The sequence below is a fragment of the Hypanus sabinus genome (genome assembly GCF_030144855.1).
Source record: "Hypanus sabinus isolate sHypSab1 chromosome 1 unlocalized genomic scaffold, sHypSab1.hap1 SUPER_1_unloc_1, whole genome shotgun sequence".
NCBI classification, from domain to species: Eukaryota; Metazoa; Chordata; class Chondrichthyes; order Myliobatiformes; family Dasyatidae; genus Hypanus; species Hypanus sabinus.
Window position 1 is genome coordinate 476,689 of NW_026778903.1, and position 72,089 is coordinate 548,777.

At 43.9% G+C, this 72,089-nt stretch overlaps 1 protein-coding gene across 1 annotated transcript; it reads right to left on the minus strand.

The window, feature by feature from the left end:
* Window positions 1-10,887: 10,887 nt before the first annotated feature.
* LOC132385355 (uncharacterized) lies at window positions 10,888-58,619 on the minus strand. The gene is made up of 9 exons (XM_059957395.1): window positions 58,614-58,619; window positions 56,336-56,579; window positions 27,886-28,032; window positions 25,744-25,792; window positions 18,735-18,781; window positions 15,711-15,956; window positions 14,667-14,813; window positions 13,392-13,440; window positions 10,888-13,233 (listed from the first exon to the last, which is right to left on the minus strand). Exons 1-9 carry the CDS (start codon window positions 58,617-58,619, stop codon window positions 13,065-13,067), a joined length of 1,104 nt encoding a protein of 367 aa, XP_059813378.1. The 3' UTR covers window positions 10,888-13,064.
* Window positions 58,620-72,089: the final 13,470 nt, after the last annotated feature.

Sequence of the window (72,089 nt, forward strand, 5' to 3'; positions counted from 1 at the left end):
TTCAACCTTGTAATCTTCACATCGTAAAAGAATGTCTTCAGCCATTTCAACACCTACTCACCCCAGAGTGATGTTTTGCAACACATGTTTTGAATATATTTTGCAACAAAATATATGAGGAATAATTAAGCATAGTGTACTCAATTCTAAGTCGAGCCAATATAATTCCTTCCCTTCTTGTCTTACCTTCTCCTGTCGATCCAACAGTTTAATGTATTCTATAAACGTGTCTCTCCTTATACCCATTATCCCACAAGTCTTGCCATCATCCCCTGAATCTTATCCTCACTAACCCCATGGCTTCTGATTTGCTTCGTGGAAGGACATGAACTTTTAACAGCTCTTTTGGACAAACAAACAACTCGCTTATTCCCCTCAACACCTCTCTGTGCAGGGACCCATAAGAAGAGACATGTAGACCAAAACTTTAAAGGTGAAATAAAGCTTGAAGAGCTTCCAGCAGTAAATCTGACCTACTGCTAGAATAAACTGCTTTAAAACTAGCCAAAACAGAAGAAGAATATTAAAAAAAATACAACTTTGTAAGGACATATATTTCCTCCACTCACTGTAAGCCTAAATCGATTGCAACCAGTTCTGTAGTATACGCTGATATATACCGTAAATTCCGGTGTATGAGCCGAGAATTTGACCCTAAATTTTACACCGAGGGTTCCAACTTTGAAAAACCGAATACACGGAAGACAGGTCGTATTTATTGGCTGTTTTTGAGTCAAATTGGTTCCACTGTCGACGCATCAATTCTTTGACGTGTTTAAACTCACATCTCGTGGCTTGAGCACGGATGTCAAACCACCGGGGATGACTGCAATGTCCGTATTTTCAGCTTTCAGTGCTGCTTTTGTCTCACCTGACAAGTGCACTTTGAACGCGTCCCTGACATTAGCGACTTTTCCTTCCTGACACATTCGGGACATCGACGCCACACCTCTTTAACCCACGTCAAGCAACCGGCTTCGTCCATCCAGCACCGTTCTTGAACGTAAACAACACCCGGCGGGAATTTTCTGAGCAATCTTTGTTTTTTTGTCTCAACCCAAGATCACGTCTATTCATAAATCGGGTGCACCAACTTGGCGTAGCTTTGAAATTTTCGCTGACCTCACGGTGTTTTCCAGGCCATTTCAACGCTTGAACTCGAATCATTTCTCTAGTAACAATGTATCCCGACAATCGTTGGTGATTCATCCACTCTACAACTTTTTCTTCCAGTTCTGGCCACTGGCATGTTGTCCCGCAGTTTGCACATTTCGTCCTTGGCATTTCCCTCAGCGTGTCCTCTGCCTTTCTCCACTCTCTCACTCTCTCGTTTACACTGAACTTATTAGCAGCTGCAGAATTAATCGTTCCTCTACCAAAATCAACAACATTCAGCTTGAAGCCAGCATCATATCGCATTTGTTTTAATCTTTTGTACATGGCGGTTGCATACTCAATACTGAGTACACGTACTGATCCTGCCACCCCGTGTTATGTTTTAACGAGATTACGATGGGCGCTAAATGGTTTCGCAGGGGTTACGTTGGAAACCTAATCCAAAATTTCCCTCCCTGATTTATTTATTAAGAATTCGCCTATAACGCTCTACAATGTGTAGGGCTGTTTTCTTAGCAGGCACTGGTTCACAAAATTTCCAGGGTCCGGTTCCGGCAAAGCTGAGTACCGGCATGTGAGATTTTATGATCGTTTCTAGTTAAATCAAAAACTTCTACAAAAGGGGTCGTCTTATACAAAGGTAACATGAAAAAGGTCGCTTTTTTAAACTTGGAAATGGGGAGGGTCGGCTTATACTCCGGAATATACGGTAAGGCATTTCGGATCATTTCAGTTAGTCAAGATGAAGGGTAGCGGGGGTGGGGGACGATTGCTGTGTGTGAGAGAGAGACTCGTTCCCCAGTTAGGGTGAGGTATGGAGATGGGAGACTCGACCCGAATGAGGGTCCTGTGACGAATCCCGCCCGCCTGCGGAGCTGTTGTTTTGATACAGCTCCGCTCGCTGTTCAATCTCGGAATTACAGCGGCTTCACCCTTTGCGTTGGAACAGGAACGGCGGAAGATGTCTCCCAGCCGAGGGAAGAAGCAGCTGGATCCAAACCCGTCCCCGGACATTAGCTGCGCTCAAGCGGGACGAGTACACAGTATCACCCCACTACAGGTACGTGACCCGGAATCGAAGGGGGGTGGGTTTGGGAAAAATTCAGAGGGTGGAACCCGGGAATCGTACGATCAGTGGCGAGCAGCGGGAGGTGAACTTGGACCGGGCCAGGCCGGCATTTTGAGTGGACCGAATCAGGGGTAGAATCACCCGTCAGCAAGGCGGGACCCCAGGGGTGTATTACCCCGGAGCTGAGAAAGTATGAGGCGCAGAGTTTTTGCCTGTTGCCTGCGGATCAGAATCAGCTTTCTTTATAAAAGGTGAAATTTGCGGTTTTGCAGAACAGGCTTAAAATCTCTAAATAACAATGCAGAACAAGGCGTTGACAGTTCGCGCGTCTATTCGGCGTCTCCTTTCTCTCCGCCCCTATGGGATCTTTCCTTCACCCCGTCCGTTGGGGAAGCGTCGTTTGACCGAGAAAAGAGGAACCAAAACTGCACAGGAGTGTAACCGCGGCCTGACCAACGTCATCTGGACACTGCATTACCACCTCCCAACTCCTGTCCTCAGAGCGCGAGCCAAGTTCTTCCTTCGCCACCCTGTCTACGTGTGGCGCCGCGTTCAGTGAACTAGACTCGTACTGGAGTTCCCTCTATTCCACTGCACTCCCCGGGGACCCTACCTTTCACTCTACAAGTACTACCCTTGTCTGATCTCCCAAATTGCTACCTTGCATTATCTGGATTTAAATCCATTTGCCAATGCTCAGTCCACAACATCCTGCTCCCCTGTAAATACTCAATAACCTGAGTACAGAATCTGGTTCGATATCGTCTGCAAAGGTCTAGTCACTTGTGTCCTACTTCACATCCAAGTTATTTATATGACTGAGAGACGGCAAAGGACCCAGCACAAACCCCTGTGTATTCCACTAGGCACAGACCCCAGTTCCCCAATCAACCATCGACCATCACACACTGCTTCCTACCACTGAGCCAGTTCTCAATCCAGTCCACTATACCTCCTGGATTCCATAAGGTGTAGGAGTGTGTTAGGCCTCTTGGCCCTTCATTATCGGAACCCTCTTCTGAACCTTTCCAATGAGAGCACATCTTTTCTTTGATAAGAGGCCCAAAAATGCTCACAATACCCCAAGTGCAGTCTGACCAATGCCTTAGAATTTCTCAGCAGTCCAGCCTGGCTCTTATATTCTAGTACTCTCAAAGATGAATGCTAACATTGCCTTCCAACACACAGACGTAATCTATAGGGAATCCTGCATGATCCCCTAATTACACTGTTTCCTGATTTTTAAATGCTTACACCCTTATCTTTCTACCAAAGTCCATGAAAATACATCTCCATGCATTAAATTCCATCTGCCACTTCATTGCCCATTCTCCCAATCTGTCCAAGTCCTTCTGCAGACTCCCAGACTTCCTAACTTTGGAAGGTTATGTTTCCTAAGTTTACAAACTAAAATTAATATCCTGATGAAAGGTCCCAGGTGAAACCTTCAATGTTCACTGTTTACTCCCCTCCTTAGATGCTGCCTGACTTGTTGATTAGCCCAGCATTTTGTCTGTGTTGCTCTGAAGAACCTGTGTGTGTAAAATTAACAAGAAATTGTAAATGATAGCTGTTGTGTTTATTTTGTTTAAATGCAAGCATGCAAATTCATCTGCTTGGGTACGAGTGGTTTGGTGCTGGTGGGACAACATTCCAGTTAGTAAGCTCATTGAAAATGCTACTCCACTTCCCAACTCAAATCCTGCAAACCTTTCTATAACCTGAAAAAGCTTGATTCCTATGATGAGTACACTGAATAGCTCCAATACAGGCACTCCAACATGCCCCTCTCCCCAGCAGAGATCTGAACGACAACCCCCACCTTGCTCCCCCCGGGGTTTAAGGCAGCTACTGGAAACAACAGGATGGTCACAAATAGACTCAGAAGTCAACATGCTAAAACAGTGCAAACAGTACCCCTGGTCCAAACATGCTCTCTAACCAAGGTCCGAGACCAGCCGCAGTCCATCTTTGCAGCCAGGAGCTGAAGGAATGGCTTGACTAAAAATAATTAGAAGTATGAAGAGAAAAAACACCTGCCATATGAGATTACAAAGACTGCACTTAGCAATGAACCAAGCTGTGGTGGTGATGGGGGCCTTTACTTCCTCAGCAGGCAAAAGAAATTTCCCCGTTGACCCTCACCAATGTATTATTAAGACACCACTGAAAACATCCTATACATACCTTTCACATTCGGTGTGGCTCTGTACAAGATCACATGAAACTGTAGGGAGCTGTAGACACAGTTCTCCTTTCCCCCAGCCCCCACCATTCTGTTATTTCCACTTCCCTTTCAGTCCTGTGGAAGTCCCCAAACTTCAGCGGTTTATTCATTTCCACAGATGATGCCTGACTTGCTGACTTCCTTCAGCATTTTGTCAGCATTCCTCCAGATTTTCAGTATCTGCAGAATTGCTTGTTAAAGATTCCAGCCAGCCCAGACAGTCTCTTTCCATCCCCTCTCCTGTCAGTTAGAGACACAGAAATGTGACATCACGTACCACCAGACTCAAAGACAGCGTCTGCCCTTCTCTCTTCAGACTGTTGTGTGGTTCCTTAGTGCAGTAGATTGACTCGGTCTCATTATGATCGGCACCTTATCGTTTGCCTGCACTGCACTTGCTCTGTTCTGCTCCCTGTCATTAGTTTACCCTGTTCTATTATGGAATGATCTGATCTGTATGAACAGTGGGCAGGACAAGCTTTTCACTGTCTCGGTACACGTGACATAATGAACCAGTGCTGATTTCTAATATGATGAAGGCATTCAGGAACCTCTTAGAAACTCATGTGATTGGACAGAGAATGGAGGGATTTGAATCATGTGTAGTCAGGAGGGTCCGTTCAGTTATGGGGTTCATTACTGGTTTAATTGATTTGACAAAGTATTTTGGGCCACAGTGCCTGTTTGTGTGCTGAACTGTTCTAAGTCTGGAAACCAGAGTCTTCCTCTAGTGGCACGGAGAGAATGTACATCAGAATGGTGGCAGTCTGGAGTATCAGACCCTCACGGTACTCCCTCTCCCACCGGCACTTACCCGATGTGTTGTAGATCTCACAGTAGATGGTGCCAGGGATAACCTGGGTGTAGTTCAGGGTGAGACCAGCAGCTTCCACCCTGGCCTGGCTGGCGATCTGACAGTAGTGCCAGTATCCTGGAACATTTGGAGCTTGTGAAGCTCCAGGCTCTGCTCAGCAACTGGGAGCCAGGACATTGGGCAGGGACTGGTGAGGGAGCAGGTGTTTGGAATGAAATTACAGGTGCCCTGATGACCTATCAGGAGAGGACCATTAAATGCTGCTGATATATTAACGCTGTCATCTCCAGGGTCATTCCTGTGAACCTCATCTGGACTGTGACAGATCGCCGTTTATTGGGTATTCGTAACAAAACAAAATCAGTTTAGTCCACTGTAAGGAAAGGGGAGAATGAAGAACAAATGACGGAAAATGAACAAAGATGTATTACGGGAAAGTTACGAGCGTGGATAGAGCATTGGCTCTTGGGTGGAGGCAAAGAGTGGGAATTAAGGCTGCCGGTCTCCAGTGATCTGCACCAGTCAGTTTGGGGACCACTTCTCTGTACGTTGTATGTAAATAATCTGGATGACGGAATTGCTGATTTTTGTGCCCTAGCTTGCCAATGTTGGGTGGAGGGGCAGATGGAATTGAGGTAGCAGGGAGACTGCAGAAGAGCTGCACTGATTCACAGAATGGGCAAAGGAATTACTGTTTTCTAAATGGGGAGAGAATTCAAAAATCGGAGATTTTGCTGATATTGGAGATGGATCATTATAATTATCCCCGTAAGTAAAGGCTTGTCTTAGGAGGAGCGTTTGACGGCTCTGGGCTTGTACTCGCTGGAATTTAGAAGAATGAGGAGGATCTCATTGAATTCTATCAAATGTTGAAAGGCCCAGATAGAGTGGATGTGGAGAGGATGGAACCTGCAGTGAGGGAGTCTGGGACCAGAGGATACACCCTGAGATGCTCATGTTTAATGGAGATCTGGAGGAACTTCCTCAGCCATACAGTGATGAATCTGTGGAATTTATTGCCGCAGGTGGCTGTAGAGGCCAGGGTGTATTTAAGGTGGAGGTTCACAGATTATTGATAAGTCAGGACATGAAAGGTTACGGGAAGAAGGCAAGTTAATGGAGTTGAGAGGGAAACGAATCAACCACCATCAAATGGTGGTGCAGACGTGATGGACCGAATGGCCTAATTGGTTCCCCTGTCTTATGGTCTAAGTCGCCTTGCTCACCACGCCCTCTCCTCATTACTGCTGTGAGGGAGGAGGTAGCAGAGCCTGAGGACGGACACTCATCATGGACAGAACAGTAGCATAATGGGTAGCAGGTCACTATTACAGAGCCAGTGACCCGGGTTCGATTCCCACCACCGTCTGTAAGGAGATGTATGTTCTCCCCGTCTCCGCACGGGATCCGATGGGTGCTCAGGTTTCTGGTCTCCTCCCACCTTCCAAAAGGGACAGATTTGTCTGGAGTAATACACAGTGCAGGTTTCTCCAGTTGGACGGGCCTGTGACTGTGCTTTATATCTAAATAAAAATTTAAAAAATACCTTTTCAGTACAACTTCCAGTTTACCATCAGATTTCTGAATAGTCTGTGAAGCTATGGTCTACCTCACTATTTTGCTCCTTTTTCCAGGTTATACCCCTCTTTGTTGACTGTCCCTGTCAATAAAAAATACCCAATCAACCAGTCCCGATAATACCTTTTCATAACTTGTCCACCACTGATGTCGACTCACTGGCCTATAATTTCCTGGATTATTCTCAGAGTCTTCCTTAAACAGCAGAGCAACAGTAGCCATTCTCCAGTCATCTGGTACCTCATCTGCTCTAAATATCTCTGCCAGGGCCCCTGCAATTTTTGCACTTGCTTTCCAAAGGGACACCTTGTCAGGCCCTGGGGATCTGTCCACCCTGACTTGCCTCAGGACAACAAACCCCTCCTCCTCTGTAATGAGTACAGATTCCACGGGCTCGATGCTGCTTTGCCTCTCTTCCATCGACTCTGTCCACCTCCTGACTGAATTCCTATGCAACATGTCCATTTAACATCTCCCCTCATTGCTTTTGACTCCACACTGATTACCATTCTGATCTTCCAGAGGGCAAATTTTCTGCCTTGCAATCATTTTGCTCCTTCACCTTGTCTGCTGGAGCAAGCTCATGCCTTCTTTTAGCAACCTGATTTCTTCTTTAATGTTCTTCTGCATTTCTCCTACTCAACTACCTATCTGCGATGCACCTCCTTTTTTTCCTCAACCAGGACAGCAATATCTCTCAAAGCAAGCTTCCCTAAACCTGTTAACCTTGCCTTTTATTCTGACCAGCAGATACAAGCTTTGTCCTCTGAAAAGACCTCCCACTTATGAAGTTACCTTTGCCAGAAAACATCCTGTCTGAATCCACACTTGCTAGATCCCTTCTGATACATCCAAGTTGTCTGAGTTAAACTCCATCTGCAATTCCTTGATTCAGTTCGCCAGGTCCTCTGGAACTCACTATAACATGAGATAACACCCTTCACTGCCCACTACCTCACCAATTTTGGTGATATGTACAAACTTATTTGAACAGGATGAGGGTGTCTGTAGATTGGGTGTTTGTAAACCCGTGACATATTGACTCCTGTCTGTTCTCACTCCCTAACTGCTCCCAATCACTCAGTGAGTTTGTCTGCACCTTCTCCCTGTGGTTACCCCAGTTTTAGCCCATCAGAGACATCCTCCACCCCCACTCCGCCCTGCAGTTCCACAAGCAGAATTTACAATTTACCTGCTTCTCCATTTTGATAATTGCTTTATTATTCTCACTTGTACTGAGGAACAGTGAGGAGCTTTAATTTGTGTCCTGTCCTGTCCTGAAAGATCATGCCTACATCAGCACCTCAGTGCAGTGCAAATGGGAAACAGAATACACAATACTGTTAGAGTTACAGAGAAAATTTGTGCAGGTAAACAATCAGGGCTGCAATGTTCTCATTAGAATATCGGGAAGCCACAAGACTCGTACAAGAGCCCCCTCAGATGCTGACTGACCTGCTGAATGTTTCCATTATTTTCGGATTACATTTCCAATCTCCATCCCCCACTCCCTCACTCTGGGCTGAACACTTCAGTTAACAACAATATATTGCCATTAATACAAGATAACTACAATAAATATTTACAATACTGATCCCTCTCACACAGGGAGGGATAGTTGGTGTTCTCATCCTAGAAAGCAGACTTTGTCATTCCCACATCCAATACTTTGAGAGATGTGTGGAAAGGCAGGAATTACTCCCATGAGATTGTGGATTGAGTGAAAAGCCTAGGCTTACTATCTGCAGTTGAATGCCGGGATGCCAGGTTTTACATAACTGACCCATGGGTGCCCATGCACCCAGGAGTCCAGATTTTCCCCCATACATCGGATGCCTGGTAGACAAACAACCATCAATTCCAAACGGGAATTGGTTGGCCTGGAATGTCACAGAACTATACATGCCCTTCAGATCCTCCTTGCACAGGAGAATTCAACACCCTCCAATGAGTTTTTTTAAGGAGATAACTGTAATGATTGACAGCAACAGTGAGGTAGATGTTATCGACATACGATTTGGTTAGATCTTTGATAGGGAGAGCTGGTCCAGAGGCTCCTGAGGTCCAAGGTAAGCTGTTTAATTGGATCCAACATTAACTGGTGATCAGAAGTTGAAGGTAGAATTGGGAGGTTGCTTTTCTGATTGATGTCTGTTCCTCTGTGATGTATCAAAGGGTAACTCGTGTGATATAACAACTGAGTTGTGAATGGTGAAGATATAATTGGCAGGTTTGTGGCAAAGACAATGTTGATGGTCCTGTGGATGGGAGGAAAGTTGGCTTGGATACAGATCGGAGTGAAAGTTGTGCAGGGAGAGGCAGATGGAGTTGAATGCAAAGGAGGGCAAGGTGATGTGTTCTGCCGTGATGGAATGGTAGAGTAGACTCAATGGGCCGAGTGGCCTAATCCTGTCCCTATGTATGATGGTCGAAGTGTAAAAGTGGACTGGCTCCTAGTCTAATGTATGAGAGATATTGGGTTGCAGATCCAAAGACTGTGGATATGGTGGTTAAAAGGCTAAACTGTGAATACGTTGATAACTTAGTTTATTATTCCCACATTTTCGAGGTACAATGTAAGCTTTTCTTTTCATTTTTTCTGGCCCGGTGAGATTGTCCTGTAGCAATTCGATTGGGGCCATCAGCAGCTGATTAAGAGGCAGTTTCTGGTGTGTGTGTGTGTGTGTGTGTGTGTGTGTGTGTGTGTGTGTGTGTGTGTGTGTGTGTGTGTGTGTGTGTGTGTGTGTGTGTGTGTGTGTGTGTGTGTGTGTGTGTGTGTGTGTGTGTGTGTGTGTGTGTGTGTGTGTGTGTGTGTGTGTGTGTGTGTGTGTGTGTCTGTGCATAAAGGGGAGAGGGTGTTTGGGGACAAAAGGAGTCGGTGTGGGAGGTGGGATGGTGAGATGGAGTTGGGGTGTCAGTGGTGGGAGAGGGAGAAGGGGTTTCTGAGAGGGAGAGGAGAATGTCGGGTACGTGGGATCCCAGCCTGTAAGCTATGCCCATTGATCTGTTATTCTGTATATAAACCTCCCCAAGCCCCTGGATTAGACCCCAGCCTGTAACCCACACCCACAATCTGTTATTCTGTATATAAACCTCCCCAAGCCCCTGGATTAGACCCCAGCCTGTAACCCACTCCCACAATCTGTTATTCTGTATATAAACCCCCCAAGCCCCTGGATTAGACCCCAGCCTGTAACCTACTCCCACAATCTGTTATTCTATAAATAAACCCCTGAACCCCTCGATTAGATCCCAGAAGGTAACCCATTACTGCTGTGTGTGGGGGCACTCCCACACCAGATTCCACCTGTTGCAGGTGCATTCTCCTGCTCCATCCCTCTGTGTTACTCCCTCCATATGATACAAACAGCTCCCTCACCACCTTCCAAGAGCTGATGTGGCCCCTGAGGCTGGGGGTCCCAGTCACTCCATTATGAAGTTGAGGGGTCATTGAGCCCTGGGAGATGACCAACCCCTGGATTAGATGCTGATTTCTAACCCACACCTGATGATGGGTTATTAAACAGACTCCCACAGATCTGTCATTCTTTATCTACAACCCTGAACCACCGGATTATATTTCAGCCTGGAGCTCACTCCCGGGGGATCTGGGGTGTTCCCCAGCCACCACGCCTCTGCCCTCGTACTTCTGGCCTGAGAGAGACTGGAGCGAGACGCTGTGGGAGTAGCCGGGCGGGTGCCTTCTGTCGGCGGTCTGCACTGCAGCTGCTGTGGAGGGAGGGGATGCTTAGAATGAGTGCGGGGTGCTGATCGATCGGGCAGCTCTGTCCCAATTAGTGTTGTGCTTCGAGGATTGTTGGAACTGAAAGTGGACAGTGCTGTGTCGCACTCTGATTTATTCTGAACCTGCAGCAGTGCACGAACGGCATTGAGACAAGATTATTCTGATTTTGAGACTGGAGAGAATTGTCTATGGCAATCTGCCTTTTATACTTTTATTAATAGGAAAATAGTGAATACATGTCAATAATCAGCAGGACATTCCTTTTCCTTAAAAAGTGCGTATTTATTGTTATAAATTAATCAATGATAAACTCTGCTTAAAATTACAATGGCACACGAGAGAGTTCTCTTTAGAACATTACTCCCCTTTTTGCCCCCCCCCCCCAATACACTGGATGCCTGGGAGAACCGTCATTTCCAACCCGGAATAGATTGGCCTGGAACGTCCACACAAGAGAATTCTCTTTGGAAAATCACTCCCCTTTTTGGCACAAGTGATCAAAAAGGTTCACCACCCCTCATTTCCACCATTGCCTGATTCTATTCCCAATCTCTTTGCACAGTAACTAACTCCAGGCTGAACACTTTAATAACGTATTGTCATAAATACAAGAATAATTTATAACCATAAATACTGAAATTAATATTTATAACACCGATCTCTCTCACATCAGGGGTAGCTTCTGTTCACGTCCCAGAAAACTACATCCGTCATTCCCACAGATTTGGGAAAGAGGCAGGAATTACTTCCAGGAGATCCCGGACTGTGTGCAAATCCCACACCTGGGCTTGCAGAACTGACCCAGAGCTGCATACCCACCCAGGGGTCTGCAGATTCCCTTATACATGGCACACCTGGGAGATGTGCAATTTACAAGGGATAATCGTGGATCCGACTGGCCTTTGGCTGGGAAAGTCACAGAAGTTCCCAGATACAGGCACTTCAGCTCATCTTTGTAGAGTTAATTCCTGTCCATCTAATTGGCCTGAGCTTTTTAAGGTGGTAAGGTTTTTTAAGGCAGGGGGTTATATGGGAGGCAGGGTTTGAGGGTTGGCACAACCTTGTGGGCCAATGGGCCTGTAAAGTGCTGTATTATTCTATGTTCTACGTAAATAAAAGGATCAATAAGGGGAGTGAGGTAGATGTTATCTACCTAAACTTTAGTAAAATCTTTGATTATGGAGGACTGGTCTGGAAGGCACGTGGAGTCCAAAGTGAGCCAGATAATTGGATCCAACATGGCTGCTGATCAGAGTTTGAATGTCGTGGTGGGAGGATACTTGTCTGATTAATGTCTGACCTGTGGTTTACCACAGGGTACCAAATGTGTGATTTGTTACCAACTGATTTGTGAAGGTTGCAGGTATGATTGGCAGGTTTGTGCTAAGACTTTGGTGGTGTTGTGGAGGGTTGGGAAGGTTATCAAGAAATCACCTTCATTGTCCAACAGAACTACCAGGATGAACGACGTCTTTCAGTTTGCTGGCAGCTTCCCCGAGTCAGGGGGATCACAGATGGAGTGTTTTCAAATGGAAATGTTTACTCCGTGTCTCCCCCCCACAGATGCTGTCTAACCAGCTGAGTGATTCCATCATTTCCTGATTACATTTCCAATCTCCATTCCCCACTCCCTCACTCTGGGCCGAACACTAAAAATAATATTGTCATAAATACAAGACAACTGCAATAAATATTCACAACACTGATCCCTCTCTCAGCAGGCAGGGCTAGTTGCTGTTCACATCCCAGAAAACCCACTTCATCATTCCCACATCCAATTCCCTAAGAGGTGTGGGAAAGGCAGGAATTAGTCGCATGAGAGTTTGAACTGTGTGAAATGCCTGTACTTAGTGTACACAGTCCAATGCCAGGGTTTACATAGGTGACCCAGGGACGTACGTACACCCAGGGGTCTAGTGTCCATCCCCCCACCCCCATACATTGGGCGCCTGGGAGAACCATCAAATCTAACCCAGAATAGGTTGGGCTGGAATGTCACAGAACTATACAGCACAGATAAAGTTCCTTCAGCTCGTCTTTCCACAGGGGAATTCCTCCCCTCTGCAAGTGTTTTTTTTTTAAAGGAGGTAACTATAAGAATTGACAAGGTTGGCTAGGATACAGATCGGATGGAAAGTTGGGCCGATAGAGACAGATGGACTTTAATACCAGTGGGAACAAGGTGATGTATTCTGGGATGTCAAATTCTGGTAGAACATCCACAATTTATGATGGGACACCGGGGGTGTGGAACAGAGAGTCCGTGGGATACAATTCCAGAGACCCCTGAAAGCAACTACACCGTGGGACAGGATGGTGAAGAAGTCGTACAGTGCAGTTCCCTTCTGAGATCAGGGGATGGAATGGAAAAGCTGGGATGGTATGTTAGAACTTGACAAGATACTGGTCAGACTGCACTGGGATCACTGTGTACCACTACAGGAAGGCTGGGGTCACATTGGAGGGAGAGCCGAGGAGATACACTATGATGTTGTTGGGATCGGGTGGTGGGGGTTTAGTCATGTGGAGTGATTGGACGGGTTGGAGCAGATTCCTCTGGAGTGTCGGAAGCTGAGGGGAGACCTGATGGACGTGCTGCTTGAGGTATCAACCCTGACAGTGGGATCTCCCTGTGCGTCTCCATCTCGACCGATCTTCTCCGACACCTTTTCCCGCGTTGCCACCTGGAGGTACAACAGAGGGGAAGGTCACTGAGAGTCTGTTCACTGAGCGACAGAGATAGGTCACGGAGGCAGTGAGTGATGTGGGGTACCGGAGGGACAGTGAGTGAGTTGAGAGAACTGAACACTGGGATTCTCCAGGAAACAACGAGGTCACTTACCACAGAACGAGAACCGGGACACCAATTAAGACTACCAGCACCAGCACCACTGTAGAATGGAAATTTTACAATTAGACTGGTTTGACCAGAAACATACTCGATCGATATGGGAAAGTCTGATACCCATCCTCCTCCCCATTCATATGCCCGCATCACCATCCACACCCATACCTCCATCCATCCCATAGTCCCACTTACTCCCCATCTTCACTGCCTTCTGTATCTCTCCATCTCGTTTCTAAATCACAAGTACAGGGATCTGTAAACATGGTGTCACCGGTAGACGGGATGGTGAAGAAGGTGTTTGACACACTGGCCTTCATCAGTCCAGGCACAGAGTACAGAAGCTGGAACATTACGTTGCAGTTGTACAAGACACTGGTGAGGGTTCGTTTGGAATATTGTGTTGGTCAGTGTGTTTCTAGTTACTTTGAATGAAAGGTGCCATTCCGGGGGTCAGTCCAGAAGTTCACAATAACTACTGGGAAGTGTTTGATGTTTCTGGGCCTGTGTTCACTAGAGTTCTGAATGATGAGGGAAGGGGTCTCATTGAAGTGTCCTGGATACAGAAAGTCCTGGATAGAGAGGATGCAGGGAGGACCTTTCCATCTGGATCTGAGGAAACGACGACAGGATAAAGGAACATGCAGAAAATGCTGGAGGAGCTCAGCAAGTCAGGTGACATCTATGGAGAAGAGTAAACAGTCAGCGTTTCAGACTGAGACCCTTCATCGGGAAGGGTTTACTCTTTTCCATAGATGCTGCCTGGCCAGCTGAGTTCCTCCAACATTTTGTGTGCATTGCTTGGATTTCCAGCATCTGCAGGTTTTCTCTTGTTTGTGACGGGATAAAGGGAAGTCACTTTGGAATTATGAGGAACTTCACCATTCCGAAAGTGTTGAATCTGCAGATTGAGACCATGTCATTAGATGGACAAAGTAGCCACTGAGTGTATGTACATGGTCTCTGCTGCTGTCACACATCCACTTCAAGGTTTGACACCTTATGCGTTTAGAGATGTTCTTCTACACACCACTGTCGTCCATGGTCCAGGTGACGTATCTACCTGCAGACCTTCCAGCTTCCCTGTCACATTCTCATTGGTAATAGCAACAACACTCACTTCTGCCCTGACACTCAGATTTTTGGCATACTGCTGGTGTCTTACACTGTGAAGACGGATGCCAAACTCTTATAAATTACATTGGCCTCATTCTGCTTCTACATCCTAGAACAGCTCACTTCAACCTTCAGGTACAGAGTGGGAAGCCTCACCTGGAATTACCAACTCCATACGCGCACTCGTAGTTTTGTCCCGCACCCGTCTTCCGTCTGTTTCAGTGGACAGTGGGTTCCCAGATGTCATCTGTGGTGGGATAGACAACCAGTCTACTTGTGTCCTCTGGCTGGGACCCTCCCCGCCTGAAAAACACAGCGGGTACATCTCAGAGCCGAGCGGCTGTCCTTAGATCCACGATTCTGAGGTCGGATGGGTCCCGTGGGGAGGAGTGGTGAGCTCAGTGCAAAAGGAGCAAGAGATGAGCCTGTCCCACAGAGCAGGTCTGTCCCAGGACCCAGTCACAATCACACACCGGAGAAACAGGCACTTTGGGGACAAACCAACAGAGCCAGTCCCATTGGCTTGCATTCGCTCTGAAACCTTTCCCATCCCCGTACCTCTCCGAGTGACTTTTAAACGTTATTATTGTACCTGCACCAAACTCTTGGCTGCTCAGTCCAGGGATGGACCTTTTTCTGAGTGAGAAAGCTGCTTAAAACACTGCATAACCTCGGGAGAAAGGCTATGTGTATTCACCCCATCCATGCCCCTCGTGATGACAGATAGATTATCATCATGCACCTTATCGTTTACCTGCACTCCAGTTTCTCTGTTGCTGTGTCACTTCTTTCTGCTTCCTGTCATTATTTTACCCTGTTCTATTGTGTAATTATCTGATCAGTTTGAACAGTGGGCAGGACAAGTTTTTCACTATCTCGGTACATGTGACATAATGAATCAGTTCTGATTTCTAATATAATGAAGGCATTCAGAACCTCTTAGAAACTGAGGTGATTGGGCAGAAACTGGGGGGATCTGTACCATTGTACAGGCAGAAGAGAGTTAATTAGTTACGGGTTAATTACTGGTTTAATTGATTTGACAAAGTATTTTGGGCCAAAGTGCCTGTTTGTGTGCTGAACTGTTCTAAGTCTGGAAACCAGAGTCTCCCTCAAGTGGCACGGAGAGAATGTACATCAGAATGGTGGCAGTCTGGAGTATCAGACCCTCACGGTACTCCCTCTCCCATCAACACTCACCCAATGTGTTGTGGATCTCACAGAAGACGGTGCCAGGGATACCCCGTGTGTAGTTCAGGGTGACACCGCCAGCTTCCACCCTGGCTTCCCTGGCGATCTGACAGTGGAGTTCGTTGCCTTTGCCTCTGGTGCAGGTATCCTGGAACTGTCGGAGGTTGTGAAGCCGCAGGATCTGGGACCAGGACATTGTGCAGGGACAGCTGAGGAAGCCAGTGTTTGGAATGAACTTACAGGGGCCGTAATTACCTGCCGGGAGAGGAGTGTCAGAGTCAGTGGGTTCAGAGGGAGGTCATCCTCCCCTTCATAGAGTGGTTCCTCATACACTGCCCCATCACAGCCCCAGGGTCAGACAATCAATGAATCTCCACCTCTCCCTGCTATCCCATGATAGACAATCATTTGGCCCTTCATGTCAGTACCGCCATTCAATGTGATCATGGTTGATCATCCACAATCAGTACCCCGTTTCTGCCTTCTCCCCATATCCCTTCACCATCTTTAAGAGCTCTATCTAACTCTTTCTTGAAAGCATCCGGAGAATTGGCCTCCACTGCCTTCTGAGGAAGAGCATTCCATAGATCCACAACTCTCTGGGTGAAAAAGTTTTTCCTCAACTCCGTTCTAAATGGCCTACCCCTTATGCTTAACCTGTGGCCTCTGGTTCTGGACTCTCCCAACGTCGGGAACATGTTTCCTGCCTCCAGCGTGTCCAATCCCTTAATAATCTTATATGTTTCAATCAGATCCCCTCTCATCCTTCTAAATTCCAGTGTATACAAGCCCAGTCGCTCTAATCTTTCAACATATGACAGTCCCACCATCCCAGGAATCAATCTCGTAAGCCTACGCTGCACTCCCTCAATAGCAAGAATGCCATTCCTGAAACTTGGAGACCAAAACTGAACACAATACTCCAGGTGTGGTCTCACCAGGGCCCTGTACAACTGCAGAAGGACCTCTTTGCTTCTATACTCAACTCCCCTTGTTATGTAGGCCAATATGCCATTAGCTTTCTTCACTGCCTGCCGTACCTGCGTGCTTACTTTCAGTGACTGATGAACAAGGACACCTAGATCTCATTGTACTTCCCCTTTTCCTAACTTGACACTATTCAGATAGGAATCTGCCTTCCTGTTCTTGCCACCAAAGTGGATAACCTCACATTTACCCACATTAAACTGCATTTGCCCACTCACCCAACCTGTCCAAGTCACCCTGCATTCTCATAACATCCTCCTCACATTTCACACTGCCACCCAGCATTGTGTCAACCGCAAATTTGCTAATGTAACTTTTAATCCCTTCATCTAAATCATTAATGGAATTGTAAATAGCTGTGGTCCCAGCACTGAGCCTTGCGGTACCCCACTGGTCACTGCCTGCCATTCTGAAAAAGCACGGTTAATCCCTACTCTGTGTTTCCTGTCTGCCAACCAATTTTCTATCCATGCCAGTACCCTACCCCCAATACCATGTGCTCTAATTTTGCCCAATAATCTCCTATGTGGGACCTTATCAAAGGCTTTCTGAAAGTCCAGGTATACTACATCCACTGACTCTCTCTTGTCCATTTCCACAGCTACATCCTCAAAAAATTTGTTACTGTTGTTACGGATTCAAGCAACAATAAATATGATTGAGGCAGGGTTTTGATAACAAACAAAACATTTATTACACACTGAAAAACAAACCCCCAAAAGTAAACAAATAACTGGAAATCAGCTGCTGTGCGGCAGCTTAAACAGTTTGTTAAAGCGATGTGGCAAAAACAGTTCTTCAAAGTAGTATTGCAAAAGTTCAAAATGCTTTCAGTCCATTTAAGGGAGAGACTTTTTAAGATGGTTTAAATTCTCTTACACATCGTGTCGCCGCAGTTCCCCTTCGAACTTCCCCTCCCACGAAGAATTTACGAAGGTGAAATGAAACGGCTTAAAGGCCCTGACCTTTCCTTTACAAAACTGTACCCAAACCCTTTCTACTATTCACAGGGATTAACACGAGCACAGTCAACGAATTCCTTCCGAATGAGGATCAAACAAGGTCGAACCTGTTTCACCGTCAAAATCGACTTTCCTCGATCTTTTAGCTCCCGAACTCGGATCTTCACTCTCCACTGATTTTGAACTAGCAGCATTATAAAGAAACTGCTGGCAATGACCTTTTAAACTTTAGACATTAAATAAAACTCCATCTTTCAACTAAACTGCGTCATAACATTAAATCACGCAGTGGCATGAAGTCAACATGGCAAAACCAGCCAGGAACGGCCCCTCCTCACAGGGAGGGGTCCTCCTTTCATACCCTGTAAAACAAACCTGTCACATGTCCTCTACTGGCGGGAAAATGACGTCACACCACCATCACAAGACCAGTATAGATGCAACACCAGTCAAGTGACAAGTACACCACTCTCACGTGCCACAGGTAGTAACACTGTTAACCAAATGTGCCGCTACTTCATCTTTTATAATTGACTCCAGCATCTTCCCCACCACTGATATCAGGCTAACTGATCTATAATTCCCTGTTTTCTCTCTCCCTCCTTTCTTAAAAAGTGGGATAAGATTAGCTACCCTCCAATGCACAGGAACTGATCCTGAATCTATAGAACATTGGAAAATGATTACCAATGCATCCACGATTTCTAGAGCCACCTCCTTAAGTACCATGGGATGCAGACCATCCGGCCCTGGGGATTTATCAGCCTTCAGTCCCATCAGTCTACCGAACACCATTTTCTGCCTAATGTAAATTTCCTTCAGTTCCTCCGTTACCCTCGGTCCTCTATTACGTCCGGGAGATTGTTTGTGTCTTCCCTAGTGAAGACCGATCCAAAATACCTGTTCAATACCATACTGGAACCAGATACAGGGTGAAACTCCCTCTGCAATGTCCCATCGCCCACTGCATGGGTCCGATGAAATGCAGTTCCCTGCACCCTGTCCCGTCACTGGGACCGGACACAGAATGAATCTCACTCCCATCCTGGACACAGAATCTCCCTCTATGCTATGTTGTACTTACGAGCAGCCGATACGACCGTGAACAGCCACACACATTCTGCGATGGACCTGAGGAGAAAGATAGGTTGAGGTGAGGAGTGAACTCTGCAGAATCTGGTCGCACCTCAGACAGTCATGAACAGCTGAAACTGTCCAGTCAGCCATCTGCTCTTAAATGCTCCCGGGCAGCAGGCCCACGACCGGTAGGTCGAGAAGCAGGAGCACCGGGATCTTTACCTGAGGAACACCATTCTCCGGGCGGACAACCACTCCGAATTTCTTCACGACCACTGTGCGGAAAATACACCGATGCCTAATCCTCTCTTTGAAGCGTGCCCGCCTCACATTTACACCTTGCTCCCGCCCACATTCTAAGCACTGATTGGTTGTGCTTTGCGCACGCCACTAACAGGGCAGCCAATAGGAAGTCCGCATTTAGTAACCCGAAATAACCCCGAGTCAATGGAGAGCATTTTGATGCTTGGACTGCGGAAATTCCGTAAATCTGTAAGCTTCTTTGCAGTCTGTGTCATGCAAGTTGAATTTGATAGGTAACTCCTTATTTTGGAATGTCTTATTAACTCCACCTTTCTGGTTCCGGTTTAGAAGGGGTTAAGTGTTCGCGGCAGTAAGTGGGCATCTCCCCCCTCTGATCCTTGTAAACGGAACAAGTGCTACACCTGCCCTTACACTTCCTCCCTCACCACCATTCAGGGCCCCAGACAGTCCTTCCAGGTGAGGCGACACTTCACCTGTGAGTCGGCTGGTGTGGTATACTGCGTCCGGAGCTCTCGGTGTGGCCTTTTATATATTGGTGAGACCCGACACAGACTGGGAGACCATTTCACTGAACACCTGCGCACTGTCCGCTGGAGAAAGCAGGATCTCCCAGTGGCCACATATTTTAATTACATGACCCACTCCCATTCTGATATGTCTATCCATGACCTCCTCTACTGTCAAGATGAAGCCAAACTCAGGTTGGAGGAACAACACCTTATATACCGGCTGGGTAGCCTCCAACCTGATGGCATGAACATTGACTTCTCTAACTTCCGTTAATGCCCCTCCTCCCCTTCTTACCCCATCCCTGACATATTTAGTTGTTTGCCTGTTCTCCCCCACCTCCCGTGCTCCCCCCTCTTTTCTTTCTCCCTAGGCCTCCCATCCCATGATCCTTTCCCTTCTCCTGCTCTGTATCACTTTCACCAATCACCTTTCCAGCTCTTAGCTTCATCCCACCCCCTCCGGTCTTCTCCTATCATTTTGCATTTCCCCCTTCCCCCCTCTACTTTCAAAACTCTTACTAACTTTCCTTTTGGTTAGTCCTGCCGAAGGGTCTCGGCCCGAAACGTCGACGTCGCTTCTCCCTATAGATGCTGCCTGGCCTGCTGCGTTCCACCAGCATTTTGTGTGTGTTACTGTTTGAATTTCCAGCATCTGCAGATTTCCTCGTGTTTGATCTCCCCTCCTCTCTCCCTGCATCCTGGCCCTTCCCCCACTCCTCTCCCGTCTCTGTGCCGCCGGGCAGTTTGACAACAGTAGGCAAGGGAGCAAGTTAGGCCATTCGGCCCTTTGAGTCTGTTCTGCCATTTAAATAGGATTTTTCCCATCTCTCTGCTCCCTTTTATATGTTTTCTCTCACCATAAACATGTCTCCTTGATTCCCCAACTCTGGAGGTGGGAACTTGTTTATATCCTTCAAATTTTATACCCCTCTGTCAGATCACCCCTCAGTCTCCGTGGCTACTTACTGTGCAGAAAGTCCCAATGAATTCAACATCTGTCCCTCAAATCCCCTCGGCTCTCTCTACAGCTGAATGGCATCTGTCCAATGGCAGGGTGATCGATATTGTAAATCTCCCGATTGATGTAGGCCAGCGGTCCTGTCTACCTGTGCCACTGCACACAAAACATGTACTTGACTATAAGAGGACTTGACATATTTCTTGACACAAAATGCAGTGGGTCAGGGTGGGAGAATTTGTATTCTGTGTTTGTTCCATGTGAAATGCATTGTTTGTATAAACAGCTGAAAGAGGTGCAGGGGACACAGTAGCATAATGGATAGCAGGTCCTTTTATAAAGCCAGTGACCCAGGTTCGATTCCCACCACTGTCTGTAAGGAGATGTATTTTCTCCCCATCTCTGCACGGGATCCGACGGGTGCTCAGGTTTCTGGTCTCCTCCCACATTCCAAAAGGGACAGATTTGTCTGGAGAATGAAATCTTAAAAATGTAGAAGACAATGGTGGGTTAATGAGAGGTAGCTAAGAGATGTAGATTAGAACATGATTAAGTCCTTGTAAACGGAACAATAGAAACAATAGTGGCGGATGTACATGTGATACATAGCTATAGACCGATTGGATATGCTAATGCAACTAAACCAGGAGATTGCTATAAAAATGCTGTGTCCAAAGATCGGTGGGTAATCAGCAACTAGCTCAATGACTGTCTCAGCTTTGATTTGCAAATTAAAGTTTAACCCTTCTTGAAGAATCTTCTGCGTCTCCTGGTCATTTGTGAGGCACGAGAAACCACGACAGTAACTCCTTATTTTGGAATGTCTTATTAACTCCACCTTTCTGGATCTGGTTTAGAAGGGGTTAAGTGTTCGCGGCAGTAAGTGGGCATCTCCCCCCTCTAATCCTTGTAAACGGAACAAGTGCTACACCTGCCTTTACACTTACTCCCTCACCACCATTCAGGGCCCCAGACAGTCCTTCCAGGTGAGGCGACACTTCACCTGTGAGTCAGCTGGTGTGGTATACTGCGTCCGGTGCTCCCGGTGTGGCCTTTTATAGACGCAGACTGGGAGACCGTTTCGCTGGACACCTATGCTCGGTCCGCCAGAAAAAGCAGGATCTCCCAGTGGCCACACGTTTTAATTCCACATCCCATTTCCATTCTGATATGTCTATCCACAGCCTCCTCTACTCTCAAGATGAATTCAAACTCAGGTTGGAGGAACAACACCTTACATACCGGTTGGGTAGCCTCCAACTTGATGGCATGAACATTGACTTCTCTAACTTCCGTTAATGCCCCTCCTCCCCTTCTTACCCCATCCCTGACATATTTAGTTGTTTGCCTGTTCTTCATCTCCCTCTGGTGCTCCCCCCCACTCCTTTCTTTCTCCCGAAGCCTCCCGTCCCATGATCCTTTCCCTTCTCCAGCTCTGTATCACTTTAGCCAATCACCTTTCCAGCTCTTAGCTTCATCCCACCCCCTCCAGTCTTCTCCTATCATTTTGCATTTCTCCCTTCCCCCTCTACTTTCAAATCTCTTACTATCTTTCCTTTTGGTTAGTCCTGATGAAGGGTCATGGCCCGAAACGTCGACAGTGCTTCTCTTATGACAGTGCTTCTGTGTTCCACCAGCATTTTTTGTGTGTTGTTTGAATTTCCAGCATCTGCAGATTTCCTCGTGTTTGATCTCCCCTCCTCTCTCCCTGCATCCTGGCCCTTCCCCCACTCCTCTCCTGTCTCTGTGCTGCTGGGCAGTTTGACAACAGTAGGCAAGGGAGCAAATTAGGCCATTCGGCACTTTGAGTCTGTTCTGCCATTTAAATAGGATTTTTCCCATCTCTCTGCTCCCTTTTATGTTTCCTCTCACCATAAACATGTCTCCTTGCTTCCCCAACTCTGGAGGTGGGAACTTGTTTATATCCTTCAAATTTTATACCCCTCTGTCAGATCACCCCTCAGTCTCCGACGCTACTTACTGTGCAGAAAGTCCCAATGAATTCAACATCTGTCCCTCAAATCCCCTTGGCTCTCTCTACAGCTGAATGGCATCTGTCCAATGGCAGGGTGATCGATATTGTAAATCTCCCGATTGATGTAGGCCAGCGGTCCTGTCTACCTGTGCCACTGCACACAAAACATGTACTTGACTATAAGAGGACTTGACATATTTCTTGACACAAAATGCAGTGGGTCAGGGTGGGAGAATTTGTATTCTGTGTTTGTCCCATGTGAAATGCATTGTTTGTATAAACAGCTGAAAGAGGTGCAGGGGACACAGTAGCATAATGGATAGCAGGTCACTATTATAAAGCCAGTGACCGGGGTTCGATTCCCACCACCGTCTGTAAGGAGATGTATGTTCTCCCCGTCTCCGCACGGGATCCGATGGGTGCTCAGGTTTCTGGTCTCCACCCACATTCCAAAAGGGACAGATTTGTCTGGAGTAATACACAGTGCAGGTTTCTCCAGTTGGAAGGGCCTGTGACTGTGCTTTATATCTAAATAAAAATTTAAAAAATACCTTTTCAGTACAACTTCCAGTTTACCATCAGATTTCTGAATAGTCTGTGAAGCTGTGGTCTACCTCACTATTTTCCTCCTTTCTCCTGGTTATATCCCGCTTTGTTGACTGTCCCTGTCAATCCAAATCCCCAATCAACCAGTCCCGATAATACCTTTTCATAACTTGTCCACCACTGATGTCGACTCACTGGCCTATAATTTCCTGGATTATTCTCAGAGTCTTCCTTAAACAGCAGAGCAACAGTAGCCATTCTCCAGTCATCTGGTACCTCATCTGCTCTAAATATCTCTGCCAGGGCCCCTGCAATTTTTGCACTTGCTTTCCAAAGGGACACCTTGTCGGGCCCTGGGGATCTGTCCACCCTGACTTGCCTCAGGACAACAAACCCCTCCTCCTCTGTAATGAGTACAGATTCCATGGGCTCGATGCTGCTTTGCCTCTCTTCCATCGACTCTGTCCACCTCCTGACTGAATTCCTATGCAACATGTCCATTTAACATCTCCCCTCATTGCTTTTGACTCCACACTGATTACCATTCTGATCTTCCAGAGGGCAAATTTTCTGCCTTGCAATCATTTTGCTCCTTCACCTTGTCTGCTGGAGCAAGCTCATGCCTTCTTTTAGCAACCTGATTTCTTCTTTAATGTTCTTCTGCATTTCTCCTACTCAACTACCTATCTGCGATGCACCTCCTTTTTTTCCTCAACCAGGACAGCAATATCTCTCAAAGCAAGCTTCCCTAAACCTGTTAACCTTGCCTTTTATTCTGACCAGCAGATACAAGCTTTGTCCTCTGAAAAGACCTCCCACTTATGAAGTTACCTTTGCCAGAAAACATCCTGTCCGAATCCACACTTGCTAGATCCCTTCTGATACATCCAAGTTGCCCTTTCTCCAATTTAGAATGCTAATCCCAGGACCAGAGTTATCCTTTTCCATAATTACCTTGAAACTAATGACATTGTGATCACCAGGGATAAAGTAATCCCTTACACAAACACGTGTTTTACTTCTCTGAGTTAAACTCCATCTGTAATTGCTTGATTCAGTTTCCCCAGGTCCTCTGGAATTCACTATAATGTGAGATAACACCCTTCACTGCCCACTACCTCACCATATTTGTTGATATGTGCAAATTTATTTGAACAGGATGAGGGTGTCTGTAGATTGGGTGTTTGTAAACCCGTGACATATTGACTCCTGTCTGTTCTCACTCCCTAACTGCTCCCAATCACTCAGTGAGTTTGTCTGCACCTTCTCCCCGTGGTTACCCTGGTTTTAGCCCATCAGGGACATCCTCCCCCCACCCACTCTCCCCTGCAGCCTGACCTGCTGAATGTTCCCATTATTTCCGGATTACATTTCCAATCTCCATCCCCAACTCCCTCACTCTGGGTGAACACTTCAATCTAACAATAATATATTGCCATAAATACAAGATAAACACAAAAAATATTTACAATACTGATCCCTCTCACAGCAGGGAGGGACAGTTGGTGTTCTCATCCTAGAAAGCAGACTTTGTCATTCCCACATCCAATCCTTTGAGAGATGTGTGCAAAGGCAGGAATTCCTCCCATGGGATTGTGGATTGAGTGAAAAGCCTAGGCTTACTATCTGCAGTTGAATGCCTGGAAGCCAGGTTTGACAACTGACCCAGGGGTGCACATACACCCAGGGGTCCAGAGTTTCCCCCATACATCGGACGCCTGGTAGACAAACAACCATCAATTCCAAACGGGAATTGGTTGGCCTGGAATGTCACAGAACTATACAGGCCCTTCAGATCCTCCTTGCACAGGAGAATTCAACACCCTCCCATGAGTTTTTTTTAAGGAGGTGACTATAATGATTGGCAACAACAGTGAGGTAGATGTTATCGACATACACTTTGGTTTGATCTCTGATAGGGAGAGCTGGTCCAGAGGCTCCTGAGAGCCAAGTTAAGCTGGTGAATCGGTTCCAACATTAACTGGTGATGAGAAGTTGAAGGTAGAGCTAGGAGGTTGCTTCCCCTGTGGAAAGACGAGCAGAAGGGCCTGTATCTGTGCTGTATAGTTCTGTGACATTCCATGCCAACCTATTCCAGGTTGGAATTGACAGTTGGTTGTCTACCAGGCATCCAATGTATGGGGCTGGGAGAGAAACACTGGACTCCTGGGTGCAAGAGCATCCCTGGGTCAGCTATGTAAACCCTGGCACTGGACCATGTATACTAAACACAGGCATTTCACACAGTTCAAAATCTGGGATGTTATGTTAGAACTTGACAAGATACTGGTCAGACTGCACTGGGATCACTGTGTACAGTTCAGCTGACTCCACTACAGGAAGGCTGGGGTCACATTGGAGGGAGAGCCGAGGAGATACACTATGATGTTGTCGGGATCGGGTGGTGGGGGTTTAGTCATGTGGAGTGATTGGACGGGTTGGAGCAGATTCCTCTGGAGTGTCGGAGGCTGAGGGGAGCCCTGATGGACGTGCTGCTTGAGGTATCGACCCTGCTGACAGCGGGATCTCCCAGTCCGTTGCACCCTGCACATCTCCAGCTAGGCTATCATTTTTGGACACATTTCCTGATGATGCCTCCTGGAGGTACAACAGAGGGGAAGGTCACTGAGAGTCTGTTCACCGAGCGACAGGGATGGGTCAGAGGCGGTGAGCGAGGTGGGGCACCGGAGTGACGGTGAGCGAGGATGCCGCAGTTGAGAGAACTGAACACTAGGATTCTCCAGGAAGCAGGAAGGTCACTTACCACAGAATGAGAACCCTGACACCAAGTATAAAGACTCCCAGCAGCACCACTGTAGAATGGAAATGTTACAATTAGACTGGTTTCACCAGAAACATACTCAATCGAAATGGGAAAGTCTGATACCCATCCTCCTCCCCATTCATATGCCCGCATCACCATTCTCACCCATACCTCCATCCATCCCATAGTCCCACTTACTCCCCATCTTCACTGCCTTTTGTATCTCTCCATCTCGTTTCTAAATCACAAGTACAGGGTTCTGTAAACATGGTGTCACCGGTAGACAGGATGGTGAAGAAGGTGTTTGACACACTGGCCTTCATCAGTCCAGGCACAGAGTACAGAAGCTGGAACATTACGTTGCAGTTGTACAAGACACTGGTGAGGGTTCGTTTGGAATATTGTGTTGGTCAGTGTGTTTCTAGTTACTTTGAATGAAAGGTGCCATTCCGGGGGTCAGTTCAGAAGTTCACAATAACTACTGGGAAGTGTTTGATGTTTCTGGGCCTGTGTTCACTGGAGTTCTGAATGAGGAGGGAAGGGGGTCTCATTGAAGTGTCCTGGATACAGAAAGTCCTGGATAGAGAGGATGCAGGGAGGACCTTTCCATCTGGATCCGAGGAAACTACGACAGGTTAAAGGAACATGCAGAAAATGCTGGAGGAGCTCAGCAAGCCAAGTGACATCTATGGAGAAGAGTAAAGAGTCAGCGTTTCAGACTGAGACCCTTCATCGGGAACGGTTTACTCTTTTCCAAAGATGCTGCCTGGCCTGCCGAGTTCCTCCAACATTTTGTGTGCATTGCTTGGATTTCCAGCTTCTGCAGGTTTTCTCAATTGTGAAAGGATAAAGGGACTTCACTTTGGAAATAAGATGAGGATTTGTGGAAAGTGTTGAATCTGCAGATTGAGACCAAGTCATTAGATGGACAAAGTAGCCACTGAGTGTATGTACATGGTCTCTGCTGCTGTAGCCCATCCACTTCAAGGTTTGACACCTTATGCGTTTAGAGATGTTCTTCTACACACCACTGTTGTAATGTCTGGTTCTTTGACTTACTGTCACCCTCCTGTCAGCTTGAACCAGACTGGCCATTCTTTTCTGACCTCTCTCATTTTCACCCACAGAACTTTGCTCACTGGATTTTTTGGGTTTTGTTCTGTTTTCACATATTATGTGTAAATTCTGGAGACTGTTGTGCGTTAAAATGCCAGGAGATCAGCAGTTTCTGAGAAACTCAAACACCCTGTCTGGCAACTTTCAGTCCACATTTTCTACCAAAGTGCATGACTGTACACTTCCCTACATCTGCAACCTCTATGCAAATTCTCCTAATCTGTCCAAGACCTTCCACACACTTCATGTTTCCCCAACATTACATACTCTTCTGCTTCTATTTGTATCATCAACAAACCTGGCCATAAAGCAATCAAATCCCTCAAGCAAATTATTGATATATAATGAGAAAAGAAATGGTCCCAACACCAAAACCTGTTGAACACCACTACTCACTGGCAGCCAAGGTCTCCTTTCCCTCCCACAACTCTTTGCTTCCTGCCAGTCAGCCAATCTTCTATCCATAGCAGAAGCTTTCCTGTAATACCATGGGCTCTTATCTTGTGTAATAGCCTCTTGTGTGGCAGCCTATCAAAGGCTTTCTGAATATCCAAGTAAACGGCACCCACTAACTCTCTTTTGTCGATTCTGCCCGTTATTTCCTCAAAGAGTTCCATCAAGTTTTGTCACGAAAGACTTCCTCTGAAGGAAACCATGCTGACTTTGGCCTATTTTATCACGTGTCTGCAAGTATCCAGAAACCTCATCCTGAACCTTCCCAACCAATGAAGTCGGGATAACGGAATGATCATTCCCAATGCCTCAGTGTCTTCAGAACCCTGGTGTATCGTCCGTGGTCCAGGTGACATATCTACCTGCAGACCTTCCAGCTTCCCTGTCACATTCTCATTGGTAATAGCAACAACACTCACTTCTGCCCCGACACTCTCAGATTTTTGGCATACTGCTGGTGTCTTACACTGTGAAGACGGATGCAAAACTCTTATAAATTACATTGGCCTCATTCTGCTTCTACATCCTAGAACAGCTCACTTCAACCTTCAGGTACAGAGTGGGAAGCCTCACCTGGAATTACCAACTCCATACGCGCACTCGTAGTGGTGACCCGCACCCGTCTTCCGTCAGTCTCGGTGGACAGTGGGTTCCCAGATGTCACCTGTGGTGGGATAGACGACCGGTCTACTTGTGTCCTCTGGCTGGGACCCTCCCTGCCTGAAAAACACAGCGGGTACATCTCAGAGCCGAGCGGCTGTCCTTAGATCCACGATTCTGAGGTCGGATGGGTCCCGTGGGGAGGAGTGGTGAGCTCGGTGCAAAAGGAGCAAGAGATGAGCCTGTCCCACAGAGCTGGTCTGTCCCAGGACCCAGTGACGTAATCACACACCGGAGAAACATGCACTTTGGGGACAAACCAACAGAGCCAGTCCCATTGGCTTGCATTCGCTCTGAAACCTTTCCCATCCCCGTACCTCTCCGAGTGACTTTTAAACGTCGTTATTGTACCTGCACCAAACTCTTTTTTTAAAACTTTTTTTATTGTATTTCAAGTAGTTACAAAATAAAAGTAGAGAAAAAAATGTATATTACCCATCCCCCCTCCCCTTAACCCCTTCCCCCTAGCATCCCTATAGAAAAAAATGAGAAAGAAAGAAAGAAAAGAAAGAAGAAGTGCCTGGATATTGGAAGATCCCCACATGCTCCATGGGAGTTCGTAATAACTTTAATATATATATTTATCTCTTTCCCCAAATAACCAATTATTTCATCTTCGGAGCATCTATATATTTAATCCTGTCTTTTGTAAATAAGGGCGCCAAATTTTCAAAAATGTTTCATATTTATCTCTTAAATTATAAGTAATATTTTCAAGTGGAAAACAGCTATAAATTTCTTTCTTCCAACGATCTATACTTAAATATGTATCCGATTTCCAAGTAACTGCAATAGCCTTTTTGGCTACTGCTAATACAATTTTTATAAATTCTTTCTGATATTTATTCAATTTGGGTATCGGTTTTAACCCTTCAATATCACCTAATAAAAATAATATTGGATTATGTGGAAGTTGTATTCCAATAATTTGTTCCAATAAAATTCTTAAATTTGTCCAAAAAGGTTGAATTTTAGAACAAGACCAAGTAGAATGTAAAAAAGTACCAATTTCTTGGTTACATCGGAAACATTGATCAGATAAATTTGGGTTTAATTAATTTATTTTTTGTGGTGTAATATATAATTGATGTAAAAAGTTATATTGCACTAATCTTAACCGGACATTTATTGTATTTGTCATACTCTCAAGACATAGTCTTGACCAATTTTTTTCTTCAATTTTAATATTCAAGTCACTTTCCCATTTTTGTCTTGCTTTATGGACTCCTTGTTTAATTGCCTGTTTTTGAATCAAATTATACATACAAGAGATAAATTTTTTAATCTTTCCTTTTTGAATTAAAGTTTCTATTTCATTAGATTTTGGCAATAACATTGTTTGACCTAATTTTTCTCTTAAATAAGCCCTTAGTTGAAAGTAACAAAAAAGAGTATTGTTTGATACTCTATATTTATTCTTTAATTGATCAAATGACATTAATATACCTCCTTCAAAACAATCACCTATATATCTAATCCCTTTTTGAAACCAATTATATAAAAGTTGATTATCCATTGTAAAAGGAATAAGTCTATTTTGAATTAAAGATCTCCTTGCCAATAAGGATTTCTTTATCTCATCGTCAACATTTATCTTATTCCATAAGTCAATCAAATGTTTTAATATAGGAGATTCTTTCTTTTCCCGTATCCATTTAGATTCCCATTTATATATAAAATCTTCTGGTATATTTTCTCCTATTTTATCTAGTTCTATTTTAATCCATGCCGGTTTATCTTTCTCAAAAAAAGATGCAATAAATCTAAGTTGATTTGCTTTATAATAATTCTTAAAATTTGGAAGTTGTAACCCTCCTAGATCAAATTTCCATGTCAATTTTTCCAACGATATTCTTGACATCTTACCTTTCCATAGAAACTTCCTCACATATTTACTTAACTCTTGAAAAAACTTCTGGGGTATTTGTATTGGTAGTGATTGAAATAAGTATTGTAATCTAGGAAATATATTCATTTTTATGGTATTTACTCTACGTACTAATGTTATTGGTAATACCATCCATTTATCAAGATCTTCTTGAATTTTTTTCAATAGTGGTAAGTAATTTAATTTATATAAATTCTTTATATCATTATCAACTCTTATACCTAAATATTTTATACCATTTGCCGGCCATCTAAATTGAGTTATTAATCGACATTGACTATAATCTCCTTTAGTAAGAGGTAAAATTTCACTTTTATCCCAATTTATTTTATAACCTGATATTCTCCCATACTCTTCTAATCTATAGGATAATTTACGCCACGAATGTAATGGGTTTGTTAGATAAAGCAGAACATCATCAGCAAATAAGTTAATCTTGTATTCTTCCTGATTAACTCTAAAACCCTTAATATCTGGGTCCACTCTAATTAACTCAGCTAATGGCTCTATCGCCAACACAAATAAAGCAAACTCTATCATTGATGAAAAATTTAAACTTGATTGATATATGAAGAAGAATTAATCCAAAAGAAAGAGATTACTCATTTTATTCAAATAGACATAAAACATATTCAAGGATAGATTTTTTCCTATTATCAACGAATATCCAAGATAGAGTGAAAAATGTGGAATATAAAGCGAGAATATTGTCAGATCATTCTCCTTTGATAATGACAATGATAATGACAGATAAAAAGGAATCAATTTATAGATGGAGATTTAATTCAATGTTACTAAAACGTCAAGATTTTTGTGATTTTATGAAAAAAAACATTCAGTTTTTTTTAGATACAAATTCACATTCTGTTGATGATAAATTCATATTGTGGGAAGCAATGAAGGCATACTTGAGAGGTCAGATAATAAGTTATACTTTTAAAATTAAAAAGGAATATATGATAGAAATAGATCAATTGGAAAAAGAGATTACAAAATTAGAAAAAGAATCTCAAAGAAATATGACAGAAGAAAAATGAAGACAACTTTTTAATAAGAAGTTACAATATAATACACTTCAGACATATCGAACAGAAAAAGCAATTATGAGAACTAAACAGAGATATTATGAACTAGGTGAAAGTTCACATAAGGTCCTTGCATGGCAGTTAAAAACAGACCAGACTTCTAAAACAATAAATGCAATTCGAACAAGAGTAAGTAAAATTACTTATAAACCTTTAGAAATTAATGAAACTTTTAAGAATTTTTATTCTGAGTTGTATAAATCAGAATCACAAAATGACAATGTCAAGATAGAAAGATTTTTATCACAAATAACTCTTCCAAAATTAAATACGGAAGAACAGAAGGGATTAGATATGCCTTTTCCATTGAAAGAGGTCGAAGAGGCCCTAGGATCACTTCAAAGTAATAAATCTCCAGGAGAAGATGGTTTTCCGCCTGAATTTTATAAAAAGTTTAAAGATTTATTAATTCCTCCTTTTATGGAGTTAATACATCAAGCAGAAAGAACACATAAACTTCCAGAATCTTTTTCAACAGCTATTCTAACAGTATTGCCAAAAAAAGATAGAGATCTTTTAAAACCAGCATATAGACCTATTTCTTTATTAAACACTGATTATAAAATAATAGCAAAAATCTTATCTAACAGATTATCTAAATACTTACCAAAATTAATAATATGGATCAAACAGGATTTATTAAAAACAGACAATCAGCAGATAATGTAACTTGGTTATTTAGTATAATTCATTTAGCGCAAAAGAGGGAAGAAATGAGCGTGACAGTTGCTTTAGATGCAGAAAAAGCTTTTGATAGATTGGAATGGGATTTTTTATTTAAGGTATTGGAAAAATATGGATTAGGAGTATCTTTTATAAAATGGATTAAAACCTTAAATACTAATCCCAAAGCTAAAGTAGTGACAAATGGTCAAATTTCAACACCATTTCAGTTAACAAGGTCAACTAGGCAAGGTTGTCCATTATCACCTGCACCAAACTCTCGGCTGCTCAGTCCAGGGATGGACCTTCTTTCGGGTGAAAATGCAGCTTAAAACTCTGCATAACCTCGGGAGAAAGGCTATGTGTATTCACCCCATCCATGCCCCTCGTGATGACAGATAGATTATCATCATGCACCTTATCGCTTACCTGCACTGTACTTTCTCTGTTGCTTTCTCTGCTTCCTGTCATTATTTTACCCTGTTCTATTGTGTAATGATCTGATCTGTTTGAACAGTGGGCAGGACAAGCTTTTCACTGTCTCGGTACACGTGACATAATGACCCAGTTCTGATTTTTAATATGATGAAGGCTTTCAGGAACCTCTTAGAAGCTGATGTGATTGGGCAGAGAATGGAGGAATTTGGACCATGTGTGATCAGGAGGAATCTGTTCAGTTATGGGTTTCATTACTGGTTTAATTAATTTGACAAAGTATTTTTGGCCGAAGAGCCTGGTCCTGTGCTGAACTGTTCTAAGTCTGGAAACCAGAGTCTCCCTCTAGTGGCATGGAGAGAATGTACATCAGAATGGTGGCAGTCTGGAGTATCAGACCCTCACGGTACTCCCTCTCCCATCAACGCTTACCCGATGTGTTGTAGATCTCACAGTAGATGGTGCCAGGGATACCCCGGGTGTAGTTCAGGGTGACACCGCCAGCTTCCACCCTGGCTTCCCTGGCGATCTGACAGTGGAGTTCGATGCCTTTGCCTCTGGTGCAGGTATCCTGGAACTGTCGGAGGTTGTGAAGCCGCAGGATCTGGGACCTGGACCTGGCTGAGGAAGCCAGTGTTTGGAATGAACTTACAGGGGCCGTGATCACCTGCCGGGAGAGGAGTGTCAGGGTCAGTGGGTTCAGAGGGAGGTCATCCTCCCCTTCATAGAGTGGTTCCTCATACACTACCCCATCACAGCCCCAGGGTCAGACAAACAATGAGTCTCTCCCTCTCCTTACCACCTCATAATACCATACTGGAACCAGATACAGGGTGAAACTCTCTCTGTCCCATTGCCCACTCCATGGGTCAGATGAAGTGCAATTCCCTGCAGACTGTCCCGTCACGGGGATCAGACACAGAATGATTCTCACTCAACCCTGGACACAGAATCTCCCTCTATGTTATGTTGTACTTATGAGCAGCCGATACGACCGTGAACAGCCACACACATTCTGCGATGGACCTGAGGAGAAAGATAGGTCGAGGTGAGGAGTGAACTCTGCAGAATGTGATCCCACCTCAGACAGTCATGAACAGCTGAAACTGTCCAGTCAGCCGTCTGCTCTTAATGTCCCTTTGGGTTGGTTTTCATCGGAAAACCATGGCCGAATTGGGCTCAGTCAGCCTGCCATTGTGTGTAGTAAGTGGTGTGATTATTGGGACATGATTGAATTTTTTGATGAGGTGACGAGGGTGATTGATGAAGGCCAAGCTGTGGATGTTGTCTACAAGGTCTTTGACAACATCCCTGATGGGAAGCTCATCCAGATTAGATGTGTGGATTATGCTGTTTGGATTAAGAAAACAGGGCAGTGGTTGATCAGGTGTCAAAGACTTCCATTTGGAATACTAGAGGCATTCTGCAGGGTTTCTGTACTGGGATGTCTGCTGGATGTATGGGTCAATACGTTTGCAGGTAATGGCCCATTGAGTCCAGTCCAGGAAAGTTGGGCTGTTGGAGTTTGAGAGATCAAGTGTAAAGGGACAGTGCACGGTTAAAGGCCAGACCATTAACACGGTTGATGTACAGAGGGATCTAGAAAGTGGCTGCACTGTTTGATGGGGTTGTTTGTGGAGTGTTAGAGAGTGAGGGGTGATCTGATAGTTTATCAGATTACCAGAGGCATGGACAGCCGCTATCTTTTCCTCGGGATCATAACAGCTCACACTAGGAGGGATGCAGGCTCTCTCCTCCTCCCCTCGTACTAGGGAAACGTGACTGGAGGCAGTGGTAGATCTGCCAGTAAGTACCATTCAGCAGATCCGAAGAACTGAGACTGATCAGTTCCATACATACAGCTTTACTGCTCTCCAGGTAGGGACATTCACTCTTCAATTAGCAGTGACATGTTACCTGATTAAACCCCTCCATTCCAGAAAAAGGCATTGGAAACCCTCTCAATTGCTGAGGAACCTTCAGTGTATAGAATCAAATCCTTGGCAGAGTAATAACCAACAGGATGCCGTCAATCTCCCTGTTCTTGAATTAAGACTGTTATCATGTGTTTCTCTTTGAGAATTCAGTGCAGTGTATCAGATACTCAATGGAAGTACAGAACACAATGTCAGTTGTTCTTTGTGAATCACAGGTTCATTCTTCAGCAAATGGTTGAGCAATAGTTGATCGATCTGCCACTAGCTTATCGATACATTAATTAGCAATAGTTTCACCTGACATAGTTGTCAATCTTTTTGTTTCATCGCTGTCATTCTCACGCGAGTCGCTAGGGGTTCCTGTAGAGGCCATGTCGTGTCCATTCCGTAATCCCTCGGAATACCGATGGTGTCGCTGTTCCCGGAGTCTTGTAATTCTCCTGATCTCCAATGGTTGCGCTGTTCTTCAAGACAGTTCCACCTGACATTTCCCCGGGCGGAACTGCACAAGTAGCTTGGAACAGCACCTGAGCGTGGCCGAGCCCCTTACTTTCCAGTCCTGCTGAAGATAACCATTCTGATCTTCTGGAGGACCAGCTCTGTCCCTTGCAATTCCTTTGCTCTGAACATGTTTGTAGAATCCTTTAAGGTTTTCTTTCACCTTGCCTACTTCTGCAACCTTGTGTCTACTTTTAGCCCTCCTGATAGCTTGTGTTCTGTTGCATGCCTGTACTCCATAATTACTTCATTTGTTCCTACCTGCCTGTACCTGCTATGCACCTCTTTTTTTTTCTTAACGAGGCCCTCAATATCTCTTGAAATGCAAGGTTCCCCAAACCTGTTATCTTCATAATTTTATTCTGACAGACACATAAGCTCTAATTGCAAACAAGAGAAAATCTGCAGAATCTGGAAATCCAGGTTACAGACACCCTAAATCTTGTGGGGTGGCAGGTGGAAGGAAGAGATACAGGTGAGGGCAGAGTTGATACTGGAGTAAAGGAAGCCCATTTCTTTGAAGAAGGAAGACATGTAAAAATGCCATCCCCTTCTCTCATTTCCTCCATTTCTGTTGCATCTGCTCTCAGGATGAGGCTTTTCATTCCAGATCTATGACTACTTCTTTGGTAAGGACTGATGACCCTGTCTTCTGTCTTCATCCCTCCTCCTCTTCCTGGACACCCCACTCTGGAGTTCTCCCTGCTCTGGATATTTTCATTGCTAACTGCGGATGGGATGTCAACTGTCTTGACTTCACTCCTGTCTCCAATTCTAACCGCTGTCCTGAATGCACTGCTCTCCGCTCTCTCCACACTAACGCTAGCCTCACCATCAAACCTACAGATGGTGGTGGCGGTGCTATAATAGTTTGCTGAACTGACTTCCACCTTGCTGAGGCCAGCTGACAACTCTCAGATACTCCCTTTTGCTTACTCTTTGAACAGGATCCCACTAAGGAGCACCAGACCCATTGTCTCCTGCACCCACTGACCTAATCAACTCTTAAGGATCTGCCACCAACCCCCTAGTTCACTTAAAGCACAATTCCCATTTCTACCTCCTACCCAAAATCCACAAAGCTACCTGTCCAGGCAGACACATTGTTTCTGCTTGATCTTGCTACACCAAACTTGTATCTGCATAATCCTGGTTCAGTCTGTTCCCATCTACATCCATGATTCTTAACACACTCTTGGTTTTTAAAAAAATCAAGGTCTCTGGCCCCAGTCGTCTTATTTTCACTATTGATGACCAGTCCCTATACACCTCCATTCCTCCATCAGGAAGCCCTCAAAGCTCTTCATTTCTTACTGAACACCAGGCCCTACCAGTTCCATCTGGCAGAACTGGTCCTCACTCTCAATAATTTCTGCTTTGGCTCCTCCCACTTCCTTCAAACCCAAGGTGTAGCCATGAGCACTTGCAAGGGTCACAGCTTTTTTGTCGGATATGTGGAACAGTCCACGTTCCAAGCCGGCGCTGGTATCACTCCCCAACCTTTCCTGTGCTACATCCACAACTTCACTGGTGACGGTTCCTGCACCCATACTGAGCACATGGACTTCATCAACTTTGCCTGCAACTTCCACTGTGCTCTCAAGTGTACCTGTCTATTTCCAACACCTTCCGCCCCTTTTTCCATCTCTCTGTTTCTATCTGACATCTTTTATCAGCTAGATTCTCACAGTTACCTGGACTATACCTCTTCCCACCATTGTTACTTGTAAAAATGCCATCCCCTTCTCTCAATTCCTCCATCTCAGGATGAGGCTTTCCATTTCATAACTAAGGAGATGTCCCCCTTCAAAGAAAGGGGTTTCCCTTCCTCCACCATCAACACTGCCCTCGCCTGCATCTCTTCCATTTCACACATGTCTGACCTCATCCCATCCACCTACCTACCCACCAGGGATAGGGTTCCTGTTGTCCTCACCTGCCACTCTATCAGCCTCCACAACCAGTACATAATTATCCGTAACTTCTGCCATCTCCGATGGGATTCCACCTCCAAGGACTTCCACTTTTCACGTTCGACTGGGATTGCTCCCTATGTGACATCCTTGTCTATTCATCCCTTCCCACTATCTCCCACCCAGCACTTATCCTTGCAAGTGGAACAAGTGCTACACCTCCTTGATCACAACCACACAGGGCCCCAAACAGTAACACTTCACCTGTGGATTTGTCGCAGCCATCTACTGTATCCGGCTCTCCTCATGTGGCCTCTTGTATATCGGTGAGGCCTGATGTAGGTTGGGAGAACGCTTCACCAAGCACTTAAGCTCCATCTACTAGAAAAAGCGGGATCTCCTGGTGTTACCCATTTTTATTCCGCTTCCTATTCCGACATGTCAGTCCATGGCCTTCTCTGCTGCCACAATGAGGCCACACTCATTCTGGAGGAGCAACACCTGGGTAGCCACAATTTTGGTACAGCAATGTACAAGCAAAATTACCTGTAACATGTTCATTTGTGTCTTGTACACAGGGGTAGGGGAGAAGAGTGGGAGAGGAGCTGGGATCCAGGGAGGGAGGAGAGCCCCACTCACCGCTGGAGTCTTTTAATCCCTTCTGAACCCAACTCCTCCTGTAGTTCACTTCAAGGCCCAGGTTCAGAACGAGAACCTGCCCCTCAGTTTCTATTGAATCTCCCCTCTCTGACCTTGTTTTGTGGCAGCTGTCCATTACAATACATAATAATAAAAATACTATAAATTGCAATAAGAATATATATAAAAATAGTGCAAACAGAGAGCAAAACAATGATGAGGCAGTGTACATGGGTTGATTGTCCATTCAGAAATCTGATGGTGAAGGGGGGAGCTGTTCCTAAAACTTTAGGTGTCTACCCTCAGGCTGTGAGCATCCTGCTTGATGGTAGTAATGAAGAAGGTTGTTGTTGTGACACCACTTATCCAGCTGATCTATCTCGCTCCTGTATGCCTCTTTGTCTGATACTCTGCCAATAATAGTTGTGTCATCAACAAATTTATGGCTGGCATTTGAGCTTTGTCTAGCTGCACAGTCATGGGTGTAGAGAGAGTTGAGCAGTGGACTAAGCACACACCCCTGAGGTGTGACAATGTTGGTGTCAACGAGGTCGAGATGATCTTTCTGATCCTCACTGACTGTGGTGCCCCGATGAGGGAGTCAAGGGTCCAGTTGCAGAGGGAGGTACAGTTTGCTTTTTGAGTTTGTTGATTGGAATTGCATACATGATTGTTGAGGATCTGAGCGTAAGATTATACATGTATCTTGAACAACTTTTACTGTTGACAAAGTCAATGTGAAATCTCCTCGTAGCTTCAACAATGTTTACAGTTGACAACTCTACGTGTAACTTTTAATGTTGATGAGTTTGTTTATTTATTGAGATACATCACGGAATGGGCCCTTCTGGCGCTTGGAGACACACCACCCAGTAATACCCCGATTTAATCCTAGCCTAATCACGGGACTGTTTACAATCACCAGTTAATCTACCGACTGTCTGTGGGAGGAAACTGGAGCACCCTTAGAATACCTTCCGATAACTTTCCCACTGCTGATGTCAGGGTCACTGGCCTACAATTCCCAGTTTATTCTTGGAGATTTTCACGAAAAATAGAACACATTAGCTATCCTCCAATCCTCCAGCACCTCACCAGTTGTGGGAGGCAAATGACACTTTAAGTACCTCAGCTAGAGCTCCAGTAATTTCTACAATAGCCTCCCACTAGGTCCAAGGGAACATCTTGACGGGCCCTAAGGATTTATCCACCCTAATTTGCCTCATTAACCTCCTCCTCCAATCTGTGTATACTCCATGATGCCACTAGTGCTTTGCCTCAATTCTATGGGCACCGATGAAGATCTGTATATCTGTATCTACAGATCTACATATCTGTAGAAGATCAAAGGATTTCCCTCCCTCTGGTCTGCCAGAGCAAACTCATTCCTTCCTATAGCCCTCCTGATTTCCCTCTTGAGTATTCTCTTGCATTTCTCATTCTCCTCGGGTGCCTCACTTGTTTCTTTCTGCCTCGACTTGTTATGCATCCCCTTCTTATGCAGGGCCTCAATATCTCATGGAAACACAAAGTTTTTCTAAACCTGTCCTCCTTGTCTTTTATTCTGACAGGAGCATATAAACTCTGTACTCTCAAAGTTTCACTTCTGGAGACCTCTCACTTACCAAGCATAACAACCTACTCCGATCCACACTTCCAATACCAACAAAACTAGCCTTTCTCTATTTTACAATCTCAACCCCGTGTTCACCGCGGCCTGTGCCCTTTTAAACTGAACACGGCGCGGAGCTCGCCGATTGTACTTCTTAAGGAACGAACCAGTCGCTGTCAATCACAGGTGTATAGCCAATCAGATGGGTGTATCAGACAGACCCCAGTGCATTGATTGACGGAGGTGTTTGTGCCGGCAGGGTCTGCATTGAATGATGTGGAGAGGTCTGGAGAAAGGTGAGAAGTCGTCTTTCATTGTTCATCCCGAGCAGTTGCATGACAGAGTACTCTCCCATCGCCGGGCTGTTCGCAGGGACACACAAGGAGACGGACATCAAGCGCAGCTGGCAGATCATCAACTCGGTGAAAGGCGCCATTTGGTCCGCCCGGACCCCACTGGTCATTGAGATGTCCGTGGATGGGAGCTGCCGACTGGCGACAAGAGACCGTGCTGAGGGAGGGGCTGAAGCTTGGCTCGGGCACCGCAGGGCTCGGTGAGGAAGGGGCCCAGTGCAGTGTTCCTTCACTACTGGAGAGGGAGGGGCCGGGTTGGGTGAAGAAGCCCCTCAATTGTTGTAGTAGTGTACGTGAGTGACAACGATCCTATTGGTGTTAAGGAATGTGAAACATAGAAACGTGGAAAACTTATAGCCCATAACAACCCTTCGGCCCACAAAGTTGTGCATCTACCTTAGACATTACTAGGCTTACCTATATCCCTCTAGTTTTCTAAGTTCCATGTACCTGTCCGAAAGTCTCTTAAAAGACCCTATTGTATCCACCTCCACCACCATTGCCGGCAGCCCATTCCACGCACTCACCTCTCTCTGAGTAAAAAACTTACCCCTGACATCTCCTCTCTACCTACTCCCCAGCACCTTAAACCTGTGTCCTCTTGTGGCCACTATTACAGCCCTGGGAAAAAGCCTCTGACGATCCACACGATCAAGGCAACTCATCATCTGCTACAACTCTATCAAGTCACCTGTCATCTTCTGTCGCTTCAAGGAGAAAAGGCTGAGTTCACTGAATCTGTTTTCATAAGGCATGCACCCCGATCCAGGCAACATCCTTGTAAATCTCCTCTGCACCCTTTCTATGGCTTCCACATCCTTCCTGTAGTGAGGCGACCAGAACTGAGCACGGTACTCCAAGTGGGGTCTGACCAGGGTCCGATATAGTTGCAACATGTCCTCTTGGCTCCTAAATTCAGTTCCACAATTAATGAAGGCCAATACACCATACGCCTTCTTAACCACAGAGTCAAACTGCACAGCTGCTTTGAGCATCCTATGGACTTGGAATCCAAGATCCCTCTGATCCTCCACACTGCCAAGAGTTTTACCATTAATACTATATTCTGCCATCATATTTGACCTACCAAAATGAATCACCTCACTCTTATCTGGGTTGAACTCCATCTGCCAATTCTTAGACCAGTTTTGCATCCTATCAATGTCCCGCTGTGACCTCTGACAGACCTCCACACTATCCACAACACCTCCAACCTTTGTGTCATCAACAGACTTACTAACCCATCTCTCCACTTCCTCATCCAGGTCATTTATAAAAATCACAAAGAGAAGGGGTCCCAGAACAGATTACTGAGGCACACCACTGGTCACCAACCTCCATACAGAATATAACCCTTCTACAACCACTCTTTACCTTCTGTGGACAAGCCAGTTCTGGATCCACACTGTAATGTCCCCTTGGATCCCATGTCTCCTTACTTTCTCAATAAGCCTTGCATGGGGTACCTTATCAAATGCATTGCTGAAATCCATATATACTACATCTGCTGCACTTCCTTTATCAATGTGTTTAGTCACATCCTCAAAAAATTCAATCAGGCTCGTAAGGCACGACCTACCCTTGAAAAAGCCATGCTGACTATTCCTAATCATATTATACCTCTCCAAATGTTCATAAATCCTGCCTCTCAGGATCTTCTCCATCGACTTACCAACCAATGAGCTAAGACTCACTGGTCTGTAATTTACTGGGCTATCTCTACTCCCTTTCTTGAATAAAGGAACAACATCCGCAACCCTCCAATCCTCCAGAACTCTCCTGTCCCCATTGATGATGCAAAGATCATTGCCAGAGGCTCAGCAATCTGCTCCCTCGCCTCCCGCAGTAGCCTGGGGTACATCTCATCCGGTCATGGCGACTTATCCAACTTGATGCTTTCCAAAAGCTCCAGCACATCCTCTTTCTTAATATCTACATGCTCTGGCTTTTCGATACACTGCAAGTCATCACTACAATCACCAAGATCCTTTTCCATAGTGAATAGTGAAGTAAAGTATTCATTAAGTGCCTCTGCTATTTCCTCCGGTTCCACACACACTTTCCCAGTGTCACACTTGACAGGTCCTATTCTTTCACGTCTTATCCTCTTGCTGTTCACATACTTGTAGAGTGCATTGGGGTTTTCCTTAATCCTGTCCGCCAATGCCTTCTCATGGCCCCTCCTGGCTTTCCTAATTTCCCTCTTAAACCCCTTCCTAGTAGGCTTAAAATCTTCTGGATCTCTAACATTACCTAGCTCTCTGAACCTTTTGTAAGCTTTTCTTTTCTTCTTGACTAGGTTTATTACAGCCTTTGTACATCACGGTTCCTGTACCCTACCATAACTTCCCAGTCTCATTGGAGCATACCTATACAGAGCTCTACACAAATATTCCCTGAACATTTGCCACATTTCTTCCATACTTTTTCCTGAGAACATCTGTTTCCAATTTAAGCCTCCAACATCCTGCCTGATAGCCTCATAATTTCCCTTACTTCAATTAAATGCTTTTTAACTTGTCTGTTCCTATCTCTCTCCAATGTTAATGTAAAGGAGATAGAATTATGATCACTATCTCCAAAATGCTCTCCCACTGAGAGATCTGACACCTGACCAGGTTCATTTCTCAGTACTACATCAAGTACAGCCTCTCCACTTGTAGGCTTATCTACATATTGTGTCAAGAAACCTTCCTGAACACACGTAACAAACTCCACCCCATCTAAATCCCTTGCTCCAGGGAGATGTCAATTGATATTAGGGAAATTTAAATCTCCCATCACGACAACTCTGTTATAATTACACCTTTCCCTATCTGTACTTAAAAAACACCCAGTAAACTTATTGACCCCTTCCTGTTCCTAACCTCCACCCACAGAGACTCTGTAGACAACCCCTCCGTGATGTCCACCTTTTCTACAGCCGTGACACTATCTCTGATCAACAGTGACACACCCCCACCTCTTTTGCCTCCCTCCCTGTCCTTTATGAAACATCTGAAACCTGGCATCTGAAGTAACCATTCCTGTCCCTGAGCCATCCAAGTCTCTGTAATGGCCACCATATCATAGCTCCAAGTATTGATGCACGCTCAAAGCTCATCCGCTTTGTTCACAATACTCCTTGTGTTAAAATAGACACATCTCAAACCATCTGTCTGAGCGCGTCCCTTCTCTATCATCTGCCTATCCTCCCTCACACTGTCTCCTAGATTCCTCTATTTGTGACCAAACACCTCTTCCCCAGTTTCTTCAGTTCGGTTCCCACCCTCCCCCGCCTCCAACTATTATAGTTTAAACTCTCCCCAGTAGCCTTAGCAAACCTCCTTGCCAGAATATTGGTGCCCCTGGGATTCAAGTGCAACCCAACCTTTTTGTACAGGTCACACCTGCCCCAAAATAGCTCCCAATGATCCAGAAATCTGAATCCCTGCCCCCTGCTCCAATCCCTTGGCCACACATTTATCCTCCATCTCATTCTGTTCCTATACTGACTGTCACGTGGCACAGGCAGTAATCTCAAGATTACTACCTTTGAGGTCCTGTTTCTCAACTTCCTTCCTAACTCCCTGTAGTCTCTTTTCAGGACCTCTTCCCTTTTCCTACCTATGTCATTGGTACCAATATGTACCATGACCTCTGGCTGTTCTCCGTCCCACTGCAGGATATCTTGGATGCGATCTGAAACACTGTGGATCCTTGCAACTGGGAGGCAAACTACCATCCGAGTTTCTTTCTTGTGTCCACAGAATCGCCTGTCTGACCACCTAACTACAGAATGCACTATCGCTACTGCTTTCCTCTTCTTTTCCCTACCCTTCTGAGTCACAGGGCTGGACTCTGGAAATTGAAGTATGAGGAGCATTTGATGGCTGTGGGCCTGTACTCGCTGGAGTTCAGAGGAATGGGGGGGGGGGGGTCTCAATAAAAGTTACTGAGTTCTGAATGGCGTACACAGAGTGGATGTGGAGAGGATGCTTCCTATAGTGGGTGAGTCTAGGACCAGAGGACATAGCCTCATTTAGAACAGAATTGAGATTGCAGTTCTTCAGCCAGCAGATGTTGAATCTGTGGAATCCATTACCATGGTCAGCTGTAGAGGCTAAGTTGTTGAGTGTATTTAAAGCAGAGTTTGGTTAGGGCAGCAAAAATTACAGGGATAAAGTGGGTGAATGGGTTCAGAGGGATAATAAATCAGCTAAGAGCAGACAGAATGATCAAGTGGCTGAATTTTGCTCCTACGCCATATGGAATCCAGGAGGAGATGGTGACTGGATTTAGAACTGGCTCAGTGGTAGGAAGCAGATCGTGACAGTCGAGGGCTGGTTGTGGAACTGGGAGCCCGACACAGGTGAGAGCTCCTCCTACTGGCATTTCATGGAGTAGACGTGTTTCTCGAACGGCTCCGTTCCTTTTAAATTACTGAATCCAATCTGCTTTGGAAACTTACTTTTGGAGTGTTATGATGTCTCGTGCTAAATCTTCTAAAAAAGAAGAGGATCCTTCTGTGACTATGGAAGCTATTGTGGAGCTAATTCGGAAAGCTCAGAGTGAAACGTCTGGACAACTTTCGGATGTGTGTTTAAAAGTTACCACAGAGCTTAAACAAATGGAGATTCTGCTGCAGACTATTCAAAACACTGTACAGGAACACACTACTCTAGAACATGAAGATGCTGTAACGAGACTCAATACTAATTTATAGTGAGTAATTTATCCCCTCTCTTAATACTCTGCACAAAATTAGAATCCCTAAGAGCGATAGCAAGTGGTTCCAAAACCAAATTAAATAATAAAGGACTAAGAGGACCACCCTGACGGGTTCCTCTATATAATCTAAAATAAGGAGACTTTTGATTATTAGTTATAAGTGCAGCTACCAGGGCCTGATAAATCAATTTAATCCAGGAAATAAATCCCGGGCCAAATTTAAACCTCTTCAAAACCTGAAACAAATAAGGCCACTCCACCCTATCAAAGGCTTTCTCTGCGTTTAAAGATACAATACATTCAGATTCTTTGACTGAGGGGGAATAATTGATATTTAACAATCTTTGAATATTAAAATGTGAGTACCTATTTTTAATAAATCCTGTTTGATCATTTGAGATAACATTAGGCAAAATATTCTCAAGTCTAATAGCTAGAATCTTAGAGAGAACTTAAAAATCTACATTCGATAAAGAAATAGGTCTATAGGATACGCATTCCAGTGGGTCTTTTCCTTTTTTAGGAATCAATGAAATGAATGCCTCATAAAAAGTTTTTGGAAAGTTTCCAGAGGATATAGATTCGGTAAATGTTTGATGAAGATGTGGTATAAGCATTTCATGAAAGGTCTTGTAAAATTCTACCATATAACCATCAGATCCCAGAGCTTTCCCTAATTGCATAGAGGATATAGCCTTGGTTATCTCCTCTTGTTTAATAGGTGCATCTAATATATCAACATCTTGAGTTGAAATTGAGGTATAATTAACTTTCGCAAAAATCTATTCATAATAATAGTATTATCAGAGAATTCAGATTTATAAAGATTAGAATAAAAGTCCATAAATATCTTATTAATTTCATAAGGATCTAAAGTTTCAATTCTATCTGGTCGGCGAATTTTTAAAATCTGTCTTCTGACCATCCCAGCCTTTAACTGACCCTCCAAAAGTTTACCAGATTTTTTCCCCATGTATATAAAATAAACTTTTAGATTTAAGAATTTGATGTTCAATGGGTAAGGTCAGAAGCAAATCATACTGTGATTGAAGTTCGACCCTTTCTTTCTATAGGTCTTCAGTAGGTTTAACTGAATATGCTTTATCTATCTCTCTAACTTTATTAATAAGCACTGACAATTCCACTTTAGTTTTCTTTTTCAAAGCTGCTGAGTATGAAATTATTTGTCCCGTAAGAAAAGATTTCAACATGTCCCATATAACCAGGTTTGACATTCCTTCAGTTGTATTAAATTCAAAAAATATAGAAATTTGCTCCTCAATAAAACTAACAAAAGCTGAATCCTGTAACAATACGGGATTCAGTCTCCACTGTGACGTTTTCAAAAAGCTATCCGAAAGCTTCAGGGTTACCTTTAAAGGTGCGTGATCTGACATCGCAATGATGTCATACGCACACTCAACAATGGAGTGTAGCAAAGATGCATCTAAAAAAAAGTAATCAATTCAAGAATACTTATGATGAATGTGTGAGAAAAAAGAGAAATCTATGTTGTTGGGGTGTTTATATCTCCAGATATCGACTAGGCCATATTCTAATAAAAAAGAATTAATACACATCGCCGCCTTATTGGGAAACAACGGATTGGTTGATGACCTGTCAGTCGCCGGATTTAAACAACAATTAAAGTCAACCAACAACACACACAAATTGCTGGTGGAACACAGCAGGCCAGGCAGCATCTATAGGGAGAAGCGCTGTCAACGTTTCGGGTTGAGACCCTTCGTCAGGACAGGCATCCATTAAAGTCAACCACCCATGATCAACTTATATTCATTCAAATTTGGTAACTCAGAAAAAAGTTTCTTAAAAAAATCAGAAATATGTACATTAGGTGTGTATACACACACCAGAGCTACTTTTTGCTCACATAGTAAACCAGTAACAATTAAGTATCTTCCAATCGAATCAGTAACAGTATTAAAGTGTACAAAAGGGATTTTGGGGCTAAGAAAGATAGATATGCCTCTTATTTTATTATTCAACAACGAATGGTTCAAAGATCCTTTCCAAAAAAAAGTCCTTTCAAAAATCATTCTGTTTCCGTATATGATTTTCTTGCGCAAAAATAATATCTGCGTTAAGTGTTTTTTATTTCTTAAAAATCTTTTTACGCTTAATGGGGTGATTCACGTCGTTCCAATTCCAAGATATTATATTAATTTTATTACCATCCATGTTTAAAATTTGATTTAATATTATATAAAAGAAATGTTACACAAGCACAGATTAAACCAAAAGGCACGGGTACAACTAGAAGGAGTGAGGTATTTACGAGAAAAAAATCCATCAAAAGAACTGCCTGATCCAGATAAAAAATCCTACTCTAATAGCCGTCTCCCCCCTCCCAAAAATTGAGAAAAACAGTGACCAATAGGCTGGCCCCATGCTAAACTAATAACCCTTGACCCTATTCTCCATTTTGCAGCTACATATATTAAGTTAAAGCAAAAATCCCACCCAAAATAGCCATAATAAAAGCAACAAACAAAATGCAACTACTTCAATGTTATGTCTAACAGTAATAAAAACATGATCGGCAACAGCCATCTTAAAATCAGCTAAAGTATCTTAATCACATATTCAAAAAAGAATAAATCTGAGCAAATAATATTACAAAGTTCTTCCTTTCAAAAAAGAAAAAAAAATGAGTATATATATACAAACCTAAAACTATATTAGTATTGAGACAAACAAAAGAAATAAAAAGATTAATACACAACAGGTCCTGTGTGGACCATTAGAGTATAATATTATAAGAGTTCCCTACAAAACAGTTATGTATCTACTAGTTATTGATAGATAAAAAAAAGTTTAATCAGCCATGTCCCGTACCAGAGACTAAAAAAGTATAGAATAAACTTAACTCAGAAGATCCATAAACATCTCATACAACAAAATGCTTCAGAATTACCTATTGAGTAATTGGGTTAACTTTAAGATTTTATTCAGTAGTCGGCTTAACCTTAAGATTTTTAATGTACTCCCATCCCTCCTGAGGAGAGTAGATTCTCAATGAATGAGACCTTTCAGGAAAAATTATCAGCCGTGCTGGATAACGAAGGGAGGAGCAAAAATCTAATTTATACATTTCAATCATGACTTCTCAGTATTTTCTTCTTTCGGCAAAGATCTCAGGGGGATAATCTTTGACTATACGAATTTCTGTCGATTTAAAGATGATCTTTCACTTTTTTCTGGCTTCTCAAAATATGGCTTCCTTGGTTATATAATAATAATGCAGACAAAGTACAATCGGTCGAGGATGTAATTCAGGTGAATGCCGAGAAAATGGAATTCTATGGACTCTGTCAATTAAAGGGCTAGCCTCCAGGGTCTCACTAAAAAGTGTGTTCAACATATCTGAGAAGAATTTTAACAGATTGTCAGCTTCAGTATTTAGAAGCTGTCCTAGAATACTCAGATTCCTCCAACATCATCTACTATTTAAATCAATCATTTTTTTCTTCGTTTTAGATAGTTCCAAGGTAATTTCATTGATCTTCTTTTCCACCGAAGATATCTTCATTCCTTGATCTTTAATAACTTGCTTGAATAGATCATGTTCGTTCTCAATTCTTCAAACTCTGCTTTAGTGTCTGAAGCTGAAAGTCCAAATTTTTTTGAGAATCTTGAACCGTAGAGATAGATTTTTCAAGCTTCCTGTTGGAGTCCATCAGCTTATCAATCTTAGTGTTAAGCGACCGGAGTTCCAACTTCATGTCTTGTATTGAAGAAAATATTCCTGCTAATGTAACAGGTTCCTCCGTTTTCTTGGTTTGTTCAGTTCGCTCCATTTCAGGAAAAGCCTTGCCACTTCTCAGTTCAATAGCAGAACAACTTTTTTCGGCCATTGTCATTAAATCCTAAATCCTTCAGTAGAAGTAATAAATCATCAAGCTTAAAAGGGATCTGTCAGTGGGATATAAAGTATAAAAAAAGTGGAGCCACTGGGAATGCGACTTACTCCATGCGCTGCAAAATGGCGAACCCAAACTACACTTCTTTAGCTTGACTGATTCTTTGTAGTTGGAAGTTTGCAGTCTAACGGTTTAGTACATCTTTCTTTTGAACAATTCTCTCTTCTATTCTCGTATACTCTTGTAATTAATTTCTGTTCTTATTGTATTTTCTTTGCTGAGTTTATTTTTTTCAATTTGATATTTTGAATTCTTCTTTAGCTCTTTTTAATAATACTTAGTTTATCAACTCCAGAAGTTCCCTTAGTTTGACTGATCAATTCATTGCAAATTTGCAGTTTATTTGTTTATTACTTCTTTCTTTGAACAATTCTTTTTTTGATATATTTTCATAAATAATCCTTTTTTCTTTTTTTCTTGTTTAGAAAATTGTAGACTTAATTTCAGTAAGTTTTCTTTGTAATTATTTTTTGCAAACACTATGTTTTGAATTTTTTTAGTTCTTTTGAAGGTCATTTAGTCTAAATTGGAATTCATTTTGTACTAATCTTTTCTTCTCTTGGAGTTCTGCCAGTAGGGTGTTGGGGTGGGATTTATCAATGGATTAGCTTTTGCCCTCTCTTGGGTGATTTTTTTCTTTGGGGGGTAGGCAGGAGTGGGCTGTTTTCTTTCTTTTTCCTTTTCATTAACTGTTTGGTTATCCCTGCCTCATCTATTGCTTGGTTAAGTATTTTGAATTTTAAGCTTTGGAATTTTGGTATGTTCCAGTGGTTTATATGTTTAACCTCTGCTTTAAACATATTTAAATGGTACGCAATATTAATTTTCTTAGTTTAAACGTGAAAGGTTTAAACCACCTTTCTAATGAAGTGTGACATTATTGATGTTTGGTGGTTTTTACACCCAACAAGTAGAGAATATTCCTTTTTTCTCATGTTCATCATACCTATTCCAGGATTGATTATTTTTATGTCGATAGTCATTTGATACCCTCTGTTTGAGCCTGTGAATATAAAGAAATTGCTGTTTCAGATCATACCCCTGCCTTTTTATCTGTAAATCTTTTGGGTGTTTCTCGATCAAACAGATTTTGGCATTTTAATCCAATTTTACTATCAGATAAGGCTTTAAAAAAATTTTAGAGAGTCAAATTACTTTTTTATTTGAAGAGAATATGCTAGATGGCACTTCAAGGCTTATAATTGAGACCAAATTATTTCCTATGCAGCAAGTATTAAGAAAAAAGCTAATATGGAGAGAACTGATTTAGCCAATCAGCTGAAATATTTAGATCAAAACGATGCTTGTGATCCAGATCCCATCTTATATAAAAGACATGTTGAAGTTAAAACTAAATATGATGTGTTCTTAACTTAGCCCGTTGAAACTCAGTAAATATTATGTTCATAGTGATAAAACAGGCAAACTTTTGGCTAATCAACTTAAAACTTTAATAGTTAAACATCAAATTAAGGAGATCTCCAAATCAAATGGTGCTATAACTTTTGATCAATTAGAAATAAATGATACTTTTAGAGAATCTTACTCTAAATTGTATAGCCCCAATTCTCCTAAAGCCAATTTTGCTATGAATAATTTTCGAGATCGTTTAAATGTTCCCTCACTTTCTGAGGTTAATCGAAAATAGTTAGATCAAACTTTTTCTTCTGAGGAAATTACCTGGGTGGTCCATTCTCTGAGTTCGGGGAAGGCTCCCAGTCCTGACGGATTTTCTGGAGAGTTCTTTCAGGCTTTTGCTCCTTTGCTTATTCCTCATTTACTTTCTGGCCTTTCTGACTCTTTTAAATTAGACAGGTTGCCACTATCTTTTTATGATGCCTGAATTTCACTTATTCTCAAAAAGAATAAAGATCCAACTGATTGATCTTCCTACAGACCTATTTCTTTACTTAATATTGACACTAAAATTTTAACTAAACTTTTGGCTCATAGGATGGAAAACATTCTGCCTTCTATTATCTCTGATGACCAGACTGGATTTATTAAAAATCATTATTCTCATTTTAACATTCATCATTTACTGAATGTTATTTATTCTCCCTCTAAAGAAACTTCCAAATGCGTGATTTCTTTAGATGCTGAGAAAGCCTTTGATCGGGTTGAATGAAATTATTTATTCAAAATATTAGAAAAATTTAACTTTGGGTTCAATTTTATTCAATGGATTAAATTACTTTATTTATCTCCCACTGCACGGGTTCTTACTAACTCTCAGAGTTCTAAACCATTTAATCTCCAATGTGGTACCGGACAAGGATGTCCTTTGAGTCCTTTGCTTTTCAATTTGGCTTTAGAGCCTTTAGCCATTGTGTTTTGTGAATCCGTTGACATCTTAGGTATTGTAAGGAGGGATATCACTCATAAGTTGTCGCTTTATGCTGATGACCTTTTGCCCTACATCTCTAATGTTGTGTCCTCTCTACCCTTAGTACTTTCTTTCTGAATTTCATCAGTTCTCAGGATATAAACTTAATCTTCATAAGAGTGAACTTTTTCCTTTGAATATTTTGGTATCAGTCAACTCTGACCTTCCTTTTAAAATTGTAAGAAATAAATTTACTTATTTGGGTATAACAATGACTAGGAATTATAAATTTCTTTTTAAAGAAAATTTTATCACTCTTTTAGAATATGTTAAGAAGGACAAGCAAACTAGTCTCTCCTTTCTTTATAGCTGATTGGACGTATCAATTCTATTAAAGTGAATATTTTGCCTAATTTTTAATATTTATTTCAAGCCCTACCTGTTTTTATTCCTAACTCCTTTTTTGACTCCTTAGACTCGATTATATCTTCTTACTTATGGAAGAATAACCCCCCCACCCCCACGATTAAACAAAGTTCATCTTCAGAAAACTAAAAGAAATGGGGGATTAGCCCTACCCAATTTTAGGTTTTACTTCTGGGCAGTCAACATATTTAGTTTTTCACTTTCTAGTCCCATTTTTTCTAATTATTTTTTTAAACCTTCTTTGACTGATGTAGTTTTTAAAGAGTGGAATAGACTAGGTATTAAATATTTTCAGGACCTGTTTGATGGAAATAGTCTTTCCTCATTTGATCAACTATATTAAATATAATCTTCATAAAACTCACTTTTTTAGATATTTACAAATTAGAGACTTCTTGTGTTCTCAACTTCATACATTTGCTTAATGTCCAGATAAAGAATTTAATCAATACAGTTTTTACTTTGAAACCTTTTCATAATGGATCTATTTCTAATATTTATATATGTTGTTGGCAATGAGAAACGTTCCGTTAGACAAAATTAAAAATCTCTGGGAACTAGACCTACAGATTTCAATTGACGAGGACATTTGGAATGAAATTTTTAAACTTGTTCACACCTCTTCGTTATGTGCGCGTCACCCTCTTTTACAATTTAAAGTGGTTCATAGAGCCTATATGACTAAAGATAAGCTCTCTCGTTTTTACTCAGATTTTTCTCCATACTATAATAGGTGTAATGATGAAGAGGCCTCTCGAATTCATATGTTTGGTCCTGCCCATGGCTTGATAGATTTTGGAAAGTAGTATTTCAAACTTTCTCGGAGCTTTTTAAAGTAAACTTTAAACCCAACCCTCTGACTGCCTTGTTTGGCATTGTTGGAGGAAACGGTTTTACTCTTAAGCTGAATGATTTGCATATTCTGGCTTTTATTTCTCTTTTAGCCAGAAGATGGGGGTTTTGAGTTTGCTTTAGATTACTATAATATATACCTTTTCAATATTATGGTTAACTTAGTATACATAGGTATGGGGCATTTCAACCTTGTTTCTGTTTCCATAATATCATAATGTATTTTGTATTTGTTTATGCAAGTAATTAATAAAAATATTGAAAAAGAAATATGACAAGTGATGGGAAGTCTGCAGATCATGATAATTTACAAGAGAGCAGGAGGCTGTGGGCTGAGCATTGGCAAATGGCTTTTAATCCAGATAAATGCAAGGTTGCATTTTGGGAGATCAGTAAAGGCCCCCATTACCATGACAACTCAGTTCTCTGCTCAATGCAGTCTATTAGTGTGCAACGATTCAAGAAACACATAGAGGACGAGTTAAAATAATATCCAAAAATCCAGAAAATTTAGCTTGTCTGTCAGGAAAAAGCAATCAGCCGTAGCAGAATGGTGAAGCAGGGTCAGTGGCTGAATGGCCTAATGATGTTCCAATGTCCTCTTGTCCTCTTATCGGAGCTTTATTAGCAATGCTATGTTTAAGGCTCGTAATGTTCATATCCAGGCTTCCTATTGCCTGCCAAATAATCCCCGCCCATCTAGGTATCCTGCTCCCTTTTGCTGATGCTGCCCTGGCTCTGTCCCAGACTTAAACTTCTGTCTCCTCTCTGCCCCCGCCCCCAATTACATCCATTCGCCAAAAATACGACAAAGTACAAATGAAGGTAACTTTTGTTTGTATATCCTGGTGCCAAATCTTTTTGCGCACAAAATGCACAAAGTTTGTTGATTACGACGACATTGTAGGCAGATCTTGAGTGACCAGGGTCTACCAATCAGCACTCAGATCCATGGTGGGGGTTGGGGTCACAGGAAATTGCATCAAATGCTGGAGGGGCCAGTGTTCCCACGCAGCGTGATAGTTTGATAGTTGGGGTGGGGAGGAGAAGGGGGAGGGGAGAGACAGACAGGATTTATAGCTGCTCGCTCCTACTATTAGACGTTATGAACCTGGGAAAAGATATCGGCTGTCTGCCCCGTGTATGCCTCTGGTAATGTCATAAACTTCATCAGGTCTCCCCTCAAATCTCCAACACTCCAAAAACTGCAGTTAGTCCAAACTCAGCATGTAGCGTGTACCCACTAATCCAGGCAACATTCCAGTTAACCTCTTCTGCACCCTCTCCAAAGCTTTCCTACCCTTCCTGTAACTGGTGGCCAGAAATTAACACAACAGTCTGGAGGTTGCAGCTTCAGAACCATAACTGCCTGACTCTCAACTGGATGCCTAAGTAATCAAGCATGCTGGATGCTTTCTCTACCACCCTACCACACTGTGCAGCCACTTTCAAGATCCCCCCGTTAAAGTCTGGTCATTGACCTTGCACCGTCCCTTTAAATCTGATCTCGCAAACTCCAACACCTCACACTTGCCCAGACTGGACTCTGCCAACCATCGTCTCCAAGCATATTGACACATACATCCACAGATTCATTCAGCTGAGGTCCCAGTATGGATCCCTGCACCACACCACTGGTCAAATACTTTCAGTCAGAACACATCCCCTCAACCACTACCTTCTGTCTGATGTAGGCAAGCCAGTTCTAAATCCAAACAGCCGATTCACTCTCCATCCCGCGCCCCTTAAACTGGATGAGCTTCCCATCAGGGACTTTGTCAAAGGCCTTGCTAAAATCCATGTAGATAATAACTACTGTCCATACTCCATCAGTCACCCTCCACCTCGTCAAAAAACAAAATCGAATCAAAAACACACTACTGGCCCCACACAAGAACAGCCTGACTGACTCCGATTTGGCCATGGTTTTCCATTAAATCCAATCCCAAAGGAACATTTAAAATCAGGCTACTGGCTGGACAGTTCCAGCTGTTCATGACTAAACTCTGGCCCCTGTTGACAGCTCCTGTATGAGGTGGGGTCAGGTAACATAGAGTTCACTCCTCACCTCGACCTATCTTTTTCCTCAGGTCCATCAGTCTATGTGTTGCTGTTCACCGTCGGATCTGCTGCTCGTAAGTACAATGTAGGGTAGAGAGAGAATCATTCTGTGTCTGATCCCCGTGACGGGACAGTGTTTAGGGAACTGCATTTCATCTGACCCATGGAGTGGGCGATGGGACATTGCAGAGGGAGTTTCACCCTGTATCTGGTTCCAGTATGGTATTATGAGGTGGTAAGGAGAGGGAGAGACTCATCGTTTGTCTGACCCTGGGGCTGTGATGGGGTAGTGTATGAGGAACCACTCTATGAAGGGGAGGATGACCTCCCTCTGAACCCACTGACCCTGACACTCCTCTCCCGGCAGGTGATCACGGCCCCTGTAAGTTCATTGAAAAACCCATCTCCCTCAGCTGTCCCTGCACCATGTCCTGGTCCCAGATCCTGCGGCTTCACAATCTCCGACAGTTCCGGGATAACTGCACCAGAGGCAAAGGCAACGAACTCCACTGTCGGATCGCCAGGGAAGCCAGGGTGGTAGCTGGCGGTGTCACCCTGAACTACACCCGGGGTATCCCTGGCACCATCTACTGTGAGGTCTACAACACGTCAGGTAAGCGCCGGTGGGAGAGGGAGAGGGGTGGGGTGGGGAGGCTCTGATACTCCAGGATGTGACCATTCTGATTTATTCTAAGTTTCCCGACTTAGAACAGGAACAGGCAGTTTGGCCAAAAATACTTTGCAAATCGATTAAACCAGTAATGAACCCCATAAATGAACGGATCCCTCCTGACTACACATGGTCCAAATCCCTCTATTCTCTGCCCAATCACATGAGTTTCTAAGAGGTTCCTGAATGCCTTCATCATATTAGAAATCAGAACTGATTCATTATGTCACGTGTACCGAGATAGTGAAAAACTTGTCCTGCCCACTGTTCAAACAGATCAGATCATTACACAATAGAACAGGGTAAACTAATGACAGGGAGCAGAACAGAGCAAGTGCAGTGCAGGCAAACGATAAGGTGCTGATCATAATGAGACCGAGTCAATCTACTGCACTGAGGAACCACACAACAGTCTGAAGAGAAGGGCAGACGCTGTCTTTGAGTCTGGTGGTACGTGATGTCACATTTCTGTGTCTCTAACTGACAGGAGAGGGTGGAAAGAGACAGGGGTGGGGGCAATCATAAATACAAGTGATTCTGCAGATGCTGGAAATCCAGAGCAGTGCACACAAAATGCCGAAGGTAGCCTGCAAGTCAGGCAGCATCTGTGAAATGAATAAACAGTCGACGTTTCAGACTGAGACCCTTCCTCAGGACTGAAAGAGGAGGGGAAAGAACAAAAGGATGGGGGGGGGCGGAGAGGAAGGAGGACTAGAGAGAAGGTTATAGGTGATGCCAGGTGGGTGGGAAAGGTAAAGGGCTGTGGAGGAAGGAGTCTTTAATGAAAGCAGAATGGACCTTGTGTGAGAGGGAAGAAGGTCACAAGGTTGAGTGATAGGCTGATCATGAGAAGAGGTAAGAGACCAGAGTGTGGACTGGAAGAAGAGGAATCTGTGTCTGTATATCTTGCTGCCTTTGTAGAGTAGCCAACATAATCAGTCCATGGATGGGAGGATAGTTTCTGAGATGTGTCTAAACTTCCTGCAGTTTCATGCAATCTTGTAGAGAGCAGTTGCTGTACCAAGTGTGCAGCGTAGGTTTAAGGATGTTTTCTTTGGTGTCTTGATAATACATTACTACTACTACTATGTCGACTTAGCCCTAAGGGGGCCGACGTCGGGCAAGATAACAGGGAAATTTCATCGCCATTTCATTCACCACTACTTGGTTCACTTCACTGCTCAGTCCATTCTAGTATCATGCAATGATTCAAGGAACAAATAAAGAGGTTGAATTAAAATAACATTCAGATGTCCAGAAAAGTTAACTTGTCTGTCAGGGAAAAAAGCTCAGCTGTAATGGAATGGTGGAGCTGACTCAGTGGGTTGAATGTCCTAGTTACGCTGCCGTGAGTCTTGTCATTGGAGCTTCATTGGCAATGCCATGGCTGTAATGATTAGGATCATGGGGACGGAACTACGAGATGAGAGAGCAGTCATTTTAAAGTGTGTGGAGACTCCCGGCAAAGGTGGAGAATCTCAGGGATTCTGTCCCCTGGAGAATGGCTCATCTGGGGATGGGGATGTCGCGAAAGAGTAATTAAGGCGGGAGGATGTAAATGTCTTGAAGACCAGCGGTGGCGGAGAACTGAGAGCAATGGAAATCTGGACAGGGGCAACATGAAAGACATTGGTGAAGCCACACTTGGAACTTTGTTCAGTTTTGGTCATGCTGCAGCGGGGAAGACCACCGTGGGCAGAGGACGGTGGAGTTGTGCGATCAAGAAGGCACAGGTTTAAGGTGAGAGGAAAGATCTAAAAGGGAGCATAGGGTTGAGAAAAATCAGTCACAGTTCAATGGCAGAACAGACCCAATGGGCCAAATGGCCTCATTCTATTCCTATGCTTCTTTTGTCAAACTGCCCCTCCAGCAGAGCGATGGGAAAAGAGTGTGAGAGGAGCTGGGATCCAGGGAGGAGGGGAGAGCACCACTCACTTCTAGGGTTCATCTAACCCCATCTGAATCAGGCTCCCTCCAGCAGTTCACTTGAAGCCCTAGGTGCAGAACGAGAAGCCTCACCTTGTGCCACAGCTTCACTCGTAGCGGTGTACCACGTCTCCTCTGTCTGATCTGCCCCTCTTGATAGACACTGGCTTTGATAAATTCACCTCTGGTGGGCTGGGCCACCTACCTGCTGCTGCCCATTGTCTGGGACTCTTCGAACCTGGAAAACACACCGTTACACCTCAGTGCTGAGCTCCTCTCCCCAGTTCCCCAAGTGCCTGTTCCTGTGCTGAGCTGTTCTGAGTCTAGAAACCAGAGTCTCCCTCTAGTGGCACGGAGAGAATGTGCCAGACTGGTGGCAGTCTGGAGTATCAGACCCTCACGGTACTCCCTCTCCCATCAGCACTTACCCGACGTGTTGTTGGAGATCTCACTGTAGACGGTGCCAGGGATACCCTGTAGCTTCAGGGTGACGCTGGCAGCTTTCACCCTGGCTTCCCTGGCGATCTGACAGCTGAGTTCTTTGCCTTTGCCTCTGGCGCAGACATCCCAGAAGTGTCCTCTGAGACTGTGAAGGTGCAAGCTCTGCTCAGCCGTCAGGAGGCAGGGACAGCAAAGGGAGCTGGTGTCTGGAATGAGACGGCAGATGCCCCACTAACCCGTTGAGAGAGGTGTATTATGGTCAGTGGTTTGGAGTGGGTGGTCATCCTCCCCACCATCCCATCATGCATTCCGGTGGTCAGACACAGTGAAACCCCCTTTGCTCTGTCCCGTCACACACTCCATGGGTGAGATGAAATGTAGTTCCCTGCGCACCATCCCATCGAACACTCCCAGGGAACAGACACATAATAATGCTCTCTCCACCCTGGATACAGGGAGAATCTCTCTCTACCCTGTGTTATACGTACTAGCAGCAGATTCGACCAAGAACAACCACACGCTGACTGTGACAAACCTGAGGAGGAAGAAAGCTTGAGGCAAGGAGTGAACTCTGCAGAATCTGACCCCACCATAGACTGGAACTGTCAACAGCAGCCAGAGTTTGAGTCTGGGACAGCTGGAACTGTCCAGCTGGCTGTCTGGTCTGTCATGATGCTCTGCAATATTCCTTTGGGATAGGGTTTTTGGAAAAGCATGGCTGAAGTAGGGTTAGTCAGCCTGGCTGTGTGGGGTTCGTCAAGTATTTTTGTCTCGATTGAGTTTTTTGACGTGATTGATGACGGCTAATCAGTGGATGTTGTCTACGTGGATTTTAGCAAGGCCTTTGACAACATCCCTGATCCAGATTAGGGCTCGTGGGACCCACAGAGAGTTGGCAGTTTAGATTCAGAACTGGCTTGCCTATAGATGACAGGGTAGTGCTCGAAGACACATATTCCAACTGGAGGCCTTCAGTTGAAGAGTCGGGCAGTTACGTTGCAACTTTACAAAATCTGCTTAGGCCACACTTGCAGGATTGTGTTCATTTCTGGTCACCATTTTCAGGAAGGACGTGATGCCTTGGGGAAGGTACAGGAGAGGTTAACGAGGATTGCCCGGATTAGTGGGTAGGAGCTGCAGACACGTTGGGATGCTGCAGTGGAGACTGAGGGGACATCTAAGGTGGGGGTGCGGGGCACAGTAGGTCAGAGGTTAGCAGAGTACATAGTCAATCAAGGACCCCCATGCACTCTTCTCATTGCTACCGTCACAGAAAAGGTACCAGAGTTTGAAGACACACCTTCTGCATTTCAGGACCGACTTCTTTCCCTCCGCTATCACAAAGAACTCGTGTACACTTCCTCACTTTTTTCTTTTATTTTGCTCTTTTATTGCACCATTTATTTATTTTATGACTCATTCTCCTTCACCTTGTCTGCTAGAGCAACCTCATGCCTTCTTTTAGCCCTCCTGATGTTCTCTTGCATTTCTTGTACTCCATAACTACCTTGTTTGTTCCTACCTGTAATCAATCTCCTATATTTCTAACTCAGGGCCTCAATATCTCTTGTAAAAATAAAAGGTTTCCTAAAGCTGCTTTCTTTATCTTGTGTTCAGACAGGCACATCTAAACTCTGTTCTATCTCTCGGACTCTAACATCCAATCTCCATCCTATCCAGCCTTTCTACAGTATAAGAGTCTCAGCCAACCTTTGGAAAGTTAATAATCACCTGCTATCACAACCTTATTTTTCTTGCAGTTGTCTCTCTACAAATTTACTCCATGGTCCCATTAACCTAGACATCCCTTTCTTGTTCCGCAGTTCCACACATACAGCATCAGTAGACAAGTCCCCCAGTCTGTCCTGTCTGAACACTGCCATGACATTTTCCCTCGCTGATAATGCTACCCCTCCCACTTTAGTCCCTCTGTACACAACAAAACACTGGAGCACTGAGCTGCCAGTCCTGCCCTCCTTATACCAACGGCTAACGGCTACAGTGACATAATTCCACGTGTTGATCCTTGCTCAATGTTCATCCGCCTTTCCAATGATATGATATTCCTTCCAGTGAAATAGATGAAACTCAGTATTCGTCCCAAGATGCTCAACCTTTCAATTCCTGTCTTTGTACATAGGCTTAACATCTCTCCCCACAACCACTCCAATATCTGTTCTGGTGTTCTGGTTACCAGCCTCCATTATTCAATGTATACCGGGGGAAAAACATTTGGTATAATTTGCATATTATCGGGCAGCTTACCTTCATATTTCATCTTCCCCACACCCCCAATTTTTTGCTGCCTTCAGCTGGTTTTAAAAGCTTCCCAATCATCTAATTTCCCACTAATTTTTGCTCTATTAAATGCCATCCTTTCAGCTTTTATTCTGTCTTTGATTTCCCTTCTCAGCCATTGTTCCATCGTCCTCCCTGTAGAATACTTTCTCATCTTTGGGACTCAGGATCCATATGCACAACGTTACAAAGCACTCTGGTATAATATAGGTTCCATTTTGTTACAAATAAAGTACATTTCCACATTGCCTCCTTTTTGTCATTTCATGACAACACTACATTTCACCAAATACTATAATTGAAATATGTATATATTTGTACTTAAAGCAAAGCTGCAGTTTCAAAGCCCTATCCAAAATTTCCTTTTCATCCATCCACCTCAATGAGTGCCCATTCCTTTCCTTGATATCCTCTTCTTCATCCTGTTATTTTATACAATAATTGTAAAAGAATACCAGCCATTTCTATGATTCTGATCGTTATACTGGAACACAGAATGGTTGCATCCTCCCATCCTCCCAGTGTCCTGAAAGTTCGCCATCCACCTCCTGGAGTGTAATAGTTGTGATATTGATCCCCCTCTTTCCTAATCTCTTTGGTAGCTTCTCTGATGTGGTTTGCCAAGTTAGTTCTATTTTCTGATTGGTCAGGTTTGTAAGTACAGCAACACAGGAGACCCTTTCTCTGAATGAACAGAATCCCAAGCCACTCTGTTCTGTAACGCTACTGTACAAGCAGCCATCAGTTCTGAGACATCTTGGTTAATGCTTATTGGGTTTGATCAAAGGCAAGTGCAGTTTCAGTCATTATTTTCTACAAATTCGATGCCATATTAATCAGTTCCCATGACAGCCTCGCGGTCCCATATCCCAGAAAGGCAATCATCCAGAATCACTCGGCCTCTGTTTTGGATCTCTGGTGCCACCAGACCAGAGGGTGGTGAGGTGGTGAATTGAATTGAATTGAATTGACTTTATTTCTTACACCCTTCACATACATGAGGAGTAAAAATCTTTACATTACGTCTCCATCTAAATGTGCAATGTATAGTCATTTGTAATAAGTAATAAGTACAATAGGACAATCAATTTAACATAGAAATAAAATTCCCAGATGGTAGCAACTAGATCAGTTTGTAGTTGGGTGACTTGGGTCCACAATGATCCTTCGGGCCCTTTTTACACACCTGACTTTGTAAATGCCCTGTACAGTGAGGAGTGCACATCTGCAGATGCACTAGGCTGTCTGCACCACTCTCTGCAGAGTCCTGCGATTGAGGTTCCCATACCAGGCAGTGATGCAGCCCGTCAGGATGCTCTCAATTGTGTCCCTGTTGCATGTTCTTAGGATTTGGGGGCCCATAAGTACAGACCACGTATGATCATCATTGATGTGTATGGCAAGGAACTTAAACACCAAGTTTAAATATTGCAAATATCGCACGTGGAGTATTGTGTAGGCAAGGCAACAGCAGCCCTTCCAGGCCCAATGTTCTTTCCACTACCCCTTCTACTCAGGGAAGATGCCCAACAGACGGGGGTAGGTCCAGTAACCACATAGCCAATGAGTACTCTTCAGCAGATGGGCAGGACTGAAGTTTGTTAGTTCCATATATACACCTTTACAGCTCCCAGATAGTGACCTTCAAGTTGCAGTGATACGTAACCTGGTCAATACCCTCAGTTCCAGAAAAGGAACTTTTGAATCTCCTCTCAATCACTGACGAACCATCAGTGTATTTATTTTTCTTGATATTTATCATGTGTAACCCTCAGGTTGGGCTGGCGGTGTTAGTCTCGGGAAGACAGTCTCCGGCTTCACCAGATGTGTGAAACCTAAGGAGTAAAACCTCTCATTTGTGTGGATGCTGTGTGATCTGTTCCCCCTTTACAAATCAGTACCTCGAAATAACAGAGAGTACACCATGTGCAGTTAATTGATTTTGCTTTTTAATTCTTCATTTGACTAAAGGGTTAGTAAAGTAAAACAAAAAGAAAAGGGCCCATTTTAATGAAACAGTCCAATGTGCACAAGTTGGAGCTCACAGTTTCCTCCGCTGGTCCTCCATCGATTTCCCCGGGCTCTGCTGACTCCCGGCTCCACTCTGTCCACTCCATCCTGCTGTCTACGACCTTTCTTTTCTGGCGTCTTCTCTCTTCATCTCTCGTCAAACAAAAGACCCAGACACCTCATTCTCAGGCACAGAACAAGAAAAAACTCTCCCTTCATTGGACGGTGCACATTCCAAATCCCCCGTTATCTCTAGCCATAACCCAAACACTGTTGCTACAGAGAAACCCATTGAAACTTTTCCCAGAGCATTATACATGTAATGCATTGTACTGCTCCTGCTAACTTAACAAATGTCACAACATGCTGGTGATATTGAACCTGATTCTGACTTTACTTGCCTCATTAATTTTCAAACACTGGCACATTTTACTGAGCTTGTTTTACTTTGCCTTCTTTACCACCCTATCAATCCGTGTGGAAAGTGGAGAGCAATGGACCTGGACTAGGTGATTCCTCTTCCCATCTCTGAGGGGCTCACCATTAATGGTTCACCGTCAATTTACATTTGATCTCCCAAAGAGCAATACCTCACAGTTGACCAAATTAAACTCCATTTGCCATTTCTCTGCCCATATCAGTAACTGACATCCCGCTGTATCCTTTGCCAGACCTTTACATTATCCAGAACCCCAGTGATCTTCATGTTGTCTACAAACTAACCAAGCCACTCAACCGTATTCTCAACTTCATCACAAAAAGTGTAGGTTCCAGACGGATCCCTGCAGATTACCATTAGCCCACCACTACTCTCTCTTCTATGAGCAGCCAGCTGTGAAGCCAAATGGCCTATAGACTGGATCCCATGCATCTTAACCATCTGAATGTACGTCCCATGAAGAATCTTGCCAAATGCATTATGAAAAGCCATGTAGACAATATCCACAGCTCTACCTTCAAACACCCTTGTCACCTCAAGTTAGCAAGACACGATTTGTCTCCCACAACACCGTGCTAACTGACCCAAATTAGGCCAAATGCTTGTAAATCCCAGATATCCCCCCACCTCCGACTGAAGACTCTCTGGTCTATAGTTTCCAGGATTGTCCCAATTTCCTTTTACTAATGGAACAGCAAATTCTTGATAATCCCGTGGCCAGAAAGGGCATGAAGATATTGATCAAAGCCACAGCAATCTTCCCTCTTGCCTCACTCACTAACTTGTAGCATATCATGTCAGGCCTTGGGGACTTATCCACCTTCATGTTCTTAAAAAGACCCAACACCACCTCCTACTGCATATACTGAGATGCCCTAGTAAATTATCTCAGTCCACACTGATCTCCCCATCCTCACTGGTAATACTGATGTAAATTACTCATTTAGGACCTTGCCCACATCCTCCACCTCCAAATACATGTTCTGTCCTTAATCCATGAATGGTCCTACCCTCTCCCCTTTACACTCTGCTCTTGATCGACTGTATGAGTAGAGTTTCCTGGATTCTCTTTAGTCCAACTTGCCCAGGGCATTTCACAGCCACTCCTGGTTTTCCTAATTCCCTTCTTGAGTTCTTTTCTGGTTTCCTTAAAATTCTCAGTTTCTCTGGTTGAATCTGGCTTCCTAAACCTTACCTACACTTCCTTTTCTTTTTGACTAAATTCACCACCTCTCTCAACATCCAAAATTCCCTGACCCTGCCATCCCTGTCCTCCTGACATGGAGCATACCTGTCCTGTACTCTGACCCTCCACAGGTCAGATGTGGACTTGTCTAAAAACTACTGTTCCCAGTAAATTATCCCTAGTTCCCGATTTTTTGAATCGGGAGCAAGTTACAGCTTGTGATTCAGCTGGGAGCTCAGAGAATTCGACCGTGTAGGTAGGATTTAAGCCTACCTGGTCAATACCTGTGGAGGAGGGGGAACTGCGCAGGCGCGAGTGACGTCAGCGTCGAGCGCGCACTTTAAAAGGCAGGACTTCTTTTCAGAGCGGGCAGCGGAGTCCGTGGAAGCAGAGTCCTGGGCTTTGGCTAAGTGGGCTTCGGCGTAAGGGGACTTCGGTAAGCCTGTGTGATTGCTCGCTGAGGGGAAGAAGGTAAGGTCGCTAGGTGCTTTTTAGACTTATTCTTTGGTCTTTGTTCCAGGGACATTGGGATCTGTTTCGAAGGGATGGTCTACATCTGAACTGGAAGGGTACTAACATTCTTGCAGGAGTATTTGCCAGTGCTGCTCGGGGGGGTTTAAACTAGATGGGATCCAGATCCAGAGGGTTGGTCAGAAGGTGCATGGGGGTTAAATGTGTACAAGGTTTGGGTGATCTTGAGAAGGTCATCAAAATTCAGGGTGCAATTTGCCCGATGGAAGTTCAAGGGTTAGGTACAGTAGACAGTGTTTTAAGCAAAGAGAGGAGGAATGGGCTAAGAATTCTATACTTGAATGCGCGTAGTGTCAGAAATAAGACAGATGAGCTTGAAGCTCAGGTGAAAATGGGGAACTACGATATCGTTGGGATAACGGAGACATGGCTGCAAGGGGATCAGGCCTGGGAATTGAGTGTACCAGGGTATACGTGCTATCGTAGAGACAGAAATATGGGAAGAGGGGGTGGGGTGGCCCTGTTGGTGAGGAATGAGATTCAGTCCTTAGCAAGAGGTGACTTGGGAACAGGGGAAGTAGAGTCTGTGTGGATTGAGCTGAGGAACAGTAAGGGTAAAAAGACCCTAATGGGTGTTGTGTACAGGCCCCCAAACAGTAGCGTGGACATTGGGTACAAGTTGATTAGGGAGTTAACATTGGCATGTGCTAAAGTTAATGCAGTCGTTATGGGAGATTTCAACATGCAGGTGGACTGGGAGAATCAGGTAGGTGCTGGACCCCAGGATAGGGAGTTTGTGGAGTGTCTAAGGGATGTATTTTTGGAACAGCTTGTGCTTGAGCCAACCAGGAACGAGGCTATTTTGGACCTGGTGATGTGTAATGAACAGGAATTGATAAGTGATCTTGAAGTAAAGGAGCCATTAGGAAGCAGTGATCATAACATGATGTTTTTATCTACAATTTGAGAGGGATAGGGGCAGATCAGAGGTGTCAGTGTTGCAATTAAATAAAGCAGACTACGGAGCCATGAGGGATGAGCTGGCCAAAGTTAAATGGGCGGATGCCCTGGCAGGAAAGACAGTGGATCAGCAGTGGCAGATATTCTTGGGCATAATACAAAAGATGCAAATGCAGTTCATTCCAATGAGAAGGAAGGATTCAAAGAGGGGGAAGGGGCCACAGTGGTTGACAAAGGAAGTCAGAGATTGTATAGCATTAAAGAAAAAGAAGTATGACAGGGCTAAGATGAGTGGGAATACAGATGATTGGGAAAGTTTTAAGGAACAGCAGATCTTAACTAAAAAAGCAATACGGAGAGAAAAAATCAGGTATAAGCTCAGTCTAGCCAGGAATATAAAAGGGGATAGCAAAAGCTTTTTTAGCTATGTGAAGAGAAAGAAGATAGTTAAGAACAATGTTGGCCCCTTGAAGAATGAATTGGGAGAAATTGTTATGGGAAACAGGGAAATGGCAACAGAATTTAATGCATACTTTAGATCTGTCTTCACCAGGGAGGACACAAGCAATCTCCCAGATGTATGGATGGGCCAGGGTCATAAGATATCAGAGGAATTGAGAGATTGACATTAGGAAAGAAACTGTGATGAGTAGACTGGTAGGACTGAAGGCTAATAAATCCCCGGGTCCAGATGGTCTGCATCCGAGGGTTCTAAAAGAGGTGGCTCAGGAAATTGCGGATGCATTGGTAATCATTTTCCAATGTTCCTTAGATTCAGGATCAGTTCCTGAAGGTTGGAGAGTGGCTAATGTTGTCCCACTTTTCAAGAAGGGAGGGAAGGAGAAAACGGAGAACTATCGCCCTGTTAGCCTAACGTCAGTTGTGGGGAAGATGCTTGAGTCCATTATTAAGGACGAAATAGTGGCACATCTAGATGGCAGAAATAGGATTAGGCCGAGCCAGCATGGATTTACCAAGGGCAAATCATGCTTGACTAATCTGTTGGAGTTTTTTGAGGGTGTAACAAGGATGTTAGATGAGGGTAAGCCAGTAGATGTTGTGTACCTAGATTTTCAGAAGGCATTCGATAAGGTGCCACATAGGAGATTGGTGAGTAAAATCAGAGCTCATGGCATTGGGGGCAGGGTTTCAACATGGATAGAAAACTGGTTGGCAGATAGAAAGCAAAGGGTAGCAGTGAATGGATGTTTCTCAGACTGGCTGGAGGTGACTAGTGGGGTACCACAGGGCTCTGTATTGGGACCACAGCTCTTTACGATTTATGTCAATGATTTAGATGAGGGCATTGAAAACTATATCAGCAAGTTTGCTGACGATACTAAACTGGGTGGCAGTGTGACATGCGAAGAGGACGTTAGGAGAATACAGGGAGACTTGGATAGGCTGAGTGAGTGGGCAGATACTTGGCAGATGTCATTCAATGTGAATAAATGTGAAGTTATCCACTTTGGAAGCTGGAACAAGAGGGCAGAGTATTGTCTGAACGGTGTCAAGTTAGGTAAGGGAGAAATGCAAAGAGACCTAGGAGTCCTAGTTCACCAGTCAATGAAGGTGAATGAGCAAGTGCAACAGGCAGTGAAGAGGGCAAATGGAATGTTGGCCTTTGTTATAAGGGGAATTGAATACAAGAGCAAGGATGTCCTTTTGCATTTGTATAGGGCCCTGGTGAGACCACACCTGGAATATTGTGTACAGTTTTGGTCTCCAGGTTTAAGGAAGGACATTCTGGCAATTGAGGAAGTGCAGCGTAGATTCACTAGGTTGATTCCTGGGATGGCAGGGCTGTCTTACGCAGAGAGATTGGAGAGATTGGGCTTGTACACGCTGGAATTGAGGAGATTGAGAGGGGATCTGATTGAAACGTTTAAGATAATTAAAGGATTTGATAGGATTGAGGCAGGAAATATGTTCCAGATGTTGGGAGAGTCCAGTACCAGAGGGCATGGATTGAGAATAAGAGGTCAGTTATTTAAAACAGAGTTGAGGAAGAGCTTCTTCTTCCAGAGAGTTGTGGAGGTGTGGAATGCACTGCCTCAGATGACGGTGGAGGCCAATTCTCTGGATGCTTTCAAGAAGGAGCTGGATAGATATCTGATGGATAGGGGAATCAAGGGATATGGGGAGAAGGCAGGGACTGGGTATTGATAGTGAATGATCAGCCATGATCTCAGAATGGTGGTGCAGACTCGAGGGGCCGAATGGTCTACTTCTGCACCTATTGTCTATTGTCTATTCCTGCTGAATAGTCTTGTAATTTGCCGTGCTCTAATTTAGTACTCTTGCACGATTTGTACTTGCCCTTATCGTTAGATATCTTAAAACTCGTGGTTACTCTTCCCTGACAATTCTCCCATGGGAATATGTCAGTCTGGCCAGGCTTATTACTCAACAGCAGGTCCACCTCCCCTCACCTATGTTTTAAGAGACCCTCCTGGATGCATCGACCAAATTCTGTCCCGTCTGATCTCTCGCACTAAGGAGCAGTGTATTTTGGAGTAACTGAAATCACCCACGACAAAAGCCCTGATACAATCAGAATGATTGCATCTTTATTGTTTTGAGTTTTACCCATACAGACTCAATGGATCCAATCACCTTTAATCTCCTCCTATCGATTCTCAAACATCGAAACAGTGGAACATTCAGCACCCATTCCAGTTCCCCAGCCCCTGTCAAACTACTGTCCCAAGTAGCTACTGGGTGCACCAACTGCAGATATCGTCATCGGGGAGACAGTGAGACAAGACCATCAGACATGAGGACAGCACCATAGTGTGGTGGTTAGCACAACGCTTTACAGTACAGGTGACCCGGGATCTATTCCCACCGCTGTCAGGAAGGAGCTTGTACTTTGTCCCTGTGACCCTGTGGGTTTCCTCCGGGTGCTCTGGTTTCCACCCAGAGTCCAAAGGGTACCGGTTGGTAGATTGATCGGTCATTGTAAACTGTGTCGTGATTGGACTAGGATTCTTGCTGGGCAGAATGCCTCGAAGAGCCTATTCTGCTCTGCATCTCTGTCAATACTTAAATAGATAAACCTGCAGATATAAATGAATAAATATATCAACACACAGAGGAGCTGAATTAGGCCTTTCTGCCCATTGACTCTGCTCTGCCATTCCAAGATGGCAGATATATTTTCTCTCTCTACTGCATTTGCCTGCCTGCCCCCGTAATCTTCGGTAATTTCCTAATCAAGGGTCTGTTAAATTCAACAAAAGTTTACCCAATGACTTGGCCATAAATTTCTACGGATTCATCAACTTCTGCCTAAATAAATTCCTCGTCATCTCTGTTCTAAAATGACATCCTTGTTTTCTGAGACCGTGCCCTGTGGTCATAGACTCCACTGCAGGAATCATTCTCTGTCTGTCCACTCTATCTCAGCATTTCAACATTCAATACTTTTCAAAACTCTATTCTTTTAAACTCCAGCGAGTACAAGCCCAGAATCAACAAATGCTCCTGATATATTAATACTTTTATTTCCAGGAACGTTCTTGTGAAATTTCTCTGGACCCTCTCTTCTGTTTTTTTCTGTGTTGTTAACAAAACACAATAATAATTATAAGCTTGGTCTACTGTAAGGAAGGGAGAGGCAAAGAAAGACAAAGAACAAAGAAATTACAATTTTTACAAGAAGTAGCTCAGACTGGAGAGTTTCCAGTGATACAGAATAACCTATCAACTGGTCGGGTTCAACTGGGGGGACTAATATCCTAGCGGGGAGGTTTGCTAGGGCTACAGGGCAGACTTTAAACTAGTAAGATGGGGGGGGGGCGGGAATCAATTTGAGGAAACTATGGGAGAGGAGGTTAGTTCACCAGTAGAGCAAGTAAAGAGACAGTGTGTGAGGGAGGAAAGGCAGGTGATGGAGAAGGGATGCGCTCAGCCCGAAGATGTAGGGGAGAAAAAAGAAAAGGATAATAAATTTGAATGCATTGTTAGGGATGAAAAGAGAGGAGGAGGTGGAGAATATCTTAAATGTATCTATTTTAATGCTAGGAGCATTGTAAGAAAGGTGTATGAGCTTAAAGCGTGGATTGATACCTGGAATTATGATGTTGTAGCTATTAGTGAAACATGGTTGCAGGAAGGGTGTGATTGGCAACTAAATATTCCTGGATTTAGTTGCTTCAGGTGTGATAGAGTAGGAGGGGCCAGAGGAGGAGGTGTTGCATTGCTTGTCCGAGAAAATCTTATGGCGGTGCTTTGGAAGGATAGATTAGAGAGCTCCTCTAGGGAGGCTATTTGGGTGGAGTTGAGGAATGGGAAAGGTGTAGTAACACTGATAGGAGTGTATTATAGGCCACCTAATGGGGAGCATGAGTTGGAAGGGCAAATGTGTAAGGAGATAGCAGATATTTGTAGTAAACACAAGGTGGTGATTGTGGGAGATTTTAATTTTCCACACGTAGACTGGGAAGCTCATTCTGTAAAAGGGCTGGATGGTTTAGAGTTTGTGAAATGTGTGCAGGATAGTTTTTTGCAACAATACATAGAAGTACCGACTAGAGATGGGGCAGTGTTGGATCTCCTGTTAGGGAATGCGATAGGTCAGCTGACAGATGTATGTGTTGGGGAGCACTTCGGGTCCAGTGATCACAATAGCATTAGCTTCAATATAATTATGGAGAAGGACAGGACTGGACTGAGAGTTGGCCCCTTAGAGAATCAGAGTGGTCAGCTATGTGTGGAGCCGAGGGAGATGGGAGAGATTTTGAACGATTTCTTCTCTTTGGTATTCACTAAGGAGAAGGATATTGAATTGTGTAAGGTGTGGGAAACAAGTAAGGAAGTTATGGAACCTATGATAATTAAAGAGGTGGAAGTACTGGCGCTTTTAAGAAGTTTAAAAGTGGATAAATCTCCGGGCCCTGACAGGATATTCCCCAGGACCTTGAGGGAAGATTGTGTAGAAATAGCAGGAGCTCTGACAGAGATCCTTATGATGTCATTAGAAACGGGGATTGTGCCAGAGGATTGGCGTATTGCTCATGTGGTTCCATTGTTTAAAACGGGTTCTAGAAGTAAGCCTAGCAATTATAGACCTGTCAGTTTGACATCAGTGGTGTGGGTAAATTAATGGAAAGTATTCTTAGAGATAGTATTTATAATTATCTGGATAGACGGGATCTGATTAGAAGTAGCCAGCATGGACTTGTGCGTGGAAGGTCATGTTTGACAAACCTTATTGAATTTTTTGAAGAAGTTACGAGGAATGTTGACGAGGGTAAGGCAGTGGATGTAGTCTATATGGACTTCAGCAAAGCCTTTGACAAAGTTCCACATGGAAGGTTAGTTAAGAAGGTTCAGACGTTAGGTATTAATGCTGGAGTAATAAAATGGATTCAACAGTGGCTAGATGGGAGATGCCAGAGAGTAGTGGTGGATAATTGTTTATCAGGATGGAGGCTGGTAACTAGCGGGGTGCCTCAGGGATCTGTTTTGGGCCCAATGTTGTTTGTAATATACATAAATGATCTGGATGATGGGGTGGTAAATTGGATTAGTAAGTATGCCGATGATACTAAGGTAGGAGGTGTTGTAGATAATGAGGTGGGTTTTCAAAGCTTGCAGGGAGATTTATGCCGGTTAGAAGAATGGGCTGAACGTTGGCAGATGGAGTTTAATGCTGAGAAGTGTGAGGTTCTACATTTTGGCAGGAATAATCCAAATAGAACATACAGGTTAAATGGTAGGGCATTGAGGAATGCAGAGGAACAGAGAGATCTAGGAATAACAGTGCATAGTTCCCTGAAGGTGGAGTCTCATGTAGATAGGGTGGTGAAGAAGGCTTTTGGAATGCTGGCCTTTATAAATCAAAGCATTGAGTACAGAAGTTGGGATGTAATGTTAAAATTGTACAAGGTAAGGCCAAATTTGGAATATTGTGTGCAGTTCTGGTCACCAAATTATAGGAATTATAGGAAAGATATCAATAAATTAGAGAGAGTGCAGAGACGATTTACTAGGATGTTACCTGGGTTTCAGCACTTAAGTTACAGAGAAAGGTTGAACAAGTTAGGTCTCTATTCATTGGAGCATAGAAGGTTGAGGGGGGATTTGATCAAGGTATTTAAAATTTTGAGAGGGATAGATAGAGTTGACGTGAATGGGCTGTTTCCATTGAGAGTAGGGGAGATTCAAACGAGAGGACATGATTTGAGAGTTAGGGGGCAGAAGTTTAAGGGAAACACGAGCGGGTATTTCTTTACTCAGAGAGTGATAGCTGTGTGGAATGAGCTTCCTATAGAAGTAGTAGAGGCCAGTTCAGTTGTGTCATTTAAGGTAAAATTGGATAGGTATATGGACAGGAAAGGAGTGGAGTGTTATGGGCTGAGTGCGGGTAGGTGGGACTAGGTGAGATTAAGAGTTCGGCACGGACTAGGAGGGCCGAGATGGCCTGTTTCCATGTTGTGATTGTTATATGGTTATATATGGTTATAATTGTACAACACACACTGCAAAGGAGCTTCTGGAAAAGTACAGAATCACCTGTACTACTGTTACTGAAAACTCAATGAACAATTACTCATACAGGTGATTATATAAACATTATTAGCAAACTGGAAGAAAAAGAACAATGTTACTCTAATCCAACACTACCTTCCTGTCTGCACTGAAACAATGTCAAAGGTCAACAGCAAAATAAAACACCTTAAGGAAGGTCTTACCTGCTCCCCCTCCCCACACCTGGGTCACTTACTCACCCTCTTCACGCCAGAGCCTCTCACTCCCAACTCCAAAGTCTCCAGCCTGCTTGACCCCAACTTCTTTCTAGTAGCTGCTGTTCATTACCTGATTACCCAATCACTGTCGACTATCAATTTGCAAATGTGTCTCCTTGAAGGTCCCAGTGAGGTGAAACTTACCACCAAGTGGGACGGGAAAACGTTCGAAAAAACAACAGAGGGCAACGACAACAGCCACAAGGAAGGAAAAGTTGAAGTATGAAGGTAAGCGAGTTTAGCAAGAGTGCATGGCATTTCAGGAGAAATACGAGCGTGGATAGAGCTTTGGCTATTGGAAGGGGGCAAAGAGTGGGAACTAAGAGGTCCTTTTCCGATTGGCTGCCGTTCCTCAGGGGTCAGTTTTGGGACTACTTCTCTGTACATTGGATATCAGTGATTTGGCTGACAGAATTGCTGGCTTTGTGGCCAGGTTTGTGGATGATACAAAGATAGGTGGAGGGGCAGGTAGAATTGTGGAAGGATAGGGGGTGCAGAAGGACTTGGATTGATTCTGAGAATAGGCAAAGAAATGACAATTTTCCAAATGGAGAGAAAATGCAAAAATCATGAGGTGCAAAAGGACATGCTAGTCCTTGTGCAGGATTCCCAAGGTTAACTTGCAGATGGCAGCAGCTTGTTCCACACTCTCCCCTCCGTCGGTGAAGTGATTTCCCCTCATGTTCCCCTTAACCATTTTAGTTTTCACCCTTAACCCATGACCTCCAGTTGTCATGTCACCCAATCTCAGTGGAAAAAGCCTGCTTGCATTTACCCTATCTATACCCCTCATAATGTTGTATACCCCTATCAAATCTCCCCTCAGTCTTTATGTTCCAAGGAACAAAATTATAACCGACTCAATCTTTTCTTGTAACTCATGTCTCCAGTCCTGGCAACATCCTGTAATTTTTCTCTGTAAACTTCCAATCTTATTTGCATCTTTCCTGTAGGTAGGTGGCCAAAACTGCACCCAGTTCTCCAAATTAGGCCTCACCAACATCATACAACTTGAACATAGCAACCCACCTCCTGTGCTCACTATTTTGATCGGTGAAGGCCAAGATGCCAAATACTTTCTTTAGGACCCTATCTGCCTGCAACACACACTTTCAATGAATTATGGTTGTGCATTCCCAGACCCCTTTGTTCCACCACTCTCCTCAGTGCCCGACCAATCAATGTAAGACCTACCCTGGTTGATCCTACCGAAATTCAACACCTCGTATTTGTCTGCATGAAATTCCATCTGCCATTTTTCATCCCATTTTTCCAGCTGGTACGGATCCCACTGCAGGCTATGATCGTCTTCCTCACTGTCCACTACAACACAAATCTTGGTGTCATCTGCAAATTTACTGATCCAGTTTACCACATTAACATCCAGAATGTTGATACAGGTGACAAACAGCAACAGATAGATCACCGACCCCTACAGCAGTCCACTAGTCACAGAGGAAACTATCTGTTAGCAATCTCTGGCTTCTTCTACAAAGCGTTTACACACCGTCTTTGAGGTAACTCTTAACCCCTTACTTATTCTGAACCAATTACTCTGCCCCAAATACACTCAGTGACCCGTGTTCGGTACACCTGTAAATCTGCTCAATAATGAAAATATCTAA

Bases quoted from the DNA above. Each gene is read 5' to 3' on its own strand.
- LOC132385355 (XM_059957395.1), bottom strand. The intron at 15,957-18,734 runs GTAAGTACAACA...CTCTCCCGGCAG, and splicing joins CACGGTCGTATCGGCTGCTC to GTAATTACGGCCCCTGTAAG. The intron at 13,441-14,666 runs GTGAGGCTTCCC...TCCATTCTACAG, and splicing joins TATGGAGTTGGTAATTCCAG to TGGTGCTGGTGCTGGTAGTC.